Consider the following 72,089-nt stretch of genomic DNA (forward strand, 5'->3'; position numbering starts at 1 on the left):
CGTTCTTGGTCGGACAATATCTTGTCCCTTATCCCTCCATCACAATAGCTGGTGAGACTTTTGGTAAATTCCTGCCCTGGGTCTCCTTTTAATTTTTTGTATGTGGTAGTGTCCCCCAGTTGTCTGAGACACTCATCAATATACTGTGTGGTATTCATGACCACTATGGCTCCCCCCTTGTCTGCGGGGCGTATTGTAATATTTTCTTGCTTCTGCAGTTCTTTAACCCCTTAAGGACCTAGGACGTACCGGTACGCCCTATTTCCCGAGTCCTTAAGGACCTAGGACGTACCGGTACGCCCTATTTCCCGAGTCCTTAAGGACCGAGGACGTACCGGTACGTCCTGACTTAAAATCGGAACTCCGGCGCCGCAGGGGTTAATCGGAACGGGATTTCGGCTGAAATCATTCAGCCGGCATCCCGTAACAATGCAGGGGGGGGTCATTTGACCCCCCCGTATCGGCGATCGCAGAAAACCGCAGGTCAATTCAGACCTGCGGTTTGCTGCGCTTTTTGCAGTTTCTGATCGCCGCGGTCCCTGACCGCGGGGATCAGAAACTTTAGAGTGGCTAAAATCATTATTTTTCACCCCCCCCCTGCACCCCTGCACGATTTTATGCCGGAGGGTGGTGCGGGGGGGGTGTCGCAGGCGGTGGGGGCGTTGCGGGAGGCGGGCGGTGCGGCAGGCGGGATCGCGATCCCCCGCCCGCCTCCCCATGAACGATCGTTGGCTTCTAGTGGGTATACCAGGGTGCCAGCACATTGCTGGCACCCTGGTATAAACGGCTGACATCTGTGAAGATGTTAGCCGTTTAACCCTTTCCATACCGCGGTCCGTACGGACCGCTGTATGGAAAAAGTTAACTGTCATCGGTCAGGGAGCTCCCTCCCTCTCCATCGGGGGGCTGCTGTGGCTTTGCAGCCCCCCGATGGAGAGGGAGAGAGCCCCCAGAGAGCCCCCCTCAGCCCCGTCCTTACCCTTCCCCGTCTGCGAAGTTCTGAGCAGACGGGGAGGGTTCCCATGGCAACAGGACGCCTGCTCAGGCGTCCTGCTGTCCATGGTGCTGAACAGATCAATGCTGAAAGCATAGATCTGTTCAGTGTAAGTAAAATACAGTACAGAACAATATATATTGTTCTGTACTGTATTATACAGACACCAGACCCACTGGATCTTCCAGAACCAAGTGGGTCTGGGTCACAAAAATGTAAAAAAAAGTGAAAAAAGTTAAGATAAAAAAAAAAACATTTATCACTGAATAAAAATTAAAAAAATAAAATAAACTACACATATTAGGTATCGCCGCGTCCGTAACGACCTGATCTATAAAATGGTCATGTTACTTTCCCCGCACGGTGAACGCCATAAAAATAAAAAAATAAAAACTATGAGAAAATTGAAATTTTGCCCACCTTACTTCCCAAAAAAAGTAATAAAAGTGATCAAAAAAGTCGCATGTACGCCAAAATAGTACCAATCAAACCGTCATCTCATCCCGCAAAAAATGAGACCCTACTCAAGATAATCGCCCAAAAGCTGAAAAAACTATGGCTCTTAGACTATGGAGACACTAAAACATGATTTTTTTTTTTTCAAAAATGAACTCATTCTGTAAAACTTACATAAATAAAAAAAAAGTATACATATTAGGTATCGCCGCGTCCGTATCGACCGGCTCTATAAAAATATCACATGACCTAACCCCTCAGATGACCACCGTAAAAAAATAAAAATAAAAACAGTGTAAAAAAAGCCATTTTTTGCCATCTTACGTCACAAAAAGTGTAATAGCAAGCGATCAAAAAATCATATGCACCCCAAAATAGTGCCAATCAAACCGTCATCTCATCCCGCAAAAAATGAGACCCTACTCAAGATAATCGCCCAAAAACTGAAAAAACTATGGCTCTTAGAATATGGAGACACTAAAACATTTTTTTGGTTTTAAAAATGAAGTTATTGTATAAAACTTACATAAATAAAAAAAAATGTATACATATTAGGTATCGCCGCGTCCGCGACAACCTGCTCTATAAAAATACCACATAATCTAACCTGTCAGATGAATGTTGTAAATAACAAAAAAAAAAAACGTGCCAAAAAAGCTATTTCTTGTTACCTTGCTGCACAAAAAGTGTAATATAGAGCAACCAAAAATCATATGTACCCTAAACTAGTACCAACAAAACTGCCACCCTATCCCGTAGTTTCTAAAATGGGGTCACTTTTTTGGAGTTTCTACTCTAGGGGTGCATCAGGGGGGCTTCAAATGGGACATGGTGTCAAAAAAAACAGTCCAGCAAAACCTGCCTTCCAAAAACCGTATGGAATTCCTTTCCTTCTGCGCCCTGCCGTGTGCCCGTACAGCGGTTTACGACCACATATGGGGTGTTTCTGTAAACTACAGAATTAGGGCCATAAATATTGAGTTTTGTTTGGCTGTTAACCCTTGCTTTGTAACTGGAAAAAAAATATTAAAATGGAAAATCTGCCAAAAATGTGAAATTTTGAAATTGTGTCTCTATTTTCCATTAAATCTTGTGCAACACCTAAAGGGTTAACAAAGTTTGTAAAATCAGTTTTGAATAGCTTGAGGGGTGTAGTTTCTTAGATGGGGTCACTTTTATGGAGTTTCTACTCTAGGGGTGCATCAGGGGGGCTTCAAATGGGACATGGTGTCAAAAAACCAGTCCAGCAAAATCTGGCTTCCAAAAACCAAACCGCGCACCTTTCACTCTACGCCCTACTGTGTGCCCGTACAGTAGTTTACGGCCACATATGGGGTGTTTCTGTAAACGGCAGAGTCAGGGCAATAAAGATACAATCTTGTTTGGCTGTTAACCCTTGCTTTGTTAGTGGAAAAAATGGGTTAAAATTGAAAATTAGGCAAAAAAATGAAATTCTCAAATTTCATCCCCATTTGCCAATAACTCTTGTGCAACACCTAAAGGGTTAACGACGTATGTAAAATCAGTTTTGAATACCTTGAGGGGTGTAGTTTCTTAGATGGGGTCACTTTTAGGGAGTTTCTCCTCTTGGGGTGCATCAGGGGGCTTCAAATGGGACATGGTGTCAAAAAACCAGTCCATAAAAATCAGCCTTCCAAAAACCATATGGTGCACCTTTCACTCTACGCCCCGCTGTGTGGCCGTACAGTAGTTTACGGCCACATATGGGGTGTTTCTGTAAACGGCAGAGTCAGGGCAATAAAGATACAATCTTGTTTGGCTGTTAACCCTTGCTTTGTTAGTGGAAAAAATGGGTTAAAATTGAAAATTAGGCAAAAAAATGAAATTCTCAAATTTCATCCCCATTTGCCAATAACTCTTGTGCAACACCTAAAGGGTTAACGACGTATGTAAAATCAGTTTTGAATACCTTGAGGGGTGTAGTTTCTTAGATGGGGTCACTTTTAGGGAGTTTCTCCTCTTGGGGTGCATCAGGGGGCTTCAAATGGGACATGGTGTCAAAAAACCAGTCCATAAAAATCAGCCTTCCAAAAACCATATGGTGCACCTTTCACTCTACGCCCCGCTGTGTGGCCGTACAGTAGTTTACGGCCACATATGGGGTGTTTCTGTAAACGGCAGAGTCAGGGCAATAAAGATACAATCTTGTTTGGCTGTTAACCCTTGCTTTGTTAGTGGAAAAAATGGGTTAAAATTGAAAATTAGGCAAAAAAATGAAATTCTCAAATTTCATCCCCATTTGCCAATAACTCTTGTGCAACACCTAAAGGGTTAACGACGTATGTAAAATCAGTTTTGAATACCTTGAGGGGTGTAGTTTCTTAGATGGGGTCACTTTTAGGGAGTTTCTCCTCTTGGGGTGCATCAGGGGGCTTCAAATGGGACATGGTGTCAAAAAACCAGTCCATAAAAATCAGCCTTCCAAAAACCATATGGTGCACCTTTCACTCTACGCCCCGCTGTGTGGCCGTACAGTAGTTTACGGCCACATATTGGGTGTTTCTGTAAACGGCAGAGTCAGGGCAATAAAGATACAGTCTTGTTTGGCTGTTAACCCTTGCTTTGTTAGTGGAAAAAATGGGTTAAAATTGAAAATTAGGCAAAAAAATGAAATTCTCAAATTTCATCCCCATTTGCCAATAACTCTTGTGCAACACCTAAAGGGTTAACGACGTATGTAAAATCAGTTTTGAATACCTTGAGGGGTGTAGTTTCTTAGATGGGGTCACTTTTAGGGAGTTTCTCCTCTTGGGGTGCATCAGGGGGCTTCAAATGGGACATGGTGTCAAAAAACCAGTCCATAAAAATCAGCCTTCCAAAAACCATATGGTGCACCTTTCACTCTACGCCCCGCTGTGTGGCCGTACAGTAGTTTACGGCCACATATTGGGTGTTTCTGTAAACGGCAGAGTCAGGGCAATAAAGATACAGTCTTGTTTGGCTGTTAACCCTTGGTTTGTTAGTGGAAAAAATGGGTTAAAATGAAAAATTTGACAAAAATATGAAATTCTCAAATTTCCTCCCCATTTGCCAATAACTCTTGTGCAACACCTAAAGGGTTAACAATGTATGCAAAATCAGTTTTGAATACCTTGAGGGGTGTAGTTTCTTAGATGGGGTCATTTTTGGGTGGTTTCTATTATGTAAGCCTCGCAAAGTGACTTCAGACCTGAACTGGTCGCTAAAAATTGAGTTTTTGTAAATTTCTGAAAAATTTCAAGATTTGCTTCTAAACTTCTAAGCCTTATAACATCCCCAAAAAATAAAATATCATTCCCAAAACAATTCAAGCATGAAGTAGACATATGGGGAATGTAAAGTCATCACAATTTTTGGGGGTATTACTATGTATTACAGAGGTAGAGAAACTGAAAATTTGAAATTTGCTAATTTTTCAAAATTTACGGTAAAAATTGTATTTTTTTATGCAAAAAAATTAACTTTTTTGACCCAATTTTAGCAGTGTCATGAAGTACAATATGTGACGAAAAAACAATCTCAGAACGGCCTGGGTAAGTCAAAGCGTTTTAAAGTTATGAGCACTTAAAGTGACACTGGTCAGATTTGCAAAAAATGGCCTGGTCCTTAAGGTGAAAATGAGCCTGGTCCTTAAGGTGAAAATGAGCCCGGTCCTTAAGGGGTTAATGGCCCGGATTTCACCTCCTGTTAAATTATTCCTTTGGTACTGTCTATCTTTGATCTTTCTCAGGTCATTCTCGACTGATCTTTGAAATGTTGCCATGTCGTGACCGATTTCATTTTTTGGAAATTTCCTTGATTTATTTCTTAAATTTGTATGTTGTACTATTCCCCTATTTTTATTGTCATCTCGAACTTGAGGTTCTACTATTATGGGGTTCTTTTGAAAATATTTTCTTAAACATAATTTCCTCATAAACTTTTGCAGTCCTATATATGTGTCGAACTTATTGAGTTTGGATGTGGGTGCAAATTTCAGTCCTTTGTCTAGGAGTTTCATCTGTGTATTTGTGAGTGCTGTAGAACTTATATTGACTATTGAGTCTAATGTGATTGTTAATTTCTCCTTCTGTCTCTCCCCCTTCTTTCTCTGTCCTCTTCTTGTTTTTGTGCCTCTGATTTTGTGTATTGATGTTGATGATGTTGTCCCCTGTATGGTTGTTTGTATGATTGTTGATGGTATGTTGGGGATAGATTCCGCTGTCTCAGGTTGTACGGATGGACTGGTGGAGTTTGTCGTGCATGTTTCCTTACTGGTGTCTGTGGGTGTTGAATTACTCTTGGTGAAGGTGATCTGTGTTATATCCGTGGTTTGTGGTGGGGTGGGGTCCTGTCTAAAAAATACTTGTTTTGTAAGGTTTCGTATCTATTGTGTGTTGGTATATTATATCCTCCCTGACTGTAGTTGTTATTTTCTCCCACCTCCAATCCTCTCTCTTTTGTAAAAATAAAAACAAAAAAACAAAAAAAATATTTTCTATTATCCTAACATTAAGCCAATCTGTTCTTAGAAAGAGTGTGATCGATATAAATCTCTTTTGAGATGAGTATTAATAAATTATACCTCAAAACAAGGAATTTGGTATCTATATCGGAACATATGGGTGGACAAACACATTTTTTTAAAAATCAAAAACTCAAAGATGGTGGCTCACCTCAGGCGGGGTTCTGGATGAAGGTGCTGCTAGCCCAGACTAGAGGAACACCCCTCCTCAAATGACGTGTGTAAAGAAAAATCAAGTTTTAGGGCGAGCACTCAACACTAGCACCAATAGAATAGGGATAAAATATTTATTAAATCACAATTTGGAACACGTGTACATTTCAATAAAATAAAGGGATAAAATACATACAAAATACCACATATAGGGATAAGAGTCGTGACAGTGACTAGTCAAGAAACTTGGATACTGTGTGGAATCTAACACTTGTGGTGGAACAGCTAATAAGTATTCAGCCAGCACAATAGAATGTAGCCAAGGGCATATATCCCATGTTATTATCTACTATCGCTATTGAAGGACATTGTAGCCTGTGTTCACACCATAGGAACAATTGTTGCGTTTAGTTGCTGCTACGTTATCAACATTGGAGCCGCGGATACAAGCCAGCACTATTGATTGATCAAATCATCTGCACATGGGATATATGCCCTTGGCTACATTCTATTGTGCTGGCTGAATACTTATTAGCTGTTCCACCACAAGTGTTAGATTCCACACAGTATCCAAGTTTCTTGACTAGTCACTGTCACGACTCTTATCCCTATATGTGGTATTTTGTATGTATTTTATCCCTTTATTTTATTGAAATGTACACGTGTTCCAAATTGTGATTTAATAAATATTTTATCCCTATTCTATTGGTGCTAGTGTTGAGTGCTCGCCCTAAAACTTGATTTTTTTAAAAATGTTTGAAAAATCTGAGCAAAATAGAACCAGATAATGCCGATATATAAATATGTGATGAATAGAAATATTTCCCTTGATTATAAGATAGCGAATATCCGACAGCATTGTCTCCATATTTTAAATCACAAATAGAGAAATAATTTTCTTTGACATTTTTTAATTATTTTTTAAATATTTATATCATATTTGCTTATATAGTTTATATATGTGTATATATATGTGGAGACACTATTGTAAATGCATTACCAAAAGAAGATGCCGATGTAGAAATAATATGGGATTATATGGAAAAGAAAAGACTAAGGAAAAGTAAAGGTTCCACCCCATCACAGAATTTCTGGAACAGGTGGAATTAATTAGCCAATTAAGATAAGAATATAAAAAACGAGAGACTAGAATTCACAGGTTACCCACTGAGGAAGAGATAAGATATCTCGAAACGCGTCTGGGCGTACTACCTGTGAAGCAACTATCTCAGCGGTGCATGTACTAAAGGACGAAAGATTCATCCACTTCTAACTCACGTAAGACCAAGTTTGGTTGTAGGACTCGTGAAAGTGAAATACCAGACACAGGTCTCCCGCGAGAATAGAGACGGGATCTAAGCCAAGACCTGACTTGACACAAACAAAGCGGAGAAAGGCTGAAGCGTAGAACGCCACGGCAGTAATCCTTCCGCGGAATCTACTTAGTGAGCCTACATAGGACACAGTGAGTAAAGATATAATATAAACCTAAGTGAAGTTGTACTGAATCGCTGAAGAATAGGCGATACAAGTACGGAGGCAATATACTTGCTGGACAATTGACTTTTTCACATATGGCGTACTCAGATCTTTGAGAAGACTCTAGCAGACAGACAACTCACACACAGTGTGAATTACGGACTATCTCTGAATATCTTATATCCTATATCCTATAAGGTGGCATAAGATTTTATTGGTATGCATTATAAAGTATGTGAAATCTGTATGAAAATTATACGCAATTGATTATATCCGGAGCACGCTTATATAGTTTATCCTGTTTTGCTCTGCCACAGACGGCTGCGATCTAATAGCCAAACCCAAGTGGGGGGACACGGATGCACCCCTCTGTGTCATAGTTTACAGGTTTTTGTGTTCCAGCTATAGATATTTATCGGATTGATACACATGATTGTATATGCTTTTTATATGCTTCTTTTAGATTAATTTAGAAACATAGAAACATAGAAACATAGAATGTGTCGGCAGATAAGAACCATTTGGCCCATCTAGTCTGCCCAATATACTGAATACTATGGATAGCCCCCGGCCCTATCTTATATGAAGGATGGCCTTATGCCTATCCCATGCATGCTTAAACCCCTTCACTGTATTTGCAGCTACCACTTTTGTAGGAAGGCTATTCCATGCATCCACTACTCTCTCAGTAAAGTAATACTTCCTTACATTACTTTTAAACCTTTGCCCCTCTAATTTAAAACTGTGTCCTCTTGTGGTAGTTTTTCTTCTTTTAAATATGCTCTCTTCCTTTACCGAGTTGATTCCCTTTATGTATTTAAAAGTTTCTATCATATCCCCTCTGTCTCTTCTTTCTTCCAAGCTATACATATTAAGGTCCTTTAACCTTTCCTGGTAAGTTTTATCCTGCAATCCATGTACTAGTTTAGTAGCTCTTCTCTGAACTCTCTCTAGAGTATCTATATCCTTCTGGAGATATGGCCTCCAGTACTGCGCACAATACTCCAAGTGAGGTCTCACCAGTGTTCTGTACAGCGGCATATGCACTTCACTCTTTCTACTGCTTATACCTCTCCCTATACATCCAAGCATTCTGCTGGCATTTCGTGCTGCTCTATTACATTGTCTTCCCACCTTTAAGTCTTCTGAAATAATTACTCCTAAATCCCTTTCCTCAGATACTGAGGTCAGGACTGTGTCAAATATTCTATATTCTGCCCTTGGGTTTTTACGCCCCAGGTGCATTATCTTGCACTTATCCACATTAAATTTCAGTTTCCAGAGTTCTGACCATTCTTCTAGTTTTCCTAAATCCTTTTCCATTTGGCGTTTCCCTCCAGGAACATCAACCCTGTTACATATCTTTGTGTCATCAGCAAAAAGACAAACCTTACCAGCGAGGCCTTTTGCAATATCACTTATGAAGATATTAAACAAAATCGGTCCCAGTACAGATCCCTGTGGAACCCCACTGGTAACATTACCTTGTTTTGAATGTTCTCCATTGACTACAACCCTCTGTTGTCTGTCACTCAGCCACTGCCTAATCCACTCAACAATATGGGAGTCCATGCTCAATGACTGCAGTTTATTGATAAGTCTTCTATGTGGGACAGTGTCAAAAGCCTTACTAAAATCTAGATATGCGATGTCTACTGCACCTCCACCGTCTATTATTTTATTCACCCAGTCAAAAAAATCTATAAGATTTGTTTGACATGATCTCCCTGAAGTAAACCCATGTTGTTTTTCATCTTGCAATCCATGGGATTTTAGATGTTCCACAATCCTATCCTTTAATAGGGTTTCCATTAATTTGCCTACTATTGATGTCAGACTCACTGGTCTATAGTTGCTCGATTCCTCCCTACTACCTTTCTTGTGAATGGGCACGACATTTGCCAATTTCCAATCTTCCGGGACGACTCCTGTTACTAATGATTGGTTAAATAAATCTGTTAACGGTTTTGCCAGCTCACCACTAAGCTCTTTTAATAATTTTGGGTGTATCTCATCAGGCCCCTGTGACTTATCTGTCTTCACCTTAGACAGCAAACTTAGAACATCTTCCTCTGTAAAGATACATGCATCAAACGATTTAATAGTCATTCTTTCTAGTGGAGGTCCTTCTCCTTTTTCTTTTGTAAAAACTGAACAGAAGTATTCATTAAGGCAGTCGGCTAGCCCTTTATTCTCTTCTACATACCTTCCGTCCTTTGTTTTTAATTTAGTTATTCCTTGTTTTAATTTCCTTTTTTCATTTATATATCTGAAGAATGTCTTATCCCCTTTTTTCATAGACTGAGCTAGTTTTTCTTCTGCCTGCGCTTTAGAAGTTCTTATAACTTGCTTGGCCTCTCTCTGCCTAATCTTGTAGATTTCCTTATCTTCATTGCTCTGGGTTTTTTTTATAATTACAAAATGCTAGCTTTTTATTTTTAATGATTTGGGCCACTTCTGCTGAGTACCACATTGGTCTCCTCCTTTTTTTGCTTTTACTGACGAGTCTAATGCAATTTTCTGTTGCCTTCAATAATGCACCTTTTAAGTAGTCCCATTTCTCCTGGACTCCATGTAATCCGTTCCAGTCTGATAAGGACTCATTTATGACTAATTTCATTTTTGAAAAGTCTGTTTTTCTAAAATCTAAAACTTTTGTTTTTGTGTGGTGGGACTCTTTCACAGTTCTTATATTAAACCACACAAACTGGTGATCACTAGATCCCAAGGTTTCGCCTACAATGACATCATATACCGAATCCCCGTTTGTGAATACCAAATCCAAAATGGCCTCCCTCCGGGTTGGCTCCTCAACCACTTGTTGTAGAGATAACCCCAGTAGGGAATTTAGAATATCTGTACTCCTGGTAGAACTTGCTATTTTGGTTTTCCAGTTTATATCTGGAAGATTGAAATCTCCCATAATGATAACTTCTCCTTTCATTGTCATTTTAGCTATTTCTTCAACTAGTAGATCATCTAGTTCTTTAACTTGACCAGGTGGTCTATATATCACACCTACACGAGTTACTGCATGGTTAGCAAACTGCAACGTAACCCAAACTGACTTTATGTTGGCCTCACCAACTTGTATTAGGTTAGATTTAATGCTATCTTTCACATACAGGGCCACTCCTCCTCCTTTCTTGCCTTCTCTGTCTCTTCTGTATAAAGAGTACCCTGGTATGGTTATGTCCCAGTCATTTCTTTCATTAAACCATGTCTCCGTAACAGCCACTAAATCTACATTCTCAGATGCCATTATTGACCCAAGTTCATTGATTTTTTTACCTAAACTGCGAGCATTTGTAGACAGGACTCTGAGCTTATCATTTCTTAACCTCAGTGCTTCTGGCCTGTTCTGGCATTGTTTCGGGGGGCAATTGGACTCTTTTATTTTCACTCTTTTGCCCCCCCCTTCCTAGTTTAAATACTCTTTCGCAAATTCTTGAAGTTGTTCACTAAGTACATTTGTTCCTTTGAGAGAAAGATGCAAACCATCTTTTTTGTACAGTTCCTTTCTATTCCAAGTAGAGCTATCATGAGAAACAAAGCCAAATCCTTGCTCTTGACACCATTTACCAAGCCATATGTTGAACTCCTTTATGCGCCTCTGCCTATCATTCTGAACATTATGCACAGGCAGAACTTCAGAAAATGAAATGGTGGATGCAAAATCCTGTACGTCATTACCAAGTGTGATAAAAGATTTTTTCACCTCTGACACTTCATTGCAAGCCAGGTCATTTGTCCCTAGATGGACAAGAACATCCACGTCCCCTTCCTGCTTTGCTTGCTTAACAATATTAATAATACGTCTTCTATCTCTTCTAGCAGTAGCCCCAGGGAGACATCTCACAAAACCATTTTCTTTAAGCTCCACACTTCTTATGATTGAATCACCCAGCAACAGCTGCATCCTTTGAGACTTCACTTTATCTTTTTTGTTGCATACATTAGACATTGGAGTCGATGCTTTCTCACCCTCTGTGCTTGAGTCCATATCCATGTTGTCCTTACATTCTGAGAGTGCTGCAAATGAATTATGGAGAACCACCGACTGTGGGACATGTCTTCTATCCACCACTCTAAGACTTCCAGAACCTACATTAACCCATCTGCCATTTCTGGGGGTCCTCTGTGGCAGTGGCATTGCAGCAGTCCTAGCTGGAGTTTGTTTAACAGATAATTTAAATATTTCAGCTTTCAAAAATGCAATTTCCTGCTGCAGTAAGGAGAACTGTCTACAGATCTGACAGCATCCGAATCTCCAAAGAGTGGAACATGAAATAAATGCACAACAATTCCTGCACTGAACCAAGTCTGCCATTTTAAAGAGGAGAAAAAAATAAAAAAAATAAAAAAATAAATTTGTAACTTTAAATCAAACAAATCTTACCTTTTTTTTTTTTGTATTGTTTCCACCTTCCAGCCTACCTCCTGACTATCTCCTGCAATATCTCTTTACTAGTACTTAATGTAGTACTTGAAGCTAGTACTTTCAGCTAATGAATTAGGCCAGCTAATGAGTCTGTCTCTATATATACACACACTCCTTCCCAAACTCCTCCCCCAGCAACAAATGTAACACCTTAGTGAGCTAGGCTCATTAGCAAACGCACAATAGCAAACAGCTGACCGAATTCCTTACCTCTTCTCAATCAATGATCAGCAAAAATGATCAGCAAAAATTTTAACCTGGTGCACACAGGCTACATTATTTACTGTTTAATAAATATTTTAAATATCTTTATTCAAGTTCCACGTGAATTCCTATTGTTTGAGTGCCGGTTCCATCCAATATACATTTATACCCTCTCCACTATGTCCAGGGTGGCTCTACTTGTATACGTGTATAATAGAACACGTTCTGTAGACATCTATGTGGAATCAGTTGGCGTCATTGTAAAAGGAGTGCGCTTCTTCTTGACGCTCACATCGACCTGTAAGGCTGAGTTCATACCTAGTTATTTGGTCAGTGTTGGCCCCGTGACTGCCCAAATAAGTGAAGTGTGCAGTGATTCTAAGAGTGACGCCTGTCATGTGCTTGTCATACTGACTCACAGTATTGTTTCACTACTATAGCAGACTCCCTATGTGTGTTACTGCAAGGCACAGTTTTCTACACCCCTATAAAGTCTCTCTGCAGCCCGGAAATGGCTGTTTTTTAATGCGATTTGCCGCAAATAAATTCGGATTGAATGAAATTTTTTCGAAAAATTCAGCGAACTGGCCGAATCAATTTTTAAAAAAATTCGCTCATCTCTAACCCCTAGAGTAGAAACTCCAAAAAGTGACCCCATATTGGAAACTACATCTTTGTTAACCCTTTAGGTGTTCCACAGGAATTAAAGGAAAACAGAAAAATTTCAGAATTTCACTTTTTTGGCAGATTTTCCATTTTAATCCATTTTTCACAGTAATAAAGCAAGGGTTACCAGCCAAACAAAACTCAATTTATAGATAATAAATAAGCCTCAAAAAGTACTGTAACGGCTACCCAGATAGTGAGAGGGTATCAGCCATTCGGGACGTCCTTTTCCTGGCAAGCTGCTGGGTACGAGGGCAGCTGGTATAACCCCATCCACGCGGTCCAGAGGTAGAGTCGGGTTCAGCGGTAAAAAGAGCAGTGTAACGATCCCATATTTTCCCTCTCAAGAACGAGACAAGGCTGCGTTTTGAAGGGTTAGAAAAACAAGAACTCTTTATTGAGGGCTACCCGCCCGTATTTATGCAGGTCCCCACAATGCATCATGGTTTCCTCCTCTCTGCCCTGGAGACACCCGAAGAGCAATTCAATTATCTCTCAGGACAAAGGGAAATCACCAATACACATGTGGGAACAATAGGGCAGGAATTACCACCCAAATACACAAAATCCTCTCTTCTGTCTGTGATATAATTATGGATTAACATAATTATCACAGACAGTAAAAATACAGTTTTTAAACATACACTGTAACTTTAAAACCATACATTCCATCTCCATAAAAATTACATATTTAAACTCAGCATACATCAAACATAAACACTCCCAAAAATCACACAAATCCCTCCAGCGGATCAAAAGTTAAGTGAAGTCCTTTATGACTGACCGCAAGCACAATTTCCTGCCCAAAACAGTTCCATCAATTCTTTAGTATACACCGCTGACCGCGTTCGGTCCTATTAACAGTCCAGACATGCGGCATAGTTCTGTTACAAGTACGTTGCTTAGTGGCGTCGAAGGTCCCAATGGTGAAGTGGGTACAGTTCACACAGGTGAAAGCGTTTATTTATTACCCTGATTCTGTAGTTTACAGAAACACCCCATATGTGGTTGTAAACTGCTGGACGGGCACACGGCAGGGCACGGAAAGAAAGGAACGCCATATGGTTTTTGGAAGGCAGATTTCACTGGGATAATTTAAAGTTGCAGCGAGAATAGGGAAAAGGTGGCACTCACCAATTGCTGATATAAAAATTATTTATTCGTCCAGTAAAATATGAGGGCAGGAGCATACGGTGACAGTATACACAGAAAGGATACGTGGCTGCGTATCCTTTCTGTGTGCACCGTCACCGTAAGCTCCTGCCCTCATATTGGATGAATAAAGAATTATTTTACCAGCAATTGGTGAGTGCTGCCTTTTCCCTATTCTCCTCGCTGCATTGTTATTGGCATCTATTTTTGGGCTGTGCACCACTTTTTGTGTTTGAAAGGGACAGGGGTTTGAGGACCCAGTGCATTTTGTTGTGACATTCAGGAGTGCCGCCTGCTTTTGCCTTTTTACACTACTACCGTTAATTTTTAGTTGCCATGTCACATTTGAAGACCCCCTGATGCACCCCTAGCGTAGAAACTCCAAAAAAGTGACCCCATTTTGGAAAATACACCCCTCAAGGTATTTAAAACTGATATTACATACATTGGTAACTCTTTAAGTGTTCCACAAAAATTAAAGGACAATATAGATGACATTTCTGATTTTCCCTTTTTTGGCAGATTTTCCATTTTAATCAATTTTTTCCAGTAATCAATCAAAGGTTAACAGCCAAACAAAACTCAATATTTATGGCCCTGATTCTGTAGTTTACAGAAACACCCCACATGTGGTCGTATACTGCTGTACGGGCACACAGCAGGGCGCAAAAGGAAAGGAATGGCATATGGTTTTTGGGGGGCAGATTTCACTGAGATAATTTTAAGTTGCCATGTCACATTTGAAGATGCACCCCTAGAGTAGAAACTCCAAAAAAAGACCCCATTTTGGAAACTACAGGATAAGGTGGCAGTTGTGTTGGTACTATTTTAGGGTACATATCATTTTTGGTTGCTCTATATTACACTTTTTGTGAGGCAAGGTAACAAAAAATAGCTGCTTTGGCACAGATTTTATTTTATTTACAATGTTCATCTGACAGGTTAGATCATGTGGCATTTTTACAGAGCAGGTTGTTATGGACGCGACAATTCCAAATATGACTAAAGCATTTTCGAAAAAAAATATTTTTTGTGTCTCCATATCCTGAAAGCCATATTTATTTTTATTTTTTTGGCGACTGTCTTATGTAGAGGCTAATTTTTTTTCGGTATGAGATGACGGTTTGATTTGTACTATTTAAGGGTGCTTATGACTTTTTGATCGCTTGGTATTACACTTTTTGTGATGTAAGATGACAAAAATGTATTTTTTGACACACTTTTTTTTTTTTACGGTGTTCAACTAAGGGTTTAGGTCATGTGATATTTTTATACAGCAGGTTCTTACGGTCGTGGCAATTTCTAATATGTATCCTTTTTTATTTATTCTAGTTTTACACAATAACAGCATTTTTTAAATAAAAAAAATCAAGTTTTAGTCTCTCCATATTCTGAGATCCATAGATTTTTTATTTTTTGGGCGATTGTCCTAGGTAGGGTCTCATTTTTTGCGGGATGAGATGACGGTTTAATTGGTATGATTTTGTATTGCGTATGACTTTTTGATCGCTTGATACTACACTTTTTTGTGATGTAAGGTCACAGAAAATGGCTTTTTTTATGCTCTTTTTATCTTATTTTTTTACAGTGTTCATCAGAGGGGTTATTTCATGTGATATCTTTATAGAGCAGGTTCTTATGGACGCAGTAAAACCTAATATGTATACTTTTTTATTTATTTAAGTTTTACACAATAACAGCATTTTTTAAACAAAAAAAATCACGTTTTAGTGTCTCCATATTCTGATAGCCATAGTTTTTTTTATATTTGGGCGATTGTCCTAGGTAGGGGCTAATTTTTTGCAGGATGGGATGACCATTTTATTGGTATGGTTTTGCGGTGAATATGACTAAAAGGATCGCTTCTTATTACACCTTTTTGAGATGTAAGGTGACAAAAAATGGCTTTTTTGACACACTTTTTTACGGTGTTTACCTGAGGGGTTAGGTGATGTGGTATTTTTATAGAGCAGGTTGTTTTTTTGCATTTAACACAATAAAAGCATTTTTGAAACAAAAAAATAATGTTTTAGTTTCTCCATAGTCTGAGAGCTATAGTTTTTTTTATTTTTTGGGCGATTGTCTTAGGTAGGGGCTCATTTTTTGTGGGATGAGGTGATGGTTAGATTGGTACTATTTTTGGGGGCATACTCCTTTTTGATAGCTTCGTGTTGCACTTTTAGTGATGTACGGTGACAAAAATTTCTTTTAGCACAGTTTATATATTTTTGTTTTCTGGTGTTTATCTGAGGGGTTAGATTATATGATATTTTTATAGAGCCGGTCAATATGGATGCGGCGATACCTAATATGTCTGCTTTAAAAAATTTTCCCTATTTTTTACTAATGAATTTTACTTTATTTTGGGAAAAGGACGCTTTTTTTTTATTTTTTACTTTATAATTTCACTTTGTTTTTTGTCCCACTCTGGGACTTCAACTTTTGGGGGTTTGATCCCCTTTACAATGCATCACAATACTTCTGTATTGTGATGCATTGGCTATAAGTTTATTACTCACTGTAATACACTTACAGCTTCCTGCCTGTGAGATCCAGGGGGCTGGATCTCACAGGCTGTCAGGGAAGGCAGCCACGATGCCTAAGGAAGGCATTGGGCTGCCTTTCCTGCCATCGTGTCCCCGTCACAGCAGCACAGGACCCGATGGCCACCCTGCACGATCCCACACGTGCCGCGGTCAGCGCTGACCACGGCAGTGCGAGGTTTAATGCTCACAGGAGCGCCTGTGCCTTCCCTGTGCTTACCAAGCAAAGCGCTGTACATTGTGTAGTGGCTCACAGGAGTGTCGGTGCCTTCTCAAGCTGATGACCGACAGTGTCTTGGGGGCTGGACTGAGGATAGGTCATCAGTAGTAAAATCTAAGAAAACTCCTTTAAAATATCCCAAATTTCCAAATATATCTCCTATTCTCTACCAATAATCTTCTTATACTGTCCCTTGCTTATGTCTGCAATAGATTTTTGACAGACAGAGCCTCGGCACCACATCCTTCTAGGTCACAAGTACAATGCAGAGCAGAATGACATCCTATGATGCTGTCTGTAACAGGATCTTGCTGAATACTGCCCCTAAATGACTGATCAGGCTGTAGGTCAGCCTCTGAGCCAATCAGGGCAAGGCCCCCCACTTCCTCCCAGTGTCATGTGACCATCCTTCTTCCTCTCTTGTCATTTTGCCCCCCAACATGGACAGTAAAATTGCCTTGGGTGGCGTTTTTACATGATTTGTCCGAAGTGAATCAGAAAAGCTTTGGATTTGTTTGGCAGACAAATGTATGTAAAGTTTGGAACAAATCCGGTACCATCACAATTGGTTCGTTCATCTTTAAGCAATTCTTAGTTCTGTATGTGTCTTCAGTTTTACCAGATGGCTCCTATGGAGGTGGCACTTAGACTCTAAATAGGATTTCATCATCTCTGCACTGCTGTACAGTGTGAGGCTGACTTCCCTGAATATTATGATTTATGGCTGCTGTAGTCTGCAGCAAAAGTAAAAGCTGTTACTGCACAAAGATAAATAAAGATGGCTATTTCAGGAGACATTCTGATTAAAGTACAGGCCAGCCTTTTATCTTCATTCTCATATTTCTCTCAAAAAGGTACAACTCAGATCATGCTGCCATAGAAAAGATCAGCTTCTTTTCTGTGCTGGACATCCCTCAGGATACACAGACAAAATGACTTAAAGAAAAAGAAGCTTATTAAACATAAAGAACCTTTTCCCTCATCCAATTTTCTGTGATGTTTTCAAACTGAATCAGCGGCTGTCACAGGTGTCGGTGAGTGAAATTTATAGTCTTAGTTTTCTGGTTTTGTAACAATCAGGTAGGCCAAAGCATTCCCTACTGGAGACACCGCTGAAGAGCTAGATGTCTCAATGATGAGGCAGTTGGCAGGCACCCGTCACTATCTGACTGTATGTACAAAACTTCCAGCCACACACAAAGATAGATAGATAGATAGATAGATAGATAGATACTGTAGATAGATACAGCTGCCTTCTCTCCACTTTGATTGACATGGCCAGGAGGTAAAAACATCATCACTCCTGGTCCTGTTAATTAAAGTGCAGAGGGTGTAGCAGTTGCAGAGAAAGGGAAGTCACTAGGAGTAAGGGCACCACCCCGTTGCTCCTAGAGGCTAATTTGCATATATTAAAATATATTTTTTTTTTTCTCAGCAATGCGGGCACATATCAATATGGGACCAACACAGATGCCTTCAGCTGCCAAGTGCACATGTAACAGATCAGCCAGTTTCATAGGTACAAATCTGCCGACTGATGCCCTTTAAATCCCACTCTATTTCATAGCTGGAGTCCTAGATAAGGCTCTATACATTATAAACACAGATAAGGCTGTGTGCGTTTTCTTGTCTATTTTCTGCCCTCTAAATGTTAATACTATACTTCCTGTGGAATAAAATATTGTTTCGACACTTTTCTGACCAACAGCTATTATTTATTGCAGCTGTCTTAAAAGGGGTATGCAGGATTAGAAAAAACATGGCTGTTTTCATTAAACTGATCACAGTTTCTGTCCGCTATTGCAACTGCGCTCTACTGAAATGAATGTTTTTTTTTAAAGAGGCCATGTTTTTCTAGTCCTGGATAAGACAATATGTACAGCCCAAACTGCGTTAAAAAGGTTTTTCCAGGAGTTTTTATCCTCAGATACTGATGACCTATCCAGATCGGTGGGGCTCTGACACCTGGGACCCCCACTAATCAGCTGTTTGATAAAAGCACCAGCTCTCCTGTAAGCGACGTGGCCTTCTTGCAGCTTACCAAGCACAGAGCTGTACATTATATAGCGGCTGTGCTTGGTATTGTGCTTAGCAGCATTTACTTTAATGGAGTTGAGCTGTGCCTAGGACATGTGACGTGACATGGCCTGGGAGAAACTTCCAAAACAGCTGATCAGTGGGGATCCAGGGTGTCGGACCCTCATCGATCAGTTAGGCCTCTTTCACACGGGTGTCGCCTGTGAGGACCGGATAGGATGCGGGTGCGTCGCGGGAAAATGCGCGATTTTTCCGCACAAGTGCAAAGTCTTTTTAATGCGTTTTACACGCGAATGAGAAAAATCTGCATGTTTGGTACCCAGACCCGAACCCGGATTTCTTCACATAAGTTATTTATATATATATATATATATATATATATATATACACACACAGTACAGACCAAAAGTTTGGACAAACCTTCTCATTCAAAGAGTTTTCTTTATTTTCATGGCTATGAAGGCATCAAAACTGAAACAACTGAAAATATGTCATATTCTAGGTTCTTCAAAGTAGCCACCTTTTGCTTTGATTACTGCTTCGCACACTCTTGGCGTTCTCTTGATGAGCTTCAAGAGGTAGTCCCCTGAAATGGTCTTCCAACAGACTTGAAGAATTCCCTAAGATGCTTAGCACTTGTTGGCCCTTTTGCCTTCACTCTGCGGTCCAGCTCACCCCAAAACATCTTGATTGGGTTCAGGTCCGGTGACTGTGGAGGCCAGGTCATCTGGCGCAGCACCCCATCACTCTCCTTCATGGTCAAATAGCCCTTACTTTCAAAGTTTTCCCAATTTTTCGGCTGACTGACTGACCTTCATTTCTTAAAGTAATGATGGCCACTCGTTTTTCTTTACTTAGCTGCTTTTTTCTTGCCATAATACAAATTCTAACAGTCTATTCAGTAGGACTATCAGCTGCGTATCCACCTGACTTCTCCTCAACGCAACTGATGGTCCCAACACCATTTATAAGGCAAGAAATCCCACTTATTAAACCTGACAGGGCACACCTATGAAGTGAAAACCATTTTAGGGGACTACCTCTTGAAGCTCTTTAAGAGAATGCCAAGAGTGTGCAAAGCAGTAATCAAAGCAAAAGGTGGCTACTTTGAAGAACCTAGAATATGACATATTTTCAGTTGTTTCACACTTGTTTGTTATGTATATAATTCCACATGTGTTAATTCATAGTTTTGATGCCTTCAGTGTGAATCTACAATTTTCATAGTCGTGAAAATAAAGAAAACTCTTTGAATGAGAAGGTGTGTCCAAACTTTTGGTCTGTACTGTATATATATACACATATACACAAGTTATAACATGGTTATAAGGGAAAATAATAGCATTCTTAATACAGAATGCTTAGTAAATTAGGTATGGAGGGGTTAAAAAATAATAATAAAAAATTAAACTCACGTCATCCACTTGTTCGCGCAGCCCGGCTTGTCTTCTTTCTTCTTCACTGCGCTCATCACATGGTCCATCACCATGGTGATGCGCCATGTAATGAGCGCAGTGTCGTCACCAAAGGTCCTTTTCCTCCCAGGTCCTCAAAGAAGAAGAATGAAGATGAGCCGGGCTTCGCGAACAAGTGGATGAGGTGAGTTTAATTTTTTATTTAATTTTTTTAACCCCTCCATCTCTAATTTATTTAGCATTCTGTATTAAGAATGCTATTATTTTCCCTTATAACCATGTTATAAGGGAAAATAATAAAGTTCAGGTCCCCATCCCGATCATCTCCTAGCGTCAAAATCGCACCGCATCCGCACTTGCTTGCGGATGCTTGCAATTTTCATGCAGCCCCATTCACTTCTATGGGGCCTGCGTTGCGTGAAAAACGCACAATATAGAGCTTGCTGCGATTTTCACTCAACGCACAAGTGATGCATGAAAAACACCGCTCATGTTCGCACCCTTATTGAAGTGAATGGTTCTGGATTCAGTGCGGGTGCAATGCGTTCATCTCCCGCATTGCACCCGCACTGATAACCTATCCAGAGGATTAAAAACTCAGAAAACCCCTTCTAGCACAAAGACTGAAGAAGCCCCAATGTAGGTCATATTTTAATGTGATTACTTTGGTATTTTGAAACAATCACACTGGTAAATAATTCTATTTGGGATCCAGATGTCCTACCACTTTTGAAAATGCAAACACTGCTTTTCATTTGTGTTAGTAATATAAATATGGCCACATATGGTGTAAGCCCTGAGTATTTTATGGAGTGGGGCAGTAAGGATAACATGTCCTGGGAAGCAGTGGTGTAGCATAAGTTGCCAGCACCCAGGGCAAGCCAAGTATCGCACAGGCAGAGCTGGTAAGGGTCTGCTAAGACCCAGCATCTCTACCACTAGACACCTGGTGATCACTTTCTCTACTCACTGCATAGCACTCTGAGGATTGAGCATTATGTACCAAGTAAAGGAGAAGACAGAAGCAGTAATAAACTATGTACTTCTGTCTTCTCCTTTACTCAGTGCATAGTGGTCAATGTTCTTAATTAACTCCTTAACAACCAAGCGCCATACATGTAAGGCACTTGATGCTGGGTTTTTAATCCGGAACACTGTGCGTGTATAGTGCCAGATCAGAGATCCTGCTCTTGCAATCTCAGTAGGAGCTTAAATCTGGTGCTTCATCGTCATGTATTGTTATGGAGTTATTAAGTAGGACTATCACTGGGGGGGGGCTAAATGAAGTTTGTACAGCAGGCTCGTGGGAATTTTACTATTACTACTCTTAAGTGTGTATTAGACAGCCTGATTTAACAGGCGATTGTCCGGAAGGAAGCGATTTATGCATAATTAAACCATAAGACAGTGAGCAGTTGTATGTCCCCATACTAAAGATAATTGTCACAATTAAATGTTGGTAGCAATAAGTGATCAAAATAAATCTTTCCTGGACCAGTTGACTTTGTAATGTGGACAGGGACATATCTATTTTTTCCAAAATTGATACAACAATCCAGGGTCATAACTGTAATTCATGGGGCCCCCAATACCAATTGTAAGAAAATGAAAACAGTAGCATAAGTATCATAATAGCACCATACTGTATGTCAGAAATCCCACAATATAGCAAAAGCCACTATATTGTTATTCCCCACAAAAAGGTACAATGTTCTTGCACCTGATAGGGCCCCCTTAACTCTGGGTCCTATAGGAAGTGCTATGGCTATAGTTATGCCCATGCCACCACCTACTGTTCTAATTAAGCTACCTTCTTTCACACTGCAGTTTGCAGTATCTATCTGCTGTACGTGCTTGGAAAACTCCAGGTGCATGCATCTTATGTATCCATTAGTGTTGAGCGAATCGAAGTAAAACAAATTGACTTCCATCCAAATTTCAGGAAAAATTTTATTTGCCACGAATCCGAATTTCCTTGCGCTTCGTTGTAATGAATTGTTTTTTCCTAAAATGGCGGCTACTCGTGTTACAAAGTGAAAGTAAGAAGCCCAGGAACAGGATATGATGCATAATGCTATGCAACCAGCCAATCAGCAGAGAGCCATCCCTTGTGATGTCACAGCCCTATAAAAGCCTCATCCCTCGTGGTTGCCACCATTTCACAGTGAACTGAGCATAGGGAGAGATGTGGAAAGCGTTTGGGACAGTGTGTTAGAAAGCTTTTAATTGTAGAATATTGGATAGTTCATCTGCTGTGCCATTCATAATTAATCTGTTCTGTTATACGCAGACTGACTGTGCATCAGGCTCAGTCTCAGGTTGTCTAATATGTAGGCACTTTTATCTAGTTCCCTTGCTGAATCTGTTCTGTTATAGGTAGATAATTATATTAGGCCCTGATTCACAAGTTGGCATGATACACCTGTCTCATTCTACTGTTTGTGGCATGTCCAAATTGAATAATAGCGAACCAATTTTATTAGGCCCTGATTCACAAATTAGGGGGATGTACCTGTCACATTCTACTGTTTGTGGTGTGTCAACTTTGATATTTAAACTTCCTTTAGCTAAACAGTTACTGTGATTTAGTGTTACAGAGCAGCCTTATTTAATACCCCATGGGCAGTGCAAATAAATTGATTTGCCAATGAATTGATCATCGTTTTTGTTGGAAAAATTATTCTTTTATCTGAAAAATTATTCTTTTTGCGAAAGTTTTGTAGTGAAAAAATTAATCTTTTAATGAATAAATTAGTCTTTTACCAAATAAATTAGTCTGCTCCAGTATTATAATCCCTGATCCCTATGACGAACGACATTGAGTAGGTAACCCGCACCTGGTGGCAAAGGTTAGATGCCACAGTGATCCCTTCAGTGCAGTGCGTGTGCAGCCCTGGACATATAAGAGCACCACAGAACAGTTACTGCTCAACGTCAATTGGCCCATCAGGAAGTTTGATGCGGAATGCCTGGGGTCAAATAACTTATTGTATCCATCTTGCTGGATGGATCAAACTTGGCAGCTGGATTATTGCCATACAGGAGGAGTGTCGTTGGTTTTCAGAACGAACCAAGCAAAATCACTCCACCAACAGGACCCAAATTCATTGTCGCTAAAACGTTCTTTTCGCAAAAAAATTAGTTTGCATCGTTATTGCAATTTCTTATGGTCAAAACTACAACGGTATTACCAGACAAATCGCTCCACTAACTGGTCCCAAATTCATCATTCCTAGCTACCACGATCTGCTGCCACTATTCTGCGTCACTCTGACAGCAACAACATATTTTAAAAAATTCTACATCCCTGTGCGGTGCAACAAAATTTTAGCCCATGTGGATCCCTCCCTAGGGTCCGTCCATACTATGAACTTAATGGTATTTTTCTTTCAAAATGTATTTGGGCCGAATTTGCTGGATGGATCAAACATGGCAGCTGGACTATTGCCATACGGGAGGAATGTCATTGGTTATTAAAATGAACCACACAAATCACTCCACCAACTCAACCCAAATTCACTGTAGCTAATATGTTCTTTTAGTCAGTATTTTGCATCAGTATTTGATCAGAATTTGTAAGCCAAAAGCAGGAGTGGGCTCATTAGGGCTTGTGTATTCCCTATCCATTAAAAGATGGTCCTGTGAAATGTTGGGGTGTTATTGGCACAGGGTCTATTGATCCCTTATTTACCAACTGCACTGTTGGTCCGTATGATGGACAGCACTCTGGGTCAGCTTTTAGCGCTGGCACCTTGCAGTTCTGGGGTCCTAGGTTTGCATCCAGCCAAGGACAACATCTGCATGGAGTTTGCATGTTATCCCCGTGTTTGCATACGTTTCCCCTGGGTGCTCCGGTTTTCTCCCACACTCCAAAGACATACTGATATGGAATTTAGATTGTGAGCCCCACTGTGGACAGCAAGTGATGATAATGTCTGTAAAGCGAATGAATATAACACTGCGCGCTACCGATAATTATGTGAGGTATATAAGAGTGGGCAGCCGACACCTGTATGTACCATCTACCACTCGAGCATGTAATACCGCCAAATACACTATAATATGTCAAGGTCCTACCTTGACACACGTGTGTTTGCAGCGGTGCAATGTTCTGCAGCGGTCCTCTTCTTGTATTCTCTGTATAAAGCGAGAGAGGTAGATCCAAGAGGAGGGGATGGCCAGCATAGGCTAGTAGGTATTAGTAAATATTAAGTATTGGGAAAAACTTGCCCCGGCCGGTGGCAAAGTATTCCCGTTACCTGTGGATTGATGCTCACGTCTGAGCCAGTGACGTCACCGCAAGTGAGCTACGGGTTGTAGTGGGAGTCAAACTTCCAACGCGTTTCTAGTACAGGCGGTATTCTTCATCAGGGAACGTTCCAGAACATTGCACCGCTGCAAACACACGTGTGTCAAGGTAGGACCTTGACATATTATAGTGTATTTGGCGGTATTACATGCTCGAGTGGTAGATGGTACATACAGGTGTCGGCTGCCCACTCTTATATACCTCACATAATTATCGGTAGCGCGCAGTGTTATATTCATTCATTTTGTCAATTTGTGATTTGTACAGCTTGCCTGCACAGTATCCCTTATAGCAGGCACGGGACTGCTACAACACCGCTGCGATCTCTTATATGGTGAAGCGCCAGTTGATCATTTATCATACAATGTCTGTAAAGCGCTTGAGGATATGTTGGTTTGCTGCTGCTGTTGTAAGTACCTACGTGGCTCTGGTTGGTGGAGAAGCAGCCAGTCACTCAGCACCATGCCCACTTCCTAGGAAGGAAAGGGAGCAGAATCATTGCTCCCTCTCTCTGGCACATGCTTACAGACAGAACACTCCCCCTTCCCCCCCAATACACACTCCCCCTTGGAAAACTTGAGTATAGTGTGAGGGCCTAAAAGTAAGATATTTCTCACAGTGGTTGATGATCGCTGATACATTTATTGCATCTTTAAATTGTCCAGTCTAATTTTACACCACCTATAAGCTTAGCTTTACTCCAAAATATGTGCCAAAATTTTGTTGCATTTTTTTGGTGCTTTGAGGCACATTTAATCCAAGCCCACTGTCCCATGAAGCCATGCCCTCTTTCTGATAAGTCTTGGTCCTTTTTCAAATGAGATGTAAGATGGTTAAAAAAGTGTCTAAAACATTTCATAAACACAGTGCAAAGGATGTACGTACAACAGTTGTTTGGCCCAAACTTTGCAAAAAAACTAGTACATTTTCAATAGTAAATCTCAGCCATTGTTCTCTCCTTTGTAGACACCTTCTTTCCACAGACTAAAGGAAGCAGATGTCTGGAATCAAGTATAACTAATAAGACCTTGACTAGGCCTGGTAATTCCTATATTGAGGCACATGTCAAGAGCCTATTACAGTCATATTCATATCCAATTATGGATAAAAGGGGGTTAAAAAATATTGTTTGGTCTTCTAATTACCATTCTTACCAATGTTACTGATAATTATTAAATTCATTGATCTTGAATCAATAGCAGCCATCTGAGGTTTCTCAGATAGCCTTGCTAATACAGAAACATTACAGTATATTACTTGTCATTACAGTACATTATGACAGAATTTCATCCTTTGGACCGTATTACATAATTATCAATCCCAATATATCTGTTCTAACTTTAATTCAGACTAAACTAAAAATGTTTGCTTGCCAGCAATTATTTACTCTCAGTAAAATGTGCAAGAAATAAAACCTAATGAATTAAGATTTTAAGCAGCTATAAGATATGCGCCTGCAATCTGATGGCATTAGTGAAGGACAAGCAGTACATTTCTAGCATCTTTATTGTATGAGACAGACAGATATATTAATGTTTAGAAAACCATGAGAGATTAATACATAATAAAATGCTGCAGATTAATTTCCTGGAATCTATGGACACGTTCTCTGGGTTTGAATGAAGTTACAATGAAACTGCTAATAAAAATGAATTTTGTAGACATGCAGTTTGACTGTCTAATGGTTATTCATTGTCGTAAAAATGGGCTTACCTTGAATTTATGATTTGACATGCCCAATGTTTGTAATGATATGGAGGGCATTACAATATGAAGCAGTGCATTCTTTCCTGTACAAGCTGGGTGATAAAAAACAATCAGCATAAGACACTCTCCTTGAACCTGGCTTCAATAACATAGAAACCTGACACAGGCATCTTGATTAACAAAATGTATTCTTCACACATCTCTGGTGGTTGTGCTTCCTTAGCTAGATTTACAGTAGGGAAAAAAAATTATACATTTCAAAAATTTATATGACTTTCATGTGAATCCAAAGACAGGAGTAATCCATTTAATTAAACTTATTTCCATAGCTTTTTACAACACATGCAGTATCTCACAAAAGTGAGTACACCTCTCACATTTTTGAAAATATTTTAGGATATCTTTTCATGGGACAACACTGAAGATATGACACTTTGATACAATGTAAAGTAGTCAGTGTACAGCTTGTATCACAGTGTAAATTTGGGGTGCCCTCAAAATAACTCGAACACACACCCATTAATGTCTAAACTGCTTGAAATAAAAGCGAGTACAGCCCTAAGTGAAAATGGCCAAATTGTGCCCAATTAGCCATTTTCCATCCTCGGTGTCATGTGACTCGTTAGGTCTCAGGTGTGAATGGGGAGCAGGTGTGGTACATTTGGTGTTACCGCTCTCACACGCTCTCATACTGGTCACTGGAAGTTCAACATGGCACCTCATGGCAAAGAACTCTCTGAGGATCTGAAAAAAAGAATTGTTGCTCTACATCAGGGATGCTCAACCTGCGGCCCTCCAGCTGTTGCAAAACTTCAACTCCCAGCATGCCTGGACAACCTACAGCTATCAGCCTACAGCAGAGCATGATGGGATTTGTAGTTTTTAACAGGTGGAGGGCCGCAGGTTGAGCATCCCTGCTCTACATAATGATGGCCTAGGCTATAAGAAGATTGCCATCACCCTGAAACTGAGCTTTAGCACAATTTCTGAAACCATACAGCAGTTTAACAAGACAGGTTCCACTCAGAACAGGCCTCGCCATATAGACTAAGGAAGTTGAGAGCACGTGCTCAGCGTCTTATCCAGAGGTTGTTAAAATAGATGTATGAGTGCTGCCAGCATTGCTGCAGAGGTTAAAGGGGTGGAAGGTCAGCCTGTCAGTGCTCAGACCATACGCCGCACCCTGCATCAAATTGGTCTGCATGGCTGTCATACCAGAAGGAAGCCTCTTCTAAAGATGATGCACAAGAAAGCCCACAAACAGTTTGCTAAAAACAAGCAGACTAAGGACATGGATTTACTGGAACCATGTCCTGTGGTCTGATGAGGCAAAGGTAAACTTATTTGGTTTAGATGGTGTCAAGCGTGTGTGGCGGCAACCAGGTGAGGAGCACAAAGACAAGTGTGTCTTGCCTAAGGTCAAGCATGGTGGTGTGAGTGTCATGGATGGTTTGGGGCTTCATGAGTGCTGCCTGCTGTGGGCAGTTACAGTTCATTGAGGGAACCATGAATGATAACATGTACTGTGACATACTAAAGCAGAGCATGATCCCCACCCTTCGGAAACTGGGCTGCAAGGCATTATTCCAACATGATAACGACCCCAAACACACCTCCAAGACTGCCACTGCCTTGCAAAAGAAACCAAGGGTAAAGGTGCAGGACTGGCCAAGTATGTCTCCAGACATAAACCCTATTGAGCCTCTGTAGGGCATCCTCAAATGGAAGGTGGAGGAGCACAAGGCCTCTAACATCCACCAGCTCTGTGATGTGGTCATGGAGGAGTGGAAGAGGATTCCAGTGGCAACCTGTGAAGTTCTAGTGAACTCAAAGCCCAGGAGTGTTAAGACAGTGCTGGGAAATAATGGCGGCCAAACAAAATATTGCCACTTTGGGCACAATTTGGCCATTTTCACTTTTGCTGCAGGCGGTTTAGACATTAATGTGTTGAGTTATTTTGAGTGTCAAATCCTTAGTGTTGCCCCGTGAAAAGATATAATAAAATATTAACAAAAATGTGAGGGTGTGCTCACTTTTGTGAGATACTTTGTATGTAGTGTGTGTATATATATATATATATATACAGTACAGACCAAAATTTTGGACACACCTTCTCATTCAAAGAGTTTTATTTATTTTCAGGACTATGAAAATTGTAGATTCACACTGAAGGCATCAAAACTATGAATTAACACATGTGGAATTATATACATAACAAACAAGTGTGAAACAACTGAAAATATGTCATATTCTAGGTTCTTCAAAGTAGCCACCTTTTGCTTTGATTACTGCTCTGCACACTCTTGGCATTCTCTTGATGAGCTTCAAGAGGTAGTCCCCTGAAATGGTTTTCACTTCACAGGTGTGCCCTGTCAGGTTTAACAAGTGGGATTTCTTGCCTTATAAATGGGGTTGGGACCATCAGTTGCGTGGAGGAGAAGTCAGGTGGATACACAGCTGATAGTCCTACTGAATAGACTGTTAGAATTTGTATTATGGCAAGAAAAAAGAAGCTAAGTAAAGAAAAACGAGTGGCCATCATTACTTTAAGAAATGAAGGTCAGTCAGTCAGCCGAAAAATTTGGAAAACTTTGAAAGTAAGGGCTATTTGACCATGAAGGAGAGTGATGGGGTGCTGCGCCAGATGACCTGGCCTCCACAGTCACCGGACCTGAACCCAATCGAGATGGTTTGGGGTGAGCTGGACCGCAGAGTGAAGGCAAAAGGGCCAACAAGTGCTAAGCATCTCTGGGAACTCCTTCAAGACTGTTGGAAGACCATTTCAGGGGACTACCTCTTGAAACTCATCAAGAGAATGCCAAGAGTGTGCAAAGCAGTAATCAAAGCAAAAGGTGGCTACTTTGAAGAACCTAGAATATGACATATTTTCAGTTGTTTCACACTTGTTTGTTATGTATATAATTCCACATGTGTTAATTCATAGTTTTGATGCCTTCATAGTCATGAAAATAAAGAAAACTCTTTGAATGAGAAGGTGTGTCCCAACTTTTGGTCTGTACTGTATATATATATATATATATATATATATTTATATATATATAAAACAAAAAAACGGAACAGCACCTCCAGAGACAAATCACAGGTGCAAGCTACCTGGCAATAATACAGCAAACAAATAAAGTAGCAGCACACCACTAAATGCACTAAGACTGAGTGAACAGGTGAATGTGTGAACAGGGTCAAATACATGATGCCAATACTTGCTAATAAGCAGTGAAGAAGCTCTTAGCGCATATTATTGATCAAAAATATGTCGGGCCCACCTACCAGACGACAAGGAAGCTTCTTATCAGATGGGACCTATTCTAACACGGAGTGTCCAGCTCCATTGTTACTCTGATTAAAAACACCAAGGGGTGGGGGATGGGCGGGGAGTGCTAAGTTCCAAAGAGGATGCCCAGTCCTCTATAATATACATATAACCAAAAAACGGAACAGCTCCTCCAGAGACAAATCGCAGTTGCAAGCTACCCGGCAATAATACAGCAAACAAATAAAGTAGCAGCACACCACTAAATGCACTAAGACTGAGTGAACAGGTGAATGTGTGAACAGGGTCAAATACATGACGCCAATACTTGCTAATAAGCAGTGAAGAAGCTCTTAGCGCATATTATTGATCAAAAATATGTCGGGCCCACCTACCAGACGTCAAGGTAGCTTCTTATCAGATGGGACCTACTCTGACACGAAGTGTCCAGCTCCATTGTTACTCTGATTAAAAACACCAAGGGGTGGGGGATGGGCGTGCTGCTACTTTATTTGTTTGCTGTATTATTGCCGGGTAGCTTGCACCTGCGATTTGTCTCTGGAGGTGCTGTTCCGTTTTTTGGTTTTATGTATATTATAGAGGACTGGGCATCCTCTTTGGAACTTAGCACTCCCCGCCCATCCCCCACCCCTTGGTGTTTTTAATCAGAGTAACAATGGAGCTGGACACTCCGTGTTAGAGTAGGTCCCACCTGATAAGAAGCTACCTTGTCGTCTGGTAGGTGGGCCCGACATATTTTTGATCAATAATGAGCGCTAAGAGCTTCTTCACTGCTTATTAGCAAGTATTGGCGTCATGTATTTGACCCTGTTCACACATTTACCTGTTCACTCAGTCTTAGTGCATTTAGTGGTGTGCTGCTACTTTATTTGTTTGATATATATATATATATATATATACAGTATATACACACACTCACCTAAAGAATTATTAGGAACACCATACTAATACGGTGTTGGACCCCCTTTTGCCTTCAGAACTGCCTTAATTCTACGTGGCATTGATTCAACAAGGTGCTGATAGCATTCTTTAGAAATGTTGGCCCATATTGATAGGATAGCATCTTGCAGTTGATGGATATTTGAGGGATGCACATCCAGGGCACGAAGCTCCCGTTCCACCACATCCCAAAGATGCTCTATTGGGTTGAGATCTGGTGACTGTGGGGGCCATTTTAGTACAGTGAACTCATTGTCATGTTCAAGAAACCAATTTGAAATGATTCGAGCTTTGTGGCTGGAAGTAGCCATCAGAGGATGGATACATGTTCTCATTCTGTTTACGCCAAATTCGGACTCTACCATTTGAATGTCTCAACAGAAATTGAGACTCATCAGACCAGGCAACATTTTTCCAGTCTTCAACAGTCCAATTTTGGTGAGCTCGTGCAAATTGTAGCCTCTTTTTCCTATTTGTAGTGGAGATGAGTGGTACCCGGTGGGGTCTTCTGCTGTTGTAGCCCATCCGCCTCAAGGTTGTGCGTGTTGTGGCTTCACAAATGTTTTGCTGCATACCTCGGTTGTAACGAGTGGTTATTTCAGTCATTTCTTCTATCAGCTTGAATCAGTCAGCCCATTCTCCTCTGACCTCTAGCATCCATAAGGCATTTTTGCCCACAGGACTGCCGCATACTGGATGTTTTTCCCTTTTCACACCATTCTTTGTAAACCCTAGAAATGGTTGTGCGTGAAAATCCCAGTAACTGAGCAGATTGTGAAATACTCAGACCGGCCCGTCTGGCACCAACAACCATGACACGCTCAAAATTGCTTAAATCACCTTTTTTTCCCATTCTGACATTCAGTTTGGAGTTCAGGAGATTGTCTTGACCAGGACCACAACCCTAAATGCATTGAAGCAACTGCCATGTGATTGGTTGACTAGATAATTGCAATAATGAGAAATAGAACAGGGGTTCCTAATAATTCTTTAGGTGAGTGTGTATACACACAAAATATTTTTATTTTTTTTAAGAAGAAGAAAACAAAACAAACTCCATTCTAATTTCTCTTTTAAAGGAGATTCCTAAACAGTTTGAACATGCATTACTGGAAAATGAAAAAGCACACCTAAAAGGATTAAAGATAAAAGCCCAAGTTTACAAAGTGGCAATGCTGGATGGTGTTACATGTAGTGCTCTAAGTTCCAATATCCTTGCTTTACATTCAGATGTGGCTTTTTTGTCTGATATCATTGCTTTTTTGAGTTTTTTGTCTTCTCTCTTACAGGACTGTTGACTGGGTGTTATTGAAGTGTTCACTATGCCTGCTAGACGAAGGCTTGCACCATTTGTAAAATTAACAAACGTTAAAAGAGGCCAAATGGTGGGACTATGAGAGGCTGGATGGTTCATTGGCAAATCTCAGAAAGAGTTGGATGAGATATTTTTGTAGTGCATCAGTGATGAGGGCCTCCCTTGCTCTAACTTATTCTGCGCTGGTTCCTCTCACTGAGAACCAGGTTGGAGGCAGTGCAAGCCACATAGCAGGGGCATGGCAGCCACATGTGGTTTACAAGCTGCAGGTTGGGGACCACTGGTATACAGTAGAACACCCCCAGCCCCATACAGAATACAGTAAAATACCCTCATCCCCATATAGTATATAGTATGACACCCCAGCCCCATACAGTATATAGTAAAACACCCTCAGCCCCACATAGGATATAGTATGACACCCCCAGCCCCATACAGTATACAGAAAAACACCCACAGCCCCACATAGTATATAGTATGATCCCCCAGCCCCATACAGTATAACACCCCCAGCACCACACACTATAACACCCCCAGCACCACACAGTATATAGCAGTGGCGGTGAACCTATGGCACGGGTGCCAGAGGCGGCACTCAGAGCCCTCTCTGTGGGCACCTGCACCCTGGAAAAAGTTTATGGTATACCAATACGCCTTAGTCTTTTCCTGCCATTCATCAGCGCAGGGCGCACTATGAACAGCACAAGCATTGCATTAAATGTAGCTAGGCCAATATAGCAAAATGATAAAGTACATGGAATATATACTATAATGCACTGTAGTATTCAGGTTACATTGCTATGTTGGCACTTTGCGATAAATAAGTGGGCTTTGGGTTGCAGTTTGGGCACTCGGTCTGTAAGAGGTTTGCCATCACTGGTATATACACTGAGCAAAAATATAAACGCAACACTTTTGGTTTTGCTCCCATTTTGCATGAGCTGATCTCAAAGATCCGAAACATCTTCTACATTCACAAAAGACCCATTACTCTCAAATATTGTTCACAAATCTGTCTAAATTTAGTGAGCACTTCTCCTTTGCCGAGATAATCCATTCCACCTCATAGGTGTGGCATATCAAGGTGCTGATTAGACAGCATGAATATTGCACAGGTGTGCCTTAGACTTCCCACAATGAAAGGCCACTCTTAAATGTGCCGTTTGATCACACAGCACAATTCCACAGATGTTGCAACGTTTGAGGGAGCGTGCAATTGGCATGCTGACTGCAGGAATGTCTACCAAAGCTGTTGCCCGTGTAATGAATGTTCATTTCTCAACCATAAGCCATCTCCAATTTTGAGAATTTGGCAGTGCATCCAACCACCCTCACAACCACAGACCACATGTAACCACACCAGCCCAGGATCTTCACATCCAGCATGTTCACCTCCATGATCGTCTGAGACCAGCCACCTGGACAGCTGCAGCAACAATCGGTTTGCATAACCAAAGAATTTCTGCACGAACTGTCAGAAACCGTCTCAGAGAAGCTCATCTGCATGGTCATCGTCCTCATCGGGGTCTGGACCTGACTGCAGTTCATCATCGTAATCGACTTCAGTGGGCAAATGCTCACATTCGATGGAATCTGGCATGTTGGAGAGGCATTCTGTTCACAGATAAGTCACGGTTTTCACTGTTCAGGGCAGATGTCAGACAGCGTGTGTGGCGTCGTGTGGGTGAGTGGTTTGCTGACGTCAACGTTGTGGATCAAGTAGCCCATGGTGGCGGTGGGTTTATGGTATGGGCAGGTGTATGTTAGGGACAACAAACACAGGTGCATTTTATTGATGGCATTTTGACTGCACAGAGATATCGTGACGAGATCCTGGGGCCCATTGTTGTGCCATTCATCCACGACCATCACCTGATGTTGCAGCATGATAATGCACTGCCCCATATTGCAAGGATCTGTACACAATTCCTGAAAGCTGAAAGCATCCCAGTTCTTGCATGGCCAGCATACTCACCGGACATGTCACCCATGTCACGCATGTGTGGGATGTTCTGGATCAACGTATACGACAGTGTGTTCCAGTTCCTGCCAATATTTTTCAACTTCGCACAGCTATTGAAGAGGAGTGGACCAACATTCCACAGGCCACAATCAACAACCTGATCAACTCTATGCGATGGAGATGGCAAATGGTGGCCACACCAGATACTGACTGGTTTTATGACCCCCCCAGTAAGGCAAAACGGTGGCCTTTTATTGTGGAAAGTCTAAGGCTCACCTGTGCAATATTCATGCTGTCTAATCAGGTGGGATGGATTATCTCAGCAAAGGAGAAGTGCTTACTAACACAGATTTGTGAACAATATTTGAGAGTAATGGGTCTTTTGTGTATGTAGAAAATGTTTCAGATCTTTGAGTTCAGCTCATGCAAAATGGGAGCAAAACCGAAAGTGTTGCATTTATATTTTTGCTCAGTGTGGTATAACAACCCCACACAGTATACAATAAAACACCCCCAGCCCCACACAGTATATAATATAAAACCCAAGCCCCATACAGTATACAGTGTAGCAGCCCCAGCTCCTCACAATATGTAATGCATGAGCCTGGACCCTCATAGTATATAACAGCCTGCAGTATAAGTCTCCCTTAAATTCTAATCACTGTCCATGGCCCAAGTGCCTTCCATTTGTTTCTAAGCTTTGTGCACTGTAAAGTCAGACCTTGGAAACATTGCATTCACTGCATACAGTGAATATTGTGTCACACAATATTAGCTGTATGCGGTAGATGAAATGTTCCCCGTGGCAGTGGCGGTAGAGCAGCTGAGCAGGGGGGGGGGGGCCATGGGCAGTGGTGTACATAGAGAAGTAAAGGCCCCATAGCAAGGATCAAACCAGGCCCTCCACACAGGACAGAAGGGTTTCTGCCTAAACCCTTTTCAATGACCCTTGGGCCATTTTTCCACTGCCTCAGTTGCTAAAAGTTGTTCCTTTAGAGGGTATAGTCCTGACTACGTTTTCACCTCCAGTAGAAGAGGAGATAATCCCAACGAAGACTGGGCCCCCTCTTGCCCTAGGCCCCATAGCATTCGCATGGTCTACCACTATAGTAGTTACGTCCCTGGTACTGGGCAATTGCCCAGTGTGCACCCTGTGACACTGGACCCTGCGCATGTGGTGCTGCCATATGAATAGGTTTGAATTCTAACATTGCTTCTGTATTTGAGATGTTTAATATATTATATCATTGCGTATTTATAATAAATATATAATGAAAATAAACAGCACCTGCAGCCAGTGGCGTCGCCAGAGGGGGGCCAGAGGGGGCCACGGCCCCCCCCTACATCATGCTGTGCCCCCCCATGTGCCCCCCCAACTAAAATGACCCCCCCCAAGTGAGCAGCCGACCGGGCACAGGGAGATGAGCGCTTCCATTGCGCTCATCTCCATTGTAAACTGCCTATGCCAGCGGAGGTGCAGGGGAGGGAGAGGCGTGTCCATTCCCTTTCCTCTGATAGGCTGCAGGCAGGCACCGAAGTGGTGGAGAGGCCCCGCCCCCTAATTACTCCAGTTTACCTTTCTAAAGCTAAAGGACCTTTGATGATGTCATCACAGGTCCTGTAAGGGAACTGCACAGCGTAAAGTGTAGTTCCCAGGTTAGAACAGTGCATCTGCCAGGACCTGTGATGACATCATCTTCAACATCACAGGTCCTGCAGAATCTAGCAAAGGAACTGCACCAAAAATGGTGTAGTTCCTAGATTTCAAAGGTACATCTGCCAGGACCTGTGATGACATCATCACAGGTCCTTCAACCCCTAACAGCAAGTATTAAAAGTTCACAAGCAGCTCTGCATTGATCCATACAGACTGGAATGGAGAGGTAAGAGGAGGTCCTCCACTTTTCATCATTTACCTCCCCTCCATGCCCTGTTTTTACTCATTGCTCACTCATGTATACTACTTCAGACAGTGACCACTACCTCATGTATCTCACAGTGACTATAATGCATAACTGACCACATATTTCTATAAACACTGCATCTACAGTATTATACCTTCTATGTGTCACATCAATACACTGCTCTGTATATATATATATATATATATATATAGATACACACACACACATACATGCACACACACTGCATATATTACACAGTATTATACATGCAATATGTACAGATATATAGTATATACCGCAGTGCACTGATATGTGAGGTACAAGGTATAATAGATGCTGTGTGTACAGATATCAGTACACTTCTGTATATACTATATATGTGAGGTACGAGGTATAATAGATGCAGTGTGTACAGATATCAGTACACTTCTGTATATACTATATATGTGAGGTACGAGGTATAATAGATGCAGTGTGTACAGATATATAGTATATACAGCGGTGTACTGATATCTGAGGTACGAGGTGTCAATACACTGCTGTATTTACTATATATCTGTACACACTGCATCTATTATACCTCGTACCTCACATATTACACTACTGTATACACTGCATATATTATACCCCGTACCTCACATATCAGTACACTGCTGTATATACTATATACCTGTACACACTGCATCTATTATACCCTGTACCTCACATATCAGAACACTAGGGAATATACTATATACCTGTACACACTGCATCTATTATACCCTGTACCTCACATATCAGAACACTAGGGAATATACTATATACCTGTACACACTGCATATATTATACCGCGTACCTCACATAACTGTACACTGCTGTATATAATATACATCTGCATCTATTATACCTCTTTTGTGTGCCAGGGCTGTTTTGTAATCCCAATCCGGCCCTGATGTCATAAATTATAAAACGCAGCAGCAAGAATAGTTCATGGAACAAAGGTAGGGGCTATAAAAGGGGAATGGGGGCCCAATTTAGATTCCTGCTATGGGGCCCAGTGATTTTTATGTACGCCCCTGGCTGCAGGCACTAGGCCGGCAGCCTATCAGAGGCCGGCGCAATGACGTCATCGTGCCACCTGAGCCTTACATTACAGCGTGGGACACAGGAAGAGGCTGCATCGCATCGCTGACACTTAGGTAAGTATAAGTGTTTTTTTTTTGTTTGTTTTTTACAATAGTGTTACTGGCACATTGGGGGGGCTTATTACAAAACTGGCACATGATGATGGGGGGGGGACTTAATACTGGCACATGATGATGGGGGGAGACTTAATACTGGCACATGATGATGGGGGAGACTTAATACTGGCACATGATGATGGGGGGAGACTTAATACTGGCACTGATGATGGGGGGGACTTAATACTGGCACATGATGATGGGGGGACTTAATACTGGCACATGATGATGGGGGACTTAATACTGGCACATGATGATGGGGGCTTAATACTGGCACGTGATGGGGGCTTATTACTGGCACGTGATGGGGGGCTCATTACTGGCACGTGATGGGGGGCTCATTACTGGCACGTGATGGGGGGCTCATTACTGGCACGTGATGGGGGCTTATTACTGGCACGTGATGGGGGGCTTATTACTGGCACGTGATGGGGGCTCTTGTTACTGGCACGTGATGGGGGCTTATTACTGGCACGTGAAGGGGGCTTATTACTGGCACATTGGGGGGGCACTTGTTACTGGCACGTTATTGAGGGCACTTATTACTGGCACATTATTGGTGGGCACTATAGGGGCATCTACTGAGGCCACAAAGAAGGGGTGTTTTATATGGGGGGCTCTGTACAGTAGCATTTTATACTGGGACACATTATGGTGGGTACTATGGAGAAGGGGCAGAGAGGAGTACTATGGAGTCATCTACGGGGACACTAAGAAGGGGTATTTTATACTTGCAAATTATGGGGGACACTGAGGGCATCTACTGGGGCACGATATATGGGACATTTTATACTGGTACATTATGGGGGGCACTAGCAGGAAGGGGGGAGAGGAGCACTATGGAGGCATTTACTGGTGCACTATATAGGGGTATTTTATACTGGCACATTATGGGGGAAATTAGCTCAACTGGGGGCATAAGGGGGTATGTTTTGCACATTATAAGGAGAATTATTTCTACTGGGGGGCATTATGGTGGGTTTTATTACTCCCCCCATGGTATGACCCCCTAGTAGCAGCACCAGCCTCTCCCTGCTCTGCTATCTCTCTGTCCTTTCTCCAAATCCTTATATGAAATCTTCTCATTAGGATAAAACCCAACATCAGCTCAGCCGAGCCCCCGGCCAAGTGTGAAGTGGTGTCCGAGATCCCCCAAGGGCCAAGCTAAGTAACTGTACGTTTTCATGTGAAATATGTTTATTTTATATATGTACACTCCTGTGAGAGGCGGGAGGGAGATCTGTGGATGACACTGTTATAGGGAGGGAGATCTGTGGATGACGCTGTTATGGAGGGGGAAATGGGGATGACACTGTCCATGGGGTGGATCTGTGGATGACACATATAGCATAAGATGCTATATACGGTATGTGGCATCCACAGATCCCCCCCCCCCCCATAGCAGTGTCATCCACAGATCCCCCTCTCTATAAAAGTGTCATCCACAGACAGCTGGACTTTTTCTTCCCTGTTGCGGTTTTAGGTATTGGGTAATGTATTGCAGCATTTCTAAGCGTACTTGTGTAAATGTATCGTTGTTATAGCTGCCCCCCCTACTTTTGTCCTGGCCCCCAGTGTGCCCCCCCAAAATTTGAAAGCTAGAGATGCCACTGCCTGCAGCTCCTACATTAGATATTGTCTCTTCATTTGTATATATCAAGCTAAAGAACCATTTAGGCAAAGTTAGAGGTGTGAACCCAGCCTTAGTAGATGTGACTCATTTTAATCTGCCAGTGACCCAAATCCTATTACCATTATTTAGGGTTCCTAAATGTTCTGAACATGTTTCTTTTTTTATTTATTGACTTTTTGTGACTGATTTGTTAAAATATTCTCTGCCAATGTTTTTCTTAGAACTGAACCCTGCCAATATTCAGCAGTGGGAGCTATGTTATCCATTCAGCATATGCAGTACAGGGGAATATAATCTTAGTTATGCTTCTGTACTTCCCAGATTCATGAGAAATCTCATGAAATGTACATGTATGTACCACACAAACCTATTTCTGTGGTCTGCCACTGACAGAGTCAGAAGTTGCTTCACTTGAGTATTAAAATGCATTTTGTCAATCACTACAATTCCAGTTAATATGTACCTTTCTTTTTAAGATTGGAATTAAATTGCAAAGCTGGGAGTAGAAGAGAAACACTGTTTTGTCAGCGAATACTCTTTATATAATAGGATTTGCATTAAAAAAAATCTTTATTTTGTTCTATTTGTGGCAACTGTAGATACAGTATATCATATGTTAATTGTAAATCGTTCTCCAAGTCATAAAATAAATGTCTTCAAAGTTTAAAATTACGATGGCAAAAGAAACTAAAATGTTTTGGTTGGAAACAAGATTTGTCGTAACTCTGAACTCAAACTAACATCTGCCCACTGTGTGACACAGCGCCAGTCCCAACATGTAATTGGGTTAATAGCCTTATGTTTATAATAATTAACTATAGTACTCCAATTAGTTCTAAATTTTCAACAACAAACCACAATGTGATAATGCGCAAGTAACTCCCAGAGTAATTTTGTGAGTTCATCAATGCTTAGTTTTAAGCATCTACTCAATAGCTTACTCTCTTCAGTACAATGAGAATAAAATAAAATATGTGTACTTTTTCCTGTAATCAGACTATGAAGATACATTAAACCTATAAGGAATTTATGACTTCATGCCTTAATAAGGAATAACTGCAACTCCTAATAGCAATAGTCATTTGCTCAAATATTTGCCCACCGTATTGTCTTGCAACACGTAAACTTAGCAAACACTTAAAAAACAGTTCTCACCCAACTAGCCTCCTTCCAGAAACTCCAAAAACAGGAAGACCTTCTCCTCTGCTTTTTCTACTCCAGTATTGTCTCATCAATCAATGCTCCCTGCTTCTGTCCAGTTGCTTCTATGATGACCAGCGGCTTCTGATTACATCAGGCCTGGTGACCTATTTAAAGGGAATGTGTCATCAGAAAATGATCTATCGCTTTGGCATTTTTGTTATTCACCCCCTACCTCCCTAGAGCTATAACTTTTTTTGTTTTGCCATTCACATAGCCGTTTGAGGGCTTGTTTTTCAGGGACAGATTTTACTTTTTAATGGCACCATTTAATATTGAGTACGATGTAGTGAGAGAAACTAGGAAAACATTTTAAATGGAGTGGAATTGAAAATAAAAATAAAAAATTATCACAAAAGTAATTAGTAAGTTATGTGTACCCCAAAATGATGCCATTAAAAACTAAAACATGTCCTGCAAGCAACAAGCCCCTCATATGGTTACATTGATGGAAAAATAAAAAAGTTATAGCTCTTAGAAGGCAACAATGAAAAAATAGCTTGACATTAAGGCCCAAAATAGAACTGGTCACTAAAGGGGTTAACCATATATAAAGTTTCTGGAGAATAGAAAAAAGATTTATAATTGTATTTTATTTCACAATATTACCCTGTATGTACATCATTGACTGTTTAAATCAGTTGCCTCCAAGGGCCAGCAGAATATTGTTATACATTAAAAGTGCATGGATTTGTGGGAGAGGACATAATATTGGAACTTTACAAAACATTAGTGCAGCCTCTCTAGAATATGCAATGCTTAGTTCTGGCCACCAGTTCATAGAAAGGATGCTTGGAGTAGATAAGTGGCAAAGAAGGGCAACTAAATTTTTAAGGGGCATGGAGCATATTAGGTTATGAGGAAAATTCAAAAGAATTCAGTTTATTGTCTTGAGAAGAGACGTCTAAGGGGAGACATAAATAATTTGTAATATTATATAAATTACTTGTACCAAAAACAGATACTTTTTTATACCCTGGGGGGGAAAAGTTCCGTCTGTAGACACTATAATGTTTCTTCACCATAAGGGCTGTATGTTGTGAACCCACTGTGCCACTGACTGGCTATATATACTGGAGGGGCGTGTCTAAGCAACTACCTGGTTTTCACTAGAGCTCAGATGGCGAGGATAGACTTGAGCTGTTAGGGTAGTTGAGAGGGGCTACTCCAGAGAAATCCCTGAAGTCAGTGGCAGGTGGTTCAGGTGGACCAGGAAGATACCTGGGTAGGTACCAGAAGTACATGCATAGTCAGGCAGGCGGGGATCCTTACAGGAGCAACAGTGCAGTACAAAGAATAAGGCAGAGCGTAGTCAGACAGGCAAAAGGTCAGGGCAGGCGGCACAGGTATAGGTCAGGCATCCGGGGTCGGCAACAGGAGAGACAGGCAAGCAGGCAAGGATCAGATGATAAGCAGAGTCCAGGAACAAAATATAAATCAGGAGCACACGAGTGTATCAGGAACCAACAAACTAAAGGACCTTGACACGAGGCATCTGGGCAGAGGCTGAGCCACTTAAATGCCTGCAGGAGAGCCAGGGTTGGTCAGCGAGGTCACCTGACCTAACCCACACAGCCCCAGGGAGTGATGCGCTCCCACCCTTAGAGCAGTGTAACATGAACAGCCGAACCCATGCTGTGTCCAGGGCTGAGTGGATGCTGTGGAGTGGAATCATCAAAAGCAATACCACTACAGAAACAGAGCCCAGGACTGCAGCAGTGAAAATGGGAAAGCATCGACACAGGTCACCGCTGAGCGCGGCCCCCGGGACCTCAGCGATAAGCGAGGGCAAACAGCGGCGTTACAGTAGTCGCAGTTACAAGGGCTCATGTACATGGCCGTATGTATGTTGAGGACAAGAATAAGGAGCCTCCCTCCTGGGCCCCCAACATTTCCATCTCCAACTCGGGGTACAGAGCGGAAACCACCACCCCAACAGCCAAATCCGAACGGGATCCTCCGAAATCACTCACCCCATGAAAACTACGTGACAACGCATCTGCCTTGATGTTTTTAACCCCAGGGCAAAAGGTGACCACAAAATTGAACCTAGTAAAAAACAGTAACCATCTAGCCTGTCTAGGATTCAGGCGCGTAGCAGACTGCAGGTAAGCCAAATTCTTGTGGTCAGTATATATCGTAATAGGATGAGTAACCCCCTCCAACCAATGACTCCATTCCTCAAAGGCCAATTTAATGGCCAGCAACTCTCTATCTCGTACATCATAATTTCTTTCAGCGGCCGAGGAGTTTCTTGGAGAAAAAAGCACACGGACGCCATTTGCTAGGGGAAGGACCCTGCAACAGAACTGCTCCGACCCTCACTTCTGATGCATCAACCCCTCCACGATGAACGGTTGAGACACATCAGGTTGCAGCAGAATGGGAGCAGACGCAAAACATTTCTTAATAGCATAAAAGGCCTGTAATGCCTCATCCGACCAGACAGAAAAGTCGGCGCCTTTTTTAGTCATATCTGTCAAAGGTTTGGTGGATATTTCAAGATGAATTTTCTGTAGTAATTGGTAAAACCCAAAAACCGCATCAGAGCTTTCTGATTCTCAGGCCGGTCCCATTCAGTACCGCTCTGACCTTCTTCGGGCGGTCCATACAAAAACCAGAGTCAGAAAGCAGGTATCCTAAAAAACGGTAGCTCCTGGACAGAAAATACACATTTTTCCAATTTTGCATAAAACTTATTCTCCCGAAGGATCAACAACCACCTGTCTCACGTGATCCTGATGGGTCTCCAAATCGGGTGAGTAAATTAGTATTTCATCAAGGTAAATAACAATGAAACCTTCCCACTAAATGATGGAAAATATCATTGACAAATCACTGAAAGATTCGCTGGCTCATTAGTTAAACCAAAGGGCATGACAAGATTCTCAAAATGACCTTTGTGTGTATTGAAGGCCGTTTTCCACTCATCTCCTTCCTTAATTCTGATCAGATTTAAAGCTCCCTCTTAAATCCAACTTGGAGAACACCTTGGCCTCGACAATTTGATCAAATAGATAAGAAATCAAAGAAGGGATACGGATCAGGGACCGTAATGAGATTCAATTCCCGAAAATCTAAAACATGGTCTGAGTGATCCGTCTTTCTTTTTTACGAAAAACAAGCTGGTGGCTACAGGGAACTTAGATGGGTTTGCCAAACTCTCTGCAATATACTTCCGCATAGCTTCTCTTTTGGGTTGGGAAAGGTTGTATAGTCGAGATTTTGGCAGTTTAGCTCAGGGATGAGATTGACCGGACAATCATATTCTCGATGGGGAGGCAGCTCCTGAGCTCCACCCTCCGAGAATACGTCCGCAAAATCAGAGAGAAACTGAGGTAGGACCGTAATTGACACCCCTGAGATAGAAGCACAAAGGACAGTTGTCCGAACAAAATTCACTCCAGCTACTGATTTGTCTTGTTTGCCAGTCAATAGTAGGGTTATTGCTTTATCAACCACGGTAAACCCAGAACCATCGGAGCAGGCAAGCCCTTCATAACAAAACAAGAAATGGACTCAACATGTGAATCACCCACCCTTAACTGAATGTCATGAATGATATGAGTAAGACTCTTTTGTGAGAGAGGAGAGGAATCAATAGCAAACACTGGTATCTCTTTATCTAAAGTGCTAGTTCTAAAACCAAGATTTTGGAGGAACTAAAAATCAATAAGGTTTACCCTCGCACCACTGTCAACAAATACCTCAAATCAAAATTTCCTGAGTCTAGCGCCACCATGGCAGGCAGGAGGAAACGAGTATTGTAGGGAGAATGCATATTTGCTTGCTCAGACTGCCCATTCATACTACTAAGAATCAGGGAAGTCGTTTTTTTCTCTTTATGGAAATACCTCGTAGCTTTTCATTACCGATTTGAGGTTTAACAAAAGGACAGCACAAACATAATGACCTTCTTTACCACAGTAGTATCATAGCTTATTCAGCTTCCTAAAATCCCTATCACCTGAGTGAAAGGAACCTGGCCCCAACTGCATAGGCTCCTCTCTGCCCCAGATTCAAAAAGTCATATTACCCCGGGAACTAGGTGGGACGGATCCACTTACAGACAGGACCCCCGCTCGAGAGGAATCTATACCTCTCTCTAAGACGTCTATCAAGCCGCACTGCCAAAGACATGGCCGTCTCCAATGAATCAGGATACTCATAAAAAGCAAGGGCATCTTTCAACCTCTCAGATAGACCCCTGACAAAACTGACTCCGGAGTGCAGGATCATTCCACCCCGAGTCAGTTGCCCATCTTCTAATTCTGCACAATACAACTCCGCAGTACGTTCTCCCTGTAACAAACTGCGCAGTTAGAATCAGCCATAGAGACCCGGTCTGGGTCATCATAAATCAAGCCCAAGGCCTCTAAAAAATTCCTTCACCAAACGGGGGATGGTGAACCGGTTGGCAGAGAAAAAGCCCAGGACGGCGCATCCCCTTTGAGCAGATACTATAATGATCCCCACTTTTTGATTCTTGTCACCAGATGACATCGGCCGCAGATGAAAATACAACCTGCAGGACTCCCTGAACCGAATAAAGTCATCACCACCCCCTGAGAACCTATCAGGGAGAGCAACTTTAGGCTCTAAGCAGACCTGATTTCCTCCAACAGCGCCAGATGCCAGAGCATTCTGACACCGTGCAACAGAACTGTGGAGATCAGCAACCTCCAGCGATAATCCCTGCATGCAATCAACCAAGGAATCCATAGCCTCTATTTCGCAAACAGCAGGGATATGACAGTTTTTTGGGCGGGTTATAATGTCACGATAGGTAGGTAAGCGGGGACATAACCAAACACGGCAAACAAACAGAACAAATGACTAGGCCCAAAAGCTAGGGAGAAAAGGGTCACCTCCTAGCGATCCCTAAAAGCTTTCCCTAAACTGCTGTGCCCATGTGCATACCCTTTGGGGTGGATATGCACATGCCCTCGTGCCCTAAACCTAAGTAACCCTTGGCAAACCCTAAGCAGCAGGGAAAAGGTAAGAGGCAACCTGCTTTTTAAACCAGGAGGAAGCAAGGTCTCCCCTAGAGGCTAGATAAAACACACAAAGGGAAAAAAAGGAGAGGACTTATCTTGAGCAGAGCTGGAGCAGACGATCCACCACAAAATCAAGAGCTCCCAAGAAAAACCTTTAACCCACACAGGCCACTGGGGGAAGGAGGAATAAATAGCCTCACTAACAATGAAAACCAGTACACCTGAGGGAAGGTGGATCCAGCTTAAACCCAAATCAAAACAAAACAGAGAAAGTCAGACATGTCCATCCAGTCTGACAGACCTCCGCACATTCACAGGGCAAGGCGTGACACCTAATAGCTGTGAATCTGTGGAATAGTCTAACTTGGGAAACTGTGTGCTGCAGAAACAGTGAGTGATGTAAAAAAATGTATTTTTTTTTAGCAAAATAACTAACTGCTTATGAAAATGTGTAACATTCTTGAAATCAGGAGGGAAATGTTTCCCTTTTTTTTTTGGGACAGGACTAACACATGCCTTACTGGTGAATTATCTTTCTCCAGATCAATTGCGGAAGCAAAGCTCTAAATTTCACTCATACCCTGTCACGGACGTACCGAGACAGACGGACGTCCCCGCGATAGTGGGTGACAGATCTGTGAGACTGGCAACACATGCTTTGATCTGACAGGTTTCCTTGTGGATCAATTAAAGTCTGTGTTGTTTCTGATACTGGCCACACCGCTAACCTCCAGGTTGTTCCTATTGTGGTTCATTTATACTTTCCTTATTTATAGTTGCTTCTCCCACAATGCTGTGCGGTTTATAGCTTCAGTGGTATCTGTGGTCTGCTGGTGTTTGGTTCTCGGATGAGTTCCTGTTGCTGCCATAGCTACTGGAAAGCTAAGTGTTTTCCTTTCCCATTTTTGTTTTGGTTTATCTGGTGTTGTTTTTCCCCTGTCCTTTGTTGTCGTGCCTGAGGGAGACTCCTGGTCGTCCCTTTCTTTCTGGAGGAACAGGTAGTCTCAGTCCTGTCACTATCGCCATGGTCTTATAGGGTAAGTTAGGACTCTAGGTACTCCTGCGCATGAACTCACCTACCATTGGGGTCTATTTCATACTGATAGCCAGTCAGGACTGTGACTATGGATTGACTAGAAGGTGTCCTTCTTTAGTCCCTTGCTTTCAGGCCTTTTTCCTTGTTCCCTCTCCTTCATCGGCTGTGGTGTCTCTCTCCCACATACGGGCGTGACATACCATTCCTTTCATTACAGTTCATTCTCATCTCTACATTGAAGAGATAGACATCTTTTAGGTAGAGGGAAAAAAAACAAAAAAAATAATAATAATGTGGTTGCATAAATGTGCACACCCTCTTATAAAACTGGGGATGTAGCTGTGTTCAGAATTAAGCAATCACATTCAAAATCATGTTGAATAGGAGTCAGCATACACCTGCCATCATTTAAAGTGCCTCTGATTAACCCCAAATAAAGTTAATCTACACTAGGTTGGTCTTTCCTGAAATTTCTTAGTCACATCCCACAGCAAAAGCCATAGTCCACAGAGAGCTTCCAAAGCATCAGAGGGATCTCATTGTTAAAAAGAGATCAGTCAGTAGAAGGGTACAAAAGAATTTCCAAGGCATTAGATATACCATGGAACACAGTGAAGACAGTCATCATCAAGTGGAGAAAATAAGGCACAACAGTGACATTACCAAGAACTGGATGTCCTCCAAAATTGATGAAAACACGAGAAGAAAACTGGTCTGAGAGGGCTACCAAGAGTTCTACAGCAACATTAACCCCATAGGGACACAGCCTTATTCACCTTAAGGACCAGGCCATTTTTTTGAAAATCTGACCACTGTCACTTTAAGTGCTGATAACTTTAAAACGCTTTGACTTATCCCAGGCCGTTCTGAGATTGTTTTTTCGTCACATATTGTACTTCATGACACTGGTAAAATGAAGTCAAATTTTTTTTTTTTTTTGCGCAAAATAATACCTAATTTACCAAAAAATTGGAAAAATTTGCAAATTTCTAAGTTTCAGTTTCTCTACTTCTGTAATACATAGTAATACCCCAAAAATTGTGATGACTTTACATTCCCCATTATGTCTACTTCATGTTTGAATTGTTTTGGGAATGATATTTTATTTTTTTGGGGCTGTTATAAGGCTTAGAAGTTTAGAAGCAAATCTTGAAATTTTTCAGAAATTTACAAAAACTCAAATTTTTAGGGACCAGTTCAGGTCTGAAGTCACTTTGCGAGGCTTACATAATAGAAACCACCCCAAAAATGACCCCATCTAAGAAACTACACCTCAAGGTAATACAAACTGATTTTAAAACTTCGTTAACCCCTTTTAGGTGTTGCACAAGAGTTATTGGCAAATGGGGATGACAATTGAGAATTTCATTTTGTTGCCCTAATTTTCCATTTTAACCCCATTTTTTCCCACTAACAAAGCAAGGTTTAACAGCCAAACAAGACTGTACCTTTATTGCCTGACTCTGCCGTTTACATAAACCACCCAATATGTGGCCGTAAACTACTGTACGGCCACACAGCGGGGCGTAGAGTGAAAGTGTGCGCCGTTTTGGTTTTTGGTAGACAGATTTTGCCGGACTGGTTTATTTACACCATGTCCCATTTGAAGCCCCCCTGATGCACCCCTAGAGTAGAAACTCCATAAAAGTGACCCCATCTAAGAAACTACACCCCTCAAGGTATTCAAAACTGATTTTACAAACTTTGTTAACCCTTTAGGTGTTCCACAAGATTTAATAGGAAAGAGATACAATTTTAAAATTTCACTTTTTTGGCAGATTTATCCATTTTAATATTTTTTTTCCAGTTACAAAGCAAGGGTTAACAGCCAAACAAACTCTTATTTTAAGCCCTGATTCTGAGTTTACAGTCACGGCCGCGGCGATACCTAATATGTATGCTTTTTTTTTTATTTATGTAAGTTTTACACAATGATTTCATTTTGAAAACAAAGAAAATGTTTTAGTGTCTCCATAGTCTAAGAGCCATAGTTTTTTCAGTTTTTGGGCGATTATCTTAAGTCAGGTCTCATTTTTTGCGGGATGAGATGACGGTTTGATTGGCACTATTTTGGAGTGCATATGACTTTTTGATCGCTTGCTATTACACTTTTTGTGACGTAAGATGACAAAAAATGGCTTTTTTTACACCGTTTTTATTTTAAATTTTTTACGGTGGTCATCTGAGGGGTTAGATCATGTGATATTTTTATAGAGCCGGTCGATACGGACGCGGCGATACCTAATATGTATACTTTTTTTTAATTTATGTAAGTTTTACACAAGGATTTCATTTTTGAAACAAAAAAAAACATGTTTTAGTGTTTCCATAGTCTAAGAGCCATAGTTTTTTCAGTTTTGGGCGATTATCTTGGGTAGGGTATGATTTTTGTGGGATGAGATGATGGTTTGATCATTACAATTTTGGCGTACATGCGACTATTTTGATCACTTTTATTACCTTTTTTTGGGAAGTAAGGTGGCAAAATTTCAATATCATCATAGTTTTTTATTTTTTTATTTTATGGCGTTCACCGTTCGGGTAAAGTAACATGGCCGTTTTATAGATCAGGTCGTTACGGACGCGCCGATACCAAACATGTGTATGGAATTTTTTTTTCATTTGTTAATCAGTGATAAATGTGGTTTTTAGATTTTTACTTTTTTTTCACTTTTTCACTTTTTTTTTTACCCAGACCCACTTGGTTCTTGAAGATCCAGTGGGTCTGATGTCTGTATAATGCAGTACAGTACAATATATATTGTACTGTACTGTATTTTACTTTACACTTTGTCTGAACAGATCTCTAGCCTTTAGCACAGATCTGTTCAGCACCATGGACAGCAGGACGCCTGAGACGGCGTCCTGTTGCCATGGGAACCTTCCCCGTCTGCTCAGAACTTCGCAGACGGGGAAGGGTAAGGACGGGGCTGTCGGGGGGCTGTCTGGGGGCTCTCTCCCTCTCCATCGGGGGGCTGCAAAGGCATTGCAGCCCCCCGATGGGAGAGGGAGGGAGCTCCCTTTTACTGTTAACTTTTTCCATACAGCGGTCCGTACGGACCGCTGTATGGAAAGAGTTAAACGGCTGACATCGCATCGCAGATGTCAGCCGTTTATACCAGGGTGCCAGCAATGTGCTGGCACCCTGGTATACCCACTAACCACCAACGATCATTCAAGGCGATCCCGCCTGCCGCACCGCCCGCCTCCCGCACCACCCGCACCGCCCGTAACCCTCCCCCTGCACCTCCCACCGGGCTAAAATCACTCAGGGGTGCAGGGGGAAGGATACAGATATATTTTGGACATTATAAAGTTTCTGATCCTCGCGGTCAGGGACCGCGGGGATCAGAAACTGCAAAAAGCGCATCAAACCGCAGGTCTGAATTGACCTGCGGTTTGTTGCGATCGCCGACATGGGGGGGGGGGTCACGGGACCCCCCCCGCACATTTAGCCTAGGTGCCTGCTGGGCGGCAGTGATCGGAACAACACATGACGTACCGGTACGTCATGTGTCTTTAAGTACCAGGACATCATGACGTACCGGTACGTCATGTGTCCTTAAGAGGTTAAAGTAGCTGCAGGAATATCTGGCAAGTACATGTGACAACAATCTCCCGTATTCTTCATATGTCTGGGCTATGGGGTAGAGTGGCAAGACGAAAGCCTTTTCTTACGAAGAAAAACATCCAAGCCAGGCTACATTTTGCAAAAACACATATGAAGTCTCCCAAAAGCATGTGGGAAAAGGTGTTATGGTCTGATGAACCCAAGGTTGAACTTTTTGGCCATAATTCCAAACGATATGTTTGGTGCAAAAACAACACTGCACATCACCAAAAGAACACCATGCCCACAGTGAAGCATGGTGGTGGCAGCATCATGCTTTGGGGCTGGTTTTTCTTCAGCTGGAACTTAGTTAAGCTAGAGGGAATTATGAACAGTTCCAAATACCAGTCAATTTTGGCACAAAACCTTCAGGCTTCTGCTAGAAAGCTGAACATGAAGAGGAACTTTATCTTTCAGCATGACAACGACCCAAAGCATATATCCAAATCTACAAAGGAATGGCTTCACCAGAAGAAGATTAAAGTTTTGGAATAGCCCAGCCAGAGCCCAGACCTAAATACGATAGAAAATGTGTGGGGTGATCTGAAGAGGGTTGTGCACAGGAGATGCCCTCGCAATCTGACAGATTTGGAGTGCTTTTGCAAAGAAGAGTGGGCAAATCTTGCCAAGTCAAAATGTGCCATGCTGATAGACTCATACCCCAAAAGACTGAGTGCTGTAATAAAATCAAAAGGTGCTTCAACAAAGTATTAGTTTAAGGGTGTGCACACTTATGCAACCATATTATTTTATTTTTCTATATTTTCTTCCCTCTACCTAAAAGATTTCAGTTTGTTTTTCAATTAAGTTGTACAGTTTATAGGTCACATTTAAAGGTGGAAAAAGTTCTGAAATGATTTATCTTTGTCTCATTTTTTTACATCACAGAAACCTGACATTTTAACAGGGGTGTGTAGGATTTTTATATCTTCTGAGCCAATAGTTTTTTAACACCATGTATAAAAAATCTTACACATTAGATAATAGTTGGTTGATGGTTGAACATCAGTTGAACAAACAATATCCTGGTGAATTAACATTTTGCCGACTCAAGGACCTCAAACACATTAGAGTACTGTTGGCAGAACCCTCCAAGAATGGTGGGTTCGGCCAACACTCTAATGTGTATGGGGAACTCCCAACTCTCCCCTGGCAGGTGATGTCTGGGGAGAGAAGAATCAAGCTAAATTATTATTTTCACCCAAACCGTTTGTTCTCCCAGGTGATAAGCCTCTGTCAGAGGTATCTCGCAGGAGTTTTCTCACCTCTCCCTATAGAATACACATTCGGGAAGCTGAACGATAATGGTCTGTCATCAGCTGGCTAAAACGATCATTTGTTGCTAAATTTCAGCCGACGAACAATAGCTGTTGTGGAAATCATATGTTTTAATCAACTTTGGACAAATGGGTATGGCCACCTTAAGAAGCACACCTTTAAATATTTAGGAATAACACATTTGTGTTCAACAACTGATCCTTTGACGATGGTAAATCAGCTTTAAATAGGAATTCTGCTTCTATGAAAATAATTTTTAAAAGGTTTAATGAAATTTTTATATATATATATATATATATATATATATATATAATCAAAGCCAACAACGATCAGTCTGTTTAAACCATGCTGCTAGCGATCAAACCAAAAGTTTCAGACATATTATACTTCACAGATTTTCTCAGCTTAATAGAACACTTTGGAGATGTTTGATTAAAAAATGTCATTTTCAAAAGCTATAGTCTTTAAAAATCTCTACTATTCATGTATCTCATTAATATTTTTCATTTTGAGTGTGGGTTTGAATTAATGTGGAGTACCCTCTTTTAGTCTTTCAGGAATAATTCTAATTACCAACTTTGTGCCACCAACCGAGGTTGGAATAGATGAATCAACTTGGCCGTTGTTATCATTACAGATTGTCAGATGTCATGCTATTAGACATTCAAATGAATTGCTCATGGGTTGTCCTGAGTAGTTTTCACTGATTTATACCTAAGATAAATTACACTTCCTTGCCATCCATAATTAAAACCATCACTGCAAACCTTTCTCTCAGCTGCAAATCAAAGATTCCTACTTATTTCATAAGTGTGACTTAATAACTTTCGCTAGCTAATGCAATAATTGATCATGCAGGAATGTATGCAGTTGTCTTTACAAAAATGAATTAGAAATTAGAGAGGACCACAGGAATTCTCCTCTTCAGATCCTACTGTCTCGCCTGTTTGCACAATTTTCTTGGCTATCTTCCATTTACTGCATGATTACTAAAGATTTCCTTCCAGAGCAAAAACAAAAAAGGTAATATAAAGAAGCAATTGAATCTTACATAGAGTCATAATTCTAGGAAAAGATTTTCATATTTTTATAGGATAGGTTTTCTTTTCAGTATAGTCCAAAAGCTTACAGGTTGCCATAAGCTCTCACTGCACAGCAATACTGTGGTATGTACTCAAGCAGCAAGGAGTCTGCTGATGAGCGAATTTCTTGAAATTCATTTCCTGTCCGATTTGTTGAATACTTAAAAAAATTGATTAATGTCTGAATCAATTCTACATGAACCAAAGTTGCTCCAGTTGCCCTGAATATTGGTATATAGCCTCTTCTAGGACTCAGTTGTTTTATGAAAAGATGTTCTCTTTTTTTATTTTTATTTTTATGAATTTTTGCTCTCCCCCCTAAGTTCTTGAATGCAATGACAGCAATAGAAAATTATGTCCGTGACATACATAGCTGTGGATAAATAAATGGCTGTTATTTGTGTTAATTGTCAGAAGAAATAGTGGCTTGTTCTGAATGAGCCTGGAAAATTATAAATTTTTCATTTTTGAGCAGCTGCAGTACAGTGTGGATGTGTAAAAGGTAGTGTAATAAGCGGCATGTAGTGGGATTAGGGGTAATGGAATTGGCAGTAGCAGGAATTAGCAGCAGTGGCAGCAGCAGTAGCCATACAATATGAAACATGCTGGTAGGCGGGCAGGCAGTGGCATATGGTGGCAGCAGCTATACGATATGGAACATGATTGTTGGCAAGCAGGCACCATCATCAAGGGTAGATCTATTCATTGGCTGCAGATGAAAGTAGGAATGTAAAAATCCTCCCAAATCCATGCCTTGTTTATTTTGACAAAAGTGATATTTTGTACACTGGTGAGCCGTACCCACAGCCAATTTTAAAAACCTGCTGTGAGTTGGGAGAAGTCACAGATTTTCACAGGTCCTTTGCGCCACATTCTCTTAATATATGAGTTTTTGTGGTTAGTAAGTGACCCCCTATTTTACTATGTTACTATGTAATAAAGTAATTTGGCCTCCCTTTCATCAGGAGGAAACATTTTCCCTGTTTTTGTTTATAGTGAGGGTCCTTCATGGCTATCCAGTAATCATCACTGCTTCAAATGAATGATACGTTTGTCATTACATAAGCAAGCAAAGATACAGCTTGCGATTCTGGCCAGTGTGCCCAAAGATCCAGTTCTTTCTGGCTCCACCCCCACCGGGATAACTGGGTGTCATGATTGTTATCATCAGCAGCCTCTTCCTGCTCATTTGTGGTGAAGCTGTCCCTAAAGACAAATGTTGTGGCCTCTGAAGGGCTTACATACACCACTGTCTGACCTCAACTCAACACATGCTCCCTGCTGAGGTGGTCTGCTCATGCAGACGCTCTAGCATCTGCAAAGGGGAATTCCAGGGGGTTGTAACGTGGATTTAGCAGTGTAATGGCAGACTGTTTCGTTACTGCAAGACCAGTAGGACATTGCCACGTAAGAATGGCTGAAATGCGAGGACAGACTCCTGGACATTGGCAGCACCTTCCGCTAGCCAATGTACTTTTTCAAAAAGTGTTGAACGACTAGGTTTATCACGTGTGCCATGCAGGAAGCATATGTTATTTCCCCCAAATTGTTTACCAATAAGGACCTAGCCTGGGCAAGGTGCATTACCTACAAAATTATAATTAAACCCAAAAACGCTCTTAACCTAACTTGACCCAGGTTTAAAGTGAATTTAAATCGTCACTTTTATTAGTGTTATTAAAACACTAATAAAAGTGAGCCAACACTTCAGTTACAAACCTTGTTTGCCACTCCATTGTGCTCTTGAATTATCTGCTATGAGGGTGGTGGAGATGTGCACAATCTCCTCTCGCTCCTCAGCAATCTATACAGTATTGCCTTTGAGCCAGTTCATTCACTGTCCACCAACTGATTCATAGACAGTGTCTCTAACAGACTCGTGAACAGAAGTTAGTTTATTCACAAAATTTTTGATGCCGTAGATACGTGATAGAACATGGATGACTCTGTACTGAGGGTTACCAATTTTGAAGTCATGAATCAGTTGCTTCACTAATATACACATGTTTTACAGCAGTGCAGACTTGTCTGACACTATATCAATAGCTCTCGAACCTACAATCACTCGAATTCAATCACACTGCACACACTCCTATGTGTAACTGCTGAATAGACTAACTGGCTGATTCTAACGTAAATTGGTGCCCTGGCTAATACTGTAATCCTACTGCAGATTCGCTGTCTCTGAATACTGAATTCTACCTAGCTGACTGCCTGTATCGGCATGGACAAACAAACACTTAAAAACTGAAACTGCCCCCCGACATGTTTCACCAGTGACCTGGCATCTTCAGGGGTTTGGGCAGAATTGAGGACCTTAGCCAATGACGGGGTATATAACAGCCCAGTTTACAGAATGACAAGGGAAATAGCCATTCACACTTATAGGAGGGAATTCAGATCGCACACACGGCCCTGTCAACCAAAAGGTATCCACCCCCTCTGTCATACCGCTGAACAAATCACAGCAAAACAAAGGCGGTACCTAGGTCACATGATGTGCATTCACATGATGTGCAGTACAGGTCTGCATGCCGACTTAGAAATAAATTAATATATTAATTAGCTAGTGTGCATGATCTGCGCAGCTAGCAGATGCGTACTCACTTAATGTCTGCTAATGAAGAATGTTCACCCAAACTGATACGCAAAATGATCATGCGCACCAACTCAGAAACAGGTAGATGTGTCACTCAGCCGGTACACATGATCTGCCCTACCGACAGGTGCGCACTGCCTTAGTGCGTGTTGGTTACTTATGGTTGCCTTGCTGCGCATGACATGCGCTTCATATCAATGCGCACCAACATAGACGCACCTAAACTAGAGGCATAGGAATTAATGTCATTGAAAGAGGAGAAAAAAATATATACATATTTGTTACTTATTTCCATCATTTTGTTGCAAACACTACTTTTAAAAATACTGATATTATAAATAGTTATTATAAATAGTTATTATAAATTATAAAGTGAAAGAAAAAAACTGTTATTTATATCACCCTCCCTTATTAGCCTCTGTGAATGGAGTTAGTTTTTGATTACCTACTCAAGCTATCGTCACACAAAAGGGGAATCACCTTTCAATGTATTTGATCATTGCTGAAAACATGATAATAATAGAATTCCTCCCTTGCTGATCTATAAGAAAGATGAAAACGTAAATCCTTCATTGAGCCCATTCGGGCTCAGGCTATCAAGCCGATATATCCTTTTAGTTTCTTTCTGCAGTAGGAGTACATCTAGGTCTCTCCTTCTGACCCCGAGGTCCTCTTACAGAACCCCCAAAAAGATAGATATTTTGGGATCTCCTCCGTAAAAAATTGTCTGACATGTCTAGATATTGTGGTGTCAGCCTTGGTGTTGTTGCCACTAATGTGCTGACATATGCGATGTCTAAATTCTTGTACTGTTTTGCCCACATAGATCTTCTGACATGGGCATTGTGCTATGTACACTATGCCTTTAGTTTGACAGTTGATAAATTGTCTTATGCGATACTCCTTTTTATCCACAGGATTTACAAAGGTTTTAAATTTTTTAAGGAAAGGACAGAAAGTGCATGTACCGCAAGGAAAAGTGACCACTATACTGGACTTTAGCCAGGTTGCCCTTTTACGTTCAGAACAATAGAAGCTATGAACAGAATATCCTTGAGGTTTTTTACCTCTACGGCAAGTAATACTGGGACGCTCAGTTTTTACCTCCCTGGGGTCATTATCAGCATTCAAAATATGCCAATATTTACTGTATTTAAAATCTGTAAAACTTAATGGTTCTGCACATCATATGTACCAATGCATCTGATGACCTGAGAGGTATGAATAGTTGGTTACGTAACTAACAGATCTGAGTGTTTAGTATTTTTAGCACTTGGGAAATCCATATGCAGGACATTTTTGGGGTAACCCCTGGTTCTAAACTTATAATATAGGTTGTTACTTTCTTGGATGAAACTAGCAGCGTCTCAACAAATTCCTACGGGTCCTGATGTACTGACCAATGGGGTATCCCTTTCTTTAGGGGTTGTGGATGATAGTTGTTCCAAAGTAATAAATTGCTTGTTGTTGTTGGCTTGTTGTATATTTCTGTATGGATATGGCCACCAGAATCCAAGGTGAGCCTGAGATCCAGGAAAGTAAGAGTGCAGTGATTTATTTCAGAAGTGAACTTCATTCCGATATCATTTGAATTGAGTGCACTTACAAACTCGTGAAAGAGATCTATAGTGCCTTCCCAAAGTTTAAGTACATCATCAATGTATCTTCCCCAAAATAAAATGCGTTTGGTATAGGCTTAATAGTGATCAGTGAAAACTATAAAGTCTTCCCACCAGCCTAAAAACTAATTTGCATAATTTGGTGCACATTTACTACCCATTGCGGTACCAATTAACTGTAAATAAAAAGTGACCATCAAATAAAAAATTGTTGTGAGTGAGAAGAAATCGCAACAATGTCAAAATAAACATATTGTGCCCATTAAATTGTGTGCCTTTAGTGAAAAGAAATGAAGATACTGCCTGTATCCCCAGCGCATGCCTGATGCTGGTGTACAAGGCCTCAACATCAAGGCTGGCCAGTTTCGTCTCAGGGGTGACCTGAAATTCTTGGATTCTGGTGACCGCATCCCTTTGTGTCTTTTACATATGAGGGCAAACTCGGAACAAATGGAGCAATGAACTCATCAACATATTGGCTGATGTTCTCCGTTAGACTCCCATTGCCTGAGACAATCGGTCTCCCTGGCACTGGTTGTCTTTGCTTATGCACCTTTGGGATTGTATACAAAGTGGCCATCGTAGGATTTGTCTTGTAGAGGAACTTATATTCATCCTTGGAAATCAAATTATCAGTCCTTGCTTGACTGAGTATGACCTTCAGTTCACTCAAAAACTCTGTGGTGTTACTCTCCAATTTTTTATATGTGTCTCCCTTACTCAGTAAGTCCCTTACCATCTCCTGGTAAGAGGACCTGTTCATAAGCACAATGTTGCCACCTTTGTCTGAAGGCTTTACAACCAAATCTCCATTGTTAGATAATTACACCAAGGCCTGTATTTCATCTGGATCCAAGTTTGATGAAGACGTCGTTTTAGTCATCGACTTTAGGTCCTTGGTCACCAACTGAACAAAGGTGTCAACGGTGGAGTGAATTTGGACTTTGGCTTTAATGAAGACAAAAGAGGTTCAATAACATCCTGAGCTCTAACGTCTAGTGTATCTAAAGACTCCAATATGGCAAGGGCCTACTTCTCTTGTCTTTGTAGATGTTTATAGTCTCTTTCTTGTAGTTGATAGGCTTTATGTAAAGCTTTATGTTGTATGTTGTTTATAGGCTTTATGTAAAGCCATGAGGCGAGGAGGAGGACTGCGTACCAGAGACAGAGGTGGCCTGTGCAGCATTCGCTTGTGAAAATGTCATGGCTGTTATCCCATTTGTGTTTGCAGGACGCATAGGAGGCTGTGTCCCCTCCCACACTTGGGTCGCAAATGTCATTGTAGGTTGTGGGACAGTTGCTTTCCTTTGTGTATAAACACTATGGCCTTTATTATTACATTTGGTACCAATAGGAGCACTTGAATGATTCCTAACTGATTTCCCTTCAGAGCCTGACCATTCTGACTCAGATATATCAGTTTGTGAAGCACTAGGATAATTCCCACTATTAATTTTTTGTTGGGGGGCCCCAGTAGGTATCTTGGAAATATAAATTTGGCCTGTGTCGAAGTCTCTTATGTCTCTGATATATTTCCTGTGCTTTCTCTCTTTTATTTCTGCTTGAAATATATGCTTCTGGAGGCGCAATTTGTACTGGATATACTCCGGCTGCAGTCTAAGACCCTGAATTTACGCAATTTCTTGTTCTAACTGACCTAAAATCCTTGTGAGGGCCCCTCTCTTATAATCTAACAGGTATTGTAACATACGTAAGGAGTTCTCTGTCAGTACCTGTTGCCAGCCTTTGATAAATGCTGCATCCTCCTGATGTGAGTGGGGGACAATAGTAATTCTCATTCCCCTGTAGACTATACCCTGCTTCAGGTAGGTCTCCAAACTAGTGACTTCCCCTAAGAGATCTGATGTATTGCTTATAAGTCTTATTGATCTCCCTGAAAACTGACTGTATATCACTAGTATTTATTGGAAGGTTGCCAATGGAGAATACCTGTGCAGCCTCTCCCGTAAACAGACTAGGAGAAGGTTTATTGGAGAGTAATCCCGCCATAGATCAAGATCCTATTGAGAAATAGGGAGGACTTTGTTCCAATTACAAAATATGGCTGTTTTGCCAGACACTCTTATTGTTTACCAATAAGGACCTAGCCTGGGTAAAGGTGCATTACCTACAAAATTTTAATTAAAGCCAAAAAGGCTCTTAACTTAACTTGACCCAACGACATTTGCGACCCAAGTATGGGAGGGGACACAGCATCCTATGTGTCCTGCAAACACAAATGGTATAACATCCATGACATTTTCACAAGCGAATGCTGCACAGGTCACCTCTGTCTCTGGTGCGCAGTGCTCCTCCTCGCCTCATGGATTAAATCCTGGTCCAGCCATGCCAGTTACACCTCTGCCAATGAATACTTCCTTTTTAGACCAGGGAGTTCACCTCAAGGTTAGGGACAAATGGGCCTACAGTGCCAAAACATAGGGGATACTCTCCAGATTATAAATCTCTCTAGTGTTTCACTAGAAGAAAAACATATCAAACTATTGAGTAAGGGCCTGTCATTTTCTCCCACTCCAGTTTTCGAGTGCTTTACATGGGTTAAGGATATTAATCTCTTTGCCCGTAAGCTAGCTTTACATAAAGCTTATAAACAACAAGAAATCAACATCTACAAAGACAAGAGAAGGAGGCCCTAGCCATATTGGAGTCTTTAGATACACTAGATGTTAGAGCTCAGGATGTTATTGAACATCAAAGCCAAAGTCCAGGATGTTAATGAACATCAAAGCCAAAGTCCAAATTCACTCCACCATTCTCACAATATGGCAATGTTGACACCTTTGTTCAGTTGGTGACCAAGGACCTAAAGTCGATGACTAAAACGACGTCAACGTCTTCATCAAACTTGGATCCAGATGAAATACAGGCCTTGGTGGAATTATCTAAAATGAAGATTTGGTTGTAAAGCCTTCATACAAAGGTGGCAACATTGTGCTTATGAACAGGTCCTCTTACCAGGAGATGGTAAGGGACTTACTGAGTGTAACGAAACGCCCTGCACCCCGACCGGGTACCTCTGTCGAGAGATGCTGCTAGTGCTTCCAGAGGACTCCAAGCACTCCACTTGACACCGTCAGCGCTGCAGACCCCCCGAACCGCCGAAGCTTGGTGGCGGTCTCACCGTCTCCTACCGACCCTGGACCTACGACAAGGCTCCAGTGGGTGAACCTCTCCTAAATCCAGAGACAGGAACCAGGAACAAGCTCTTACAAGAGCTTATACTCAGGGGAGTATTATGATATAGCAATCCCCAAGAGTGTAGTTATCCCATCCCCCAAACATGAGCCAAGACTTCATAAAGGGGTAAAGCAAGAACTTTTAATGGGTTATTTTTCTGCCTTTTATGCAGGTCTCCTAGCAAGGGACACTCCCCCTGGGGCCCTTGTAAAAGACTGTGACAGTTTATATTTTAGCCAATCACATGCATTTACAGTATTGAAACCCTCCCAGCAATTGTACACAAAATCCCCTTCCCTCTGTCTGTAACGCAATCAACAAAATACAATGAGCATTGTCTGAAACGCAATTAACTAACACACTGGCATTGTCTGAGACGCAATCCACAAAATAAAATTACCAAACGTAATGGGCTAACTTAATCACTACCAGACAGAAAACACACATTTTTCCCAACACACAAAAAACACCTCAAAACCCCACACATCCCCATAATGTATACATCCATGGATAGCTCTGATCTGGGTGAACAACATATCCCAAAATCACCCAGATCCCGAATTCCATGGAAGTCACATTTGGCCGGCCTGCCCAAAACAGTTCCACAGATTTAAGCTGTGCGGCCGGTCTGTCTTCTCCTTCCAAGTTAGTATGGGCCATAATCCTGGGGCAGGAGGCTGGCAAACAGCCCCCTCCAAAACACTGTGGCAAGGTTGGTTTCGTCACACTGAGTAAGGGAGACACATATAAAAAATTGGAGAGTAACCCCACAGAGAGTTTTTTGAGTGAACTGAAGGTCATACACAGTCAAGCAAGGACTGATAATTTGATTTTCAAGGATGAATATAAGTTCCTCTACAAGACACATCCTACGATGGCCACTTTGTATGCCATCCCAAAGGTGCATAAGCTAAGAGAACCAGTGCCAGGGAGACCGATTGTCAATATGTTGATGAGTTCATTGCTCCATTTGTTGCGAGTTTTCCCCCCATATGTAAAAGACACAAAGGATGTGGTCACCAGACTCCAAGAACTTCAGGTCATCACTGAGACGAAGCTGTCCAGCCTTGATGTTGAGGCCTTGTACACCAGCATCAGGCATGCGCTGGGGATCTAGGCAGTATCTTCATTTCTTTTCACTAAAGGCACACAATTTCATGTGCACAATATGTTTATTTTGACATTGTTGCGATTTCTTCTCACTCACAATTATTTTTTAATTTGATGGTCACTTTTTATTTACAGTTAATTGGTACCGCAATGGGTAGTAAATGTGCACCAAATAATGCAAATTAGTTTTTAGGCTGGTGGAAAGACTTTATAGTTTTCACTGATCACTATCACGCCTATACCAAACACATTTTATTTTGGGGAAGATACATCGATGATGTACTTATACTTTGGGAAGGCACTATGGATCTCTTTCACGAGTTTGTAAGTGCACTCAATTAAAATAATATCGGAATGAAGTTCACTGGATTTCAGACTCACCTTAAATTCTGGTGGCCATATCCTTACAGTGTTCTGGTTCTGATCAATGGTCAGGTAGGTTGATACACTGCTCCAAATTAGATAGATAGATACGTGCATGCACGGCGAGAGAAATAACACTGACACTAGATAAAGCATAACTCTAATTTATTAGGTAGGGGCTTCACATTATATACCCTCCATATTAGTGGGAGGAGTGGGCTCACATGATTGGTCTTTTAGCAAGAAGGAATGTAAACAGGAAATAAGTTTAAGGCATACGTATGATAGTTTTAATCATAGAATGCATACTGGGGGTTGTCTCTTAGACAGACACCATTTTGTAAGTGACAAGCAAGTGTCCATTATATTCCATAACAGTCCCCCCTTGGATTCTTGATTGTAGAACTTACCCTGCCTAGTGTACCCCTGGGAATACCATTCGCAATCCTCTTCACCCACAGTGGCGACAACCTACCCCTTTTGGGTAGACTCCCTGTTAATCGGAACTATGATAGTACCCTGGGATTAATCTTTCCCTTTCTCGGTACGACATCGTAATTGGTGGGGGAACTTGTGTTGAATTCTTTGGTTTCCATTTCTTCTTCACTATATAGCAGCATGATGGGCTGTTCAGTAGTTGAAATCACAATTTTTTCACATATTTTTCGGACACAGTGTACAATGCAACATAACACTACTGACATTAATACTAGCATCAAGCATCAAGACTATCACCATACCTATCTGGGTGAGGAAGGATTTCAAATTTTTGAACCATCCAAAGTACTCATCCCATTGGTCTGTTATCCCTGAGTTACGTTTTAATTCCTCTGAGAGGTTAGTAAGCTTGTTTATTGCTTCAGTTACCTTCCCTTTGGAGCCAGTGTTATCTGGGATGTAGGTGCAGCAAGTTTCCCCAATCTTTTTACAAACTCCCCCAGTCTCAGCTAGGATGATATCTAGGGCCATCCTGTTCTGAAAGGCCACAGCAGAAGTAGCCTCTAACTGTTCTGCAATTCATTTTAGGGTATCACGGGTGTAGTTTACAAATCTTTGCTGATTATAATATATGTAGTTTATTCAGTCGACGTTCTTGTTGATTGTCACCATTGGGAGTAGGGATTCAAATCCAGCTGCCACCTGATCTCTGGCCTTAAACTCGTTGGGGACCCCCCTTGGGACTCCTATTGCGTCTACAGTCAGGTCTATAAATATTGGGACATCGACACAATTCTACCATTTTTGGCTCTATACACCACCACAATGGATTTGAAATGAAACGAACAAGATGAGCTTTAACTGCAGACTGTCAGCTTTAATTTGAGGGTATTTACATCCAAATCAGGTGAACGGTGTAGGAATTACAACAATTTGCATATGTGCCTCCCACTTGTTAAGGAACCAAAAGTAATGGGACAGAATAATAATCATAAATCAAACTTTCACTTTTTAATACTTGGTTGCAAATCCTTTGCAGTCAATTACAGCCTGAAGTCTGGAACGCATAGACATCACCAGACGCGGGTTTCATCCCTGGTGATGATCTGCCAGGCCTCTACTGCAACTGACTTTAGTTTCTGCTTGTTCTTGGGGCATTTTCCCTTCAGTTTTGTGTTCAGCAAGTGAAATGCATGTTCAATCGAATTCAGGTCAGGTGATTGAATTGGCAATTGCATAACATTCCACTTCGTTCCCTTAAAAAACTCTTTGGTTGCTTTTGCAGTACGCTTTGGGTCATTGTCTATCTGAACTGTGAAGCGCCGTCCAATGAGTTCTGAAGCATTTGGCTTAATATGAGCAGATAATATTGCCCGAAACACTTCAGAATTCATCCTGCTGCTTTTGTCAGAAGTCACATCATCAATAAATACAAGAGAACCAGTTCCATTGGCAGCTATACATGCCCACGCCATGACACTACCACCACCATGCTTCACTGATGAGGTGGTATGCTTAGGATCATGAGAAGTTCCTTTCCTTCTCCATACTCTTTTCTTCCCATCACTCTGGTACAAGTTGATCTTGGTCTCATCTGTCCATAGGATGTTGTTCCAGAACTGTGAAGGCTTTTTTAGATGTTGTTTGGCAAACTCTAATCTGGCCTTCCTGCTTTTGAGGCTCACCAATGGTGTACATCTTGTGGTGAACCCTCTGTATTCACTCTGGTGAAGTCTTCTCTTGATTGTTGACTTTGACACACATACACCTACCTCCTGCAGAGTCTTCTTGATCTGGCCAACTGTTGTGAAGGGTGTTTTCTTCACCAGGGAAAGAATTCTTTGGTCATCCACCACAGTTGTTTTCTGTGGTATTCCGGGTCTTTTGGTCTTGCTGAGCTCACTGGTGCGTTCTTTCTTTTTAAGACTGTTCTAAACAGTTGTTTTGGCCAAGCCTAATGTTTTTGCTATCTCTCTAATGGGTTTGTTTGTTTTTTTCAGCCTAATGATGGCTTGCTTCACTGATGGTGACAGCTCTTTGGATCTCATCTTGAGAGTTGACAGCAAAAGATTCCAAATGCAAATAGCACACTTGAAATGAACTCTGGACCTTTTATCTGCTCATTGTAATTGGGATAATGAGGGAATAACAAACATCTGGCCATAGAACAGCTGAGAAGCCAATTGTCCCATTACTTTCAGTCCCTTAACCAGTGGGAAGCACATATGCAAACTGTTGTAATTCATACACTGTTTACCTGATTTGGATGTAAATACCCTAAAATTAAAGCTGACAGTCTGCAGTTAAAGCAAATATTGTTTGTTTCACTTCAAATCCATTGTGGTGGTGTATAGAGCCAAAAATGTTAGAATTGTGTCGATGTCCCAATATTTATGGACCTGAATGTATATACACATGTGGATCAAAGCTCCCCTGTGGGGAGGCCTCTCTTTTTGACCTCCCTAAATAGGTTTTTTGAGTATACCCTCTAACTTTGGGGTCATCTTCTAGTATGTGAAGGGGCATTATGGCTTTTGCTAGGGCGCATTCACCGGACCAATTGCCTTCTAACCTAGTTCTTATTTTTCCGTCTCCACAGATCCAATAGATGTCCCCCAAAGATACCCTCTGATTCTGTGTTTCAGTAGACAGGTTGCTGTAGGATGAGCAGTACCCCTCTGTGAAGTTGCCCAAGAATCTCTGACTGCCAGGGTTGAAGTAACAGGTGTATTTACCGGGGTATATGGTTATGCATTCACCTGGTTTGGGGTTTTTTACTACCAGGGGGTATTTTCTCTTCCACTTTTCACAGGCAGAGTCTGGTATTGGTGTATAGGCTGAGGAAGCAGCTTTTAGTCTCAGGAGGCAGATGCAAGGGCACTGTGCCTAGGTGTGGGCGTGCCCCCCCCCCCACATATATAACAGTTCATCTTATTGTGTGTGTCAGCATTGTATTTCATCCATTCTAACGACAGGTTGGTGTCAGAAAATCCTGTCTCGGTGGCCATAGTATCGTCAAAGGTGGGGTCTGCTATGGCTGTCATCTGCCTAAAGGAGGTAGTGTAGGGTTTGGATGGACCCTTCTCTACCTTTGTGAGATTATGTAGGTCTTTCAGGTGGAACATGCCCATGTCCCCAGCAGTTACCCCCATCCAGGTGCCTATAAGGTATGTCCCTGCATCATTGGGGCTGGGGTTTTCTATTACGAGGGTAAGTGGCATGTTGGAGCGTGTCTGTCCACTTGGGTGGCATGTTCCACTCTTAAACAGTGTCATGCGGGTAAGCAAGGATTTACCCATTTTGTCTTTTTTGTCTCGGGCACTCTGAGGTCTATATCCCCGTGGGTCACCCATGTTCCACCCAACTGCTCCCCACGAGTTACACTGTTCCCCATACTGGTTATCAGTGACACAGATGTACGTGGATCTATGGCTGCCCGTTTGGTACATGCTACATTGCCATGCTGGCATTGCACATAATACTAATTTGAATGTAGCCACGTGAGTACTGGAGGAATTAAACCAGAAAGTGGTCAATATGTAGCCATCCTTCGCTTTTTGTTGGGTGATGGCCATTTGTCCTCCTGTCTTTGGAAGATTCTGTGTATATGTGACCGTGTAGGTGTAGACAAAAAGTAGCAGAGCGATAACTGTTGCAACAGGCATCATGCAGATTCAGCGGTGGTTCCCTTGATATCTGGAGCTGGCATTCCCTCGAGTTTTACAGAAGTTGGGGTGGACAGCAGCACCTGGTAAGGTCCCTCGTATCGTGGTTCGAGGGTGCTTCTGATATGCTTCTTGACCACCACCCACTCTCCAGGTTTCAGAGTGTGGCTTCCTTCTAGGGAGTTAGGATCTGGAATGGAAGAGAAAACTTGTGCATGTATGTTAGACAATTGTTTACTCATAGCTATCACATATTTGGCAACAGATTCATAATGCATTTGCAACTGTTGCGGGAAATACTGTCCCATCCTTGGCCCTGTCCCAAATAGGATCTCGTATGGTGTCAGTTTGTGTGGAGGCCTTGGTGTGTGCCTAACTGAAAAGAGTGCTATAGGCAAGCACTGAACCCAATTGAGCCCTGTCTCCCTGGTCATCTATAACATTTTTGATTTCAACACCTCGTTTAATCTTTCAACTTTGCTGCTGCTTTGGGGCCTCTAGGGGGTGTGAAACGCCAGGTGCAACCCTACCTTTTCACAGACTTCTTGGGTTAATCTGGCAGTGAATTCTGGGCCCTGATCACTCTCATTGATCTCAGGTTGCTGTCTGATTTCGGACGGGGTAGGCTTCTGGCCACCCAGAGAACAAGTCTATCACTACCAGCACATATTGAAACCCTTGGCACATTGGCATCTGGATGTGGTCGATTTGTATCCTCTGAAAGGGCAATAAGGCCTTTGGGAAACATTTCCGGGGCGTGGACTCGGTTCTACCTGGATTACACTCTGCGCAGATGATGCACGCTTGAGTTTGTCTCACCAGGACGGGGGTGATCCCTGGGGCCATCCATATTTTATCAATTAGCTCTTTCATGATGGTTTTAGATTGGTGGATGGGTCCATGAGCTATTGTGGCTATTAGGGGATAGAGAGTTCTGGGTAGGCATACTCTCTTTCCCTGTGTTCAGAGTCCGGATTCTTCTTCGAGGGCTGACTCTTTCAACCAGGGTTCCTTTTCCCTGGGAGCGACCTGTTTCTGCATTTGTTTCAGTAGGTCCCATGTGAAGGGGCAGCTCTGGCTACAGGGTCAAGGCGCTTAGAGTAGTAGCCGATCGGTCTGTTGCGTCCACCATGAGTTTGGGTAAGAACTCCAGTAGCGTGGCCTTGACGTTCCATGACATACAGCCTGAAGGGAAGGCTGTAGTTAGGAATCCCAAGGGCTGGAGCGGTTGCATTTGCTATCTTCAACTTGTCAAAGGACTCATTAGCCTCCCTTGTTAACTGGAACGCAGAGGTTGCATTCCAGGGAATACAGTCATATAGGGGCTGCATCAGTACTGAGGCATCGGGGATCCAGGGTCGGCAGTAGGAAATGAGGCCTAAGAAAGTCTGCAATTGGTGTGTAGTGTCTGGTGTCCGTATGTTTGAAACCGCCTTTTTCCTGGAATCCGTAAAGTGTTTACTACCCTGGGCAATACAGTGTCCAAGATAGACTACCTTGGGTAAACACAATTGAAGTTTGGTTTGAGATACTTTGCAGCTCAATTCGGCCAGGAACTGTAGGAGAGAGATTGAGCAGGACAGACTTTCCTGAAAGCTTGAAGCACAAAGAAGGTCATCCACGTATTGTAGGAGTTCGACCTCCGGGTTGTCTTCCTGCCATGGTTGGAGCACAGAGGACATGGCTTTGCTAAAGCATGAGGGGCTATTCTGTGCTCCCTGAGGCATCACAGTCCAAGTGTATTGCTTGCCTGCATGTGTAAATGCGAAGAGATATTGACAATCTTCTTTTAGAGGAACATAGAAGAAAGCGTTAGCCAGATCAATCACAGTGAAGGTATTGGCAACCGGTGGAATTCCAGACAGCAGGGTGTGTGGATTAGGTACAACAGGGGTTTCTAATACAGTTGCTTCATTGACTGCTCTCAAGTCTTGTACCATCCTGTATGTCGGGGATTTACCTCTCTCTGGCTTTTTCCGTATCGGGTACAAGGGCGTGTTACACGGAGAGGTGGTCTCCACTAATGCTCCATTTTACAACAGGGCACGTACCTGCTGCGTAATGGCATCCTGCTGTTGCATTGACAGCGAGTATTGGGCCTTGTAAGGCAGCACGCTAGGGTCTTTTAGGAGCACCGAGATGGGAGGGACATTCAGGTGTCCTATGTCTTGGGGCCCCCTAGCCTAAAGGCATTCTGGGATATGTGGTAATAGGGTGTTCAGCACATCTTTGTTTGGTGGAGTTACAATGTCGTCACTGATTGTTCTGAGGGCCATTAGGAGGCAACTTTCTTAGGGGCACAGGGTTGTCCCGAGGAGTACTGTTCCATCTTGCTGAAATTGTATGTTGGCCCTTATTTTCTGGAGGAAATCCGCCCCCAGAAGATTAAAAGGGACAAGTCGGGCTAACAACGAACTGGGTCATGATGCCACTGGGTAAGCACAGCTGTGGTTAGGTGATGGAAAGGGATTTTGTGATCGGGTTGTGTTGCACAACCCCCTCTAACCCCGAACACAGTAGTTGAATGTTCGTGAGCCAGGATGGGAGGGCGGTGGTTTCACAGAGGACGCTGCGGGCTGCACAAGTGTCTACAAGAAATAACAATCTTTCTCCCGCTACATCGAGTGTCACTCGAGGGGCGGGACCAGCGGGAGGGGTGTGAACCGCCATGTAGGTGTTATCCCCTCCCGACAATGGCTTGCCGGTGTCCTATTGGTTGTCGGGTGGGGGCGGTGGCATGCTTAGTGTATCAATATACCGCAAGACAACAGCAACAAACAATTAATTACATTGGAACAACTATCATACACAACCCCCAAAGAAAGGGATACCCATTGGTCAGTACATCAAGGCCCATAAGATTTGTTCAGACGATGCTAGTTTTATCCAAGAAAGTAACAACTTATATTATAAGTTTAGAACCAGGGGTTACCCAAAAAGATCCTGCATAGGGCTTTTGCACGTGTTAGTTACAAAACCAACTATTCATACCTCTCAGGTCATCAGATGCATTGGTACATATGATGTGCAGAACCATCAAGTTTTCCAGATTTTAAATACAGTAAATATTGGCATGTTTTGAAGGCAGATAATGACCTGAGGGAGGTAAAAACTGAGCGTCCCAGTATTACTTACCGTAGAGGTAAAAACCTCTAAGATACTCTGGTTTATTGCTTCTATCGTTCTGAACCTAAGAGGGCAACCTTGCTAAAGTCCAGTACAGTGGGTACTGTTCCTTGTGGTAGATGCACTTTCTGTCCGTTTCTTAAAAAATGTAAAACCTTTGTAAATCCTGTGGATAACAAGGAGTATCGCATAAGACAATTTATCAACTGTCAAACTAAAAGGCATAGTGTACATAGCACAATGCCCATGTCAGAAGATCTATGTGGGCAAGACAATACAAGAATTTAGACGTCGCATATGTCAGCACATTGTGGCATCAACACCAAGGCTGACACCACAATATCTAGACATGTCAGGCAATTTCATGGAGAGAGATCCCAAATGTCTATCTTTTTTAGGGGGTCTTTAAGAAGACCCTCGGGGTCAGAAGGGGAGCCCTGGATGTACTCCTACTGCAGGAAGAAACTAAATGAATATATCGGCTTGATAGCCTCAGCCCAAATGGGCTCAATGAAGGATTAACTTTTTCATCTTTCTTATAGATCAGCAAGGGAGGAGTTCAATTATTATCATGATTTCAGCAATGATCAAATACATTGAAAAGTAAGTCCCCTTTTTTTGTGACAATATCCTGAGTAGGTAATCAAAAACTAACTCCATTCACAGAGGCTAATAAGGGAGGGTAATATAAATACAGTACAGACCAAAAGTTTGGACACACCTTCTCATGCAAAGAGTTTTCTTTATTTTCATGACTATGAAGGCATCAAAACTATGAATTAACACATGTGGAATTATATACATAACAAACAAGTGTGAAACAACTGAAAATATGTCATATTCTAGGTTCTTCCAAGTAGCCACCTTTTGCTTTGATTACTGCTTTGCACACTCTTGGCATTCTCTTGATGAGCTTCAAGAGGTAGTCTCTGAAATGGTCTTCCAACAGTCTTGAAGGAGTTCCCAGAGATGCTTAGCACTTGTTGGCCCTTTTGCCTTGATTCTGCGGTCCAGCTCACCCCAAACCATCTCGATTGGGTTCAAGTCCGGTGACTGTGGAGGCCAGGTCATCTGGCGCAGCACCCCATCACTCTCCTTCATGGTCAAATAGCCCTTACTTTCAAAGTTTTCCCAATTTTTCGGCTGACTGACTGACCTTCATTTCTTAAAGTAATGATGGCCACTCGTTTTTCTTTACTTAGCTGCTTTTTTCTTGCCATAATACAAATTCTAACAGTCTATTCAGTAGAACTATCAGCTGTGAATCCACCTGACTTCTCCTCAATGCCACTGATGGTCCCAACCCCCTTTATAAGGCAAGAAATCCCACTTATTAAACCTGACAGGGCACACCTGTGAAGTGAAAACCATTTCAGGGGACTACCTCTTGACGCTCATCAAGAGAATGCCAAGAGTGTGCAAAGCAGCAATCAAAGCAAAAGGTGGCTACTTTGAAGAACCTAGAATATTACATATTTTCAGTTGTTTCACACTTGTTTGTTATGTATATAATTCCACATCTGTTAATTCATAGTTTTGATGCCTTTAGTGTGAATCTACAATTTTCATAGTCATAAAAATAAAGAAAACTCTTTGAATGAGAAGGTGTGTCCAAACTTTTGGTCTGCACTGTATATTTTTTTCTCTTTTTCACTGACATCAATGTCCTATGCCTCTAGTTTAGGTGCAGTAGTCTATGTTGGTGAACATTGATATGAAGTTACCTGCCGGTAGCGCAGATCATGCGTACAGGCTGAGAGACACATCTACCTGTTTCTAAGTTGGTGCGCATGATCAGTTTGCGTATCAGTTTGGGTGAACATTCTTCATTAGCAGACATTAAGTGAGTACGCATCTGCTAGCTGCGCAGATCATGCGCACTAGCTAGTTAATATATTCATTTATTTCTAAGTTGGCATGCAGACCTGTACTGCACATCATGTGAATGCACATCATGTGACCTAAGTACCGCCTCTGTTTCGCTGTGATTTGTTCAGCGGTATGACAGAGGGGGTGGATACCTTTTGGTTGATAGGTCCGTGTGTGCGATCTGAATTCCCTCCTATAAGTGTGAATGGCTATTTCCCTTGTCATTCAGGAAACTGGGGTGTTATATACCCAGTCATTGGCTAAGGTCCTCACTTCTGCCCATGAAGATGCCAGGTCACTGGTGAAACATGTCGGGGGGCAGTTTCAGTTTTTAAGTGTTTGTTTGTCCATGCCGATACAGGCAGTCAGCTAGGTAGAATTCAGTATTCAGAGACAGCGAATCTGCAGTAGGATTACAGTATTAGCCAGGGCACCAATTTAAGTTAGAATCAGCCAGTTAGTCTATTCAGCAGTTACACATAGAAGTGTGAGCAGTGTGATTGAATTCGAGTGATTGCAGGTCCGAGAGCTATTGATATAGTGTCAGACAAGTCTGCACTGCTGTAAAACATATGTATATTAGTGAAGCAACTGATTCATGACTTCAAAATTGGTAGCCCTCAGTACAGAGTCAGCCAAGTTCTATTACGTATCTATGGCATCAAAAAGTCAGTGTATAAACTAACCTCTTTTCACGAGTCTGTTAGAGACACTGTCTATGAATCAGTTGGTGGACAGTGAATGAACTGGCTCAAAGGCAATACTGTATAGATTGCTGAGGAGCGAGAGGAGATTGTGCACATCTCCACCACCCTCATAGCAGATAATTCAAGAGCACAATGGAATAGCAAACAAGGTTTTTAACTGAATTGTTGGCTCACAGCCATTTGATTCATACTAATAAAAGTGACGTTTTAAATTCTCTTTAAACCTGGGTCAAGTTAGATAAGAGACTTTTTGGCTTTAATTAAGGAGTTGGAGGGGAGACACCCAGCTGGATGTTTGCTGCCTTCATGGAGGAGTTGGATAAGCAGCTGACATGGGAACCAGTCCGACACACGTGGAGGTGTCAATAGGTCCTGGCCTTTTTGCTGTGGTGCTGTCTCGCCATGAAAAACATTGACAACACCCATTACAACATTGAACTGCCCGTAACAGATGCTCCAGGTGTCCATTGGGGCATGCACCTTGTCACACAAGGAGAGGCCCATGTTTTCTGCTATGTAACACTACAAGGCAAGTATAGCTTTTTGGGAGATATAATTCTGGCTAGGTATCTTCTAGCAAGGCTGAGCACATGCTATCAGCTCCCTTAAAGCAGCAGAATCCACTAAGTGGTATGGCAGAGAAGTACCACCAGCAACTGGGCCAGGTGGAAGTTAAGCTTGCACACCAGTAGTGCTGGGTGCATAAAGCTATTTCTTGGCCACACATTCTGTTATTAATGGTTTATGACAGAATTGAGCAAGAGTAGTCTGAGCGGGAGATGCAGTAAATGATGACAATAACAAGGACACTGTACTGCAGGTGGATGCGACCTAGTTTGTCACAAAAGAGACCGAGTGAAGGAGGACACTTCATGTACTAGCCGGCGGCCACTTCTATTTTTCCACTGGATCAGGTGATGCCAGTGCAATGGAGCCGTGGTGCCTTATTTTAATACTGCAGATTTTGCACACAGCAAGCAGCCAAGATTGGCTTAGGTCTGGCATGTTTTGAGCCTGTGGCTCTGGTGTTACTTCCTCCTCAGCATATAATCATTGTCATAGTCCTCACCCTAGCTGCCAATTTTAACAAACTGTGTCATGTCATTATAGGCTCCTTGGCCCCCCGTCATGATTCTCTGCTCTGTATTTGCCCCAAGTGCCACCTCTGTATTTGCCCCAAGTGCCACTGTCACTACCACTGTCCCTACCGCTGCCACCATGGCTACAAGTGCCACTACTACCAACACCAAAACAGCTATGCATATGATCCCCTGCCTCACCCTGAACCTAATGGCAGTCCAAAGACTATTCTCGAATAGCTCATCAACAGGGAGATTTTTTTGTTAACTATCTTTCCTAGCGCATGTTTGCCTCTTCTAAGTTAAAAAGAAGGCACGACTAGGAGGTGGAGTGAAGACAGAGAAGATGCAACTTCTCTGGGGTTGCAAGGAGGAGGTGGAACAGGAGGAATTTCATGACACTTGGCACATTGTCCGAATCAGAGGTGACCTCCACATGATCCTGCAGTAACTGAGAGGAGGAGTGATCCATCTAGTTCACAATTTCACCCTCTTTTTCCTCAATAATAATGTTGAGTCTTTTGGACATTGAAGAAAACTGTGGCCTACTGCTACTACTACTGGCTG

At 41.9% G+C, this 72,089-nt stretch overlaps 1 long non-coding RNA gene across 1 annotated transcript; it reads right to left on the reverse strand.

The window, feature by feature from the left end:
* Positions 1-32,710: 32,710 nt before the first annotated feature.
* LOC120987115 lies at positions 32,711-40,806 on the reverse strand. The gene is made up of 3 exons (XR_005775919.1): positions 40,796-40,806; positions 38,652-38,658; positions 32,711-32,842 (listed from the first exon to the last, which is right to left on the reverse strand). It is a non-coding gene; the product is annotated as an uncharacterized LOC120987115 (long non-coding RNA).
* Between the last annotated feature and the right edge of the window lie 31,283 nt (positions 40,807-72,089).

Source organism: Bufo bufo, chromosome 1 (genome assembly GCF_905171765.1).
Source record: "Bufo bufo chromosome 1, aBufBuf1.1, whole genome shotgun sequence".
Classification (NCBI taxonomy): Eukaryota; Metazoa; Chordata; class Amphibia; order Anura; family Bufonidae; genus Bufo; species Bufo bufo.